Source organism: Dasypus novemcinctus, chromosome 22 (genome assembly GCF_030445035.2).
Source record: "Dasypus novemcinctus isolate mDasNov1 chromosome 22, mDasNov1.1.hap2, whole genome shotgun sequence".
In the NCBI taxonomy this organism is placed as follows: Eukaryota; Metazoa; Chordata; class Mammalia; order Cingulata; family Dasypodidae; genus Dasypus; species Dasypus novemcinctus.
Window position 1 is genome coordinate 67,741,252 of NC_080694.1, and position 70,996 is coordinate 67,812,247.

Below are 70,996 nucleotides of genomic sequence, written 5' to 3' on the forward strand. Positions count from 1 at the left end.
AATCAAAGATACTTAACTGAAACTATCTAATAATCTAATCAAAAGTTCTCTTTAGCAGAGTCTAACAAAAAGTACCACATAAAATGGGTTTACATGCACAGGCATAGGTTAGCTTAAGAACATAATTTTCCAATGTCCACAAAAGTTTCAAACCAGGGCAGCTGCCCACCTTAGTAGAATGTGAAAGAATCGCTGCTGAATTAGGCAATAAAACACCCGATACTATTTGTCCAATCAAATAAACACATTTTCTGAGCTGAGAGGGGCTGAGTGACCTAATGAGCGAAGAGTGAGTCCCAGGTCCTGTAGCCTCAGTGTCCCTCCTCTGATGCTGTTTCTCACTTTGTAGCAATTCTCCTTTTTCAAAGAAGGTACTGAGGATTGAACCCAGGACCTCATACATGGGAAACAGGTGCTCAACCACTTGAACTACATCTGCTCCCCTTTCTGCAGTAATGGTTTCTTTTTTTTTTTTTTTTTTTTGAGGTACACGGGATTGAACCCAGGATCTCATACATGGAAAGCCAAGGCTCAACAACTGAGCTACATCTGCTCCCCCAAAGGAATATTATGAACCACCCTATGCCCACAAATTTCAATACCAGGAACCTCTTATATGAACCCAGGACCTCTTCTATGCAAGCAAGCACTCATCCACTGAGCTACACCTGCTCCCTCCTGATGCAATTTTGATATTGGAGCATTGTAAAATATTTTCTCCTGACACAATGTTTAAGTGCTGTCAATGGAAAATAGACACTTTGAAACATAGAACAGTTATTTGGGGGGGAAAAAAAGGAAGAAAGTAGTTCTAAAAGCCAAAAACAAAACCTGATCTATTGCTCCAAGAAAGAATTTCAAGAAAGATCTTGGAGTTTGAAGGGGGAAAATGGGATATGTTTAACTGAGTTTCATAACTTTACTGTATACGTGCTTTTATTTTATTAATACTTTTTATATTTTAAATACTTTAGATTACATAAATGTTACATTAAAAATATAGGGGATTCCCATATGCCCCACTCCCTACCGCTCCCACATTTTCCAATATTAACAACATCTGTCATTAGTGTGGTACACTTGCTAAAATTGATGAACACAAATTGGAGAATTGCCATTAAGCATGGATTATAATTAACATTATAGTTTACACTCTGTCATGTACAACTTTATAGGTTTTGACAAAGTGTATAATGGCCTGTATCTGTCATTGCCATGTCATTTAGGACAATTTCAGTGTCCCCTGTATACCCCCATGTAACACCTATTCTTCCCTCTCCCTCCTCTCAGAAATTCTGGTGGTCTCAGACTTTATATCAATGATTCAAGTTCTTTCATTGCTATAATAAGCCTACCTTAGTCCATAGTTGCATTCCTCTCTTATATTTGTTCTTTCTGCAATCTGGGAATTTGGGGATGGTGATGCCCACTCTGTTTCTGATTGAGAGATCCCATGGGGTCTTGGATCCCATGGGGCAGATGGATGGAAATGTCTTGCATGCAGTTGTAGGTAGTCTTCCCTTCAGTCATGGGCATTGTCTATCATCCTCCTTTTGTTTGTTGTCTTAGGTGAGTCCAATGAACTGAAGAGTAAGTGTTGCAAGTCCGCTGAGAATCAGGTCACAACTGGTATATGAACAGACCAAAGATATAAGTCTCTACAACATATATTTAATGAGTATTGTGCCAATTATAGGTTGAGGTAAAAGGGGCAGAAGAGCCATGTACAGACAAATTATAAATGACTCTAACTCTGCTACATTGGGGAGCATATATTCCAAAGTAAGTCCCACTGACAGGGTGCCAAATTCCTGAGACTTGCTGCCCTTCTGTAGTGTCTAGATGTCTCTAGAGCCCTCAGGAGCCCCACTGTTGGAGGCACTGTGGCAGTCAATGAGATCCTACTGAGACATGCATGAGCATAACCTCAGGACTCACTCTGAAATCTCTTAGCCATAAAAAATCATTTGTATTTAATATTTTCCCCTTTTGGTCAAGGTCTTTTTCCAGATGCAACACTAGTCAGTCCCTTGGTGCCAGGGAGGTTCATCCCCAGGAGTCATGTCCCATGCTGCAGGGATGATAGTGCATTTATATGCTGAGTTTGGCTTAGAGAGAGGCCACATTTGTGCAATAAGGAGGCTTTCAGGAGGTAAGTCCCAGGCAAAATATAATACTAGGCTAAGTTTCAATTTCACAAGAAAAGGATCATAACTGCAAACATCAATATCAAGAGCCTGGTGTAATGGTCTGTTCTCCTTCACTAGTCATTGCCAACGTATTCAGGGGATTCTTGCCACTCTTTTAGAGAAGGTAGCAGGACTCCCCAGGATGGAAATTCAATATTCTTTGATTATTGTGTGGCTATGCACCTATTGAGAAAGCACCTCACGACCACTTGGACATATTCATGTGCTATAGAGGCATGCCCTCCTCTCACATGCCCCCCCAATGCCCTATACCAGTGATCCGTCCCTGCCACAGTTGTGACCCTCAGAAACAACATCTGTGTTTATGGAAATTTGGTCTACTACAAGTGACACCACTGATTCCCATCAGTGAGAATATGATGAACTGCTAAGTAGATGAAGGTAGGAAAACTGGTTCATGGTATAGAGAAAACTAGAGTTCGTTCTCTTCTGCACACTAGATGAATTAAAGACTTTGAGAATGGTAAAATTATAAAACTATGGAAAATACACACACATATGAATATATTTATGATCTTAAGGTGATTAAAAAAATTCTTTTAAAAAAGACCCTGAAAACATAAACCATCAGGTAAAAATTTGATAAAATTTAATCACTAAAATTCAAGAATTTTCTCATGAAGAGAACCTTAGTCAAAGTTAATGAATGATATTTTCAAGTCTAAAAGGATTAATATCTAGAATATACAGTAAATTCCTGCAAACCACACAAAAGAAAGACTGGAAATTGAAAATGGGCAAAGGGCATAAATAGGAAAGTCCAGAAGAGATGTTCGACTTTACAGGTAATCAGAAAAAGCCAAAATAAAATAATAGTGAGATAAAACTTTACAGTTATCAGATCTTTAAAAAGTAGCAAGTTTGATAGTAGAATCTCCATGCCTTTTTGGTGGAAGTGTAAACTGACACCGCCATTCTGGGGATCAATTTGGTGGTACTTCAGGAAATTCAGGGTGTGAGCTCCCCATAAGCTCCTGCTGTGGCTCAGAGAGGTTCTTGCACAGGATCGTGCAGGAGTGTGAGCAGCATTGCTTGTAGTCCTAGGCAGCCGCCCATTCTGAGAGCAGGTGTGAATGTGGTGGGTGTGTGCTTTGGGACCCTCCTCAGCAGTGAGGAGCCATGGTGGATTCTATACACAACATGAGGTCTAACACCAGGGTACTCTGTTATGGTAAAATAGAAGAAGGACAAATACTGCCCTGTTTCTATAGTCGAGGGTCACTGCGTCCAAGGAGGCATGGAAAACATTAGAGAGTAGCTGCCTGTGGATGCGGGAAGACTGGAATAAGAAGTGCTGATGGAGCACAGAAAAATAAATTAAGACCAACAACGCCTGTGTACCAAAAGCTGAGGCATGTGGGTGAGCCAACTCTCTACACTGATGTCCAAAGAAAGGAAGGCACTGAGGACATGAGGGCAGGGAAGGACCGAGCAAGGCCAGCAGCCCATGTGTGGATGGGAGGCTGGGTCTCCATGGAACAGAGCAGGTGGACAGACAGACCGCACCATTGGCAACAGGAAACTAACCCACCAGGTTATTTTAGTTTAGTTTAATTTAGCCATTCTAACAGGTGTGTGCAGGGGCATCTCATGGTAGTTTTCATCTGCACTTCCCTAATGACAATGATGCTAAACATGTTTTTATGTGCTTACTTGCCACCCATGTATCTTCTTTCCGGAGCCTTCTGTTCAGATGGTAGCCCATTTTAAAAATCGGGCAGTTTTCTTACTGTTGAGTTTTAAGAGTTCTTTATGTATTCTGGGCAGAAATCCTCTATCAGAAATGTGACTTAAAATATTTTATCTCTGTGGCTTGAGCCAATGATAAAACATAAGCTCTCAAGGGAAAATTAGAATGTTCAAAAGCTGGTATCCATCACCCTAAGCTTGGCAGCTTTCCAATACACAGACATTTTCTGGTGAGATCTGTGTTCATTGTAACAAGTATCATCTTTCAGAAATATGTAAAGAAATGTGTCTATACTGGAAGATCTACATAACTCAGTGGGCTAATATACTACTTTAAAATCTTCATTAGTGTAAATTCCCTTTAATGTGCAAAGACAGACATGATGATTTCAATGTCCAAGATTAAATATTCAACAATAAGATTTCAGACTGCATCTAACCTTTGGAAAGTGTACTCATGTGCTTTTAGTGTATTATCAAAGATGAATGTCAATGCTCACCTGAAAAGACTATTAAAATATTCCTCTCTTTTCCAACATTTATACCTGAGGCTGAATTATTATTCAAACCCAAATGACAGATTGAATGTGATATAAAAGTTCAGGGGATTGCTTGAAGCCTCTTACACAGAAGAATGCATCTTCCAATCTGCCTGTGTTGTCATTTGTCATCAAGAGCTTAAATCACTAGTTCTGATAATTAATATATGCCCTTTGGAATTTCAAGTATCACCTTTTGTTAAAGATTATCATTCTTATTATTAAATCAGAAAATTGAAGCCAAAAAAAAAAAAAAAAAAAAGATCAGGGGCGCTCTATTGAGACTACTGAGAAAGGTTTGCCAAATTTTAAATTGATCCACTCTTTTTATTACATTGTTTCATCTGGGATTTGTTATTAATGTGTAATAAGTTTTGTTAGAAGTAATAATTTATAGGAATCAGTATTTTTAAATTCCGTTTTAATTTCTTGTCGGGCAGTAGCAATAGAGGTCACCAGAATCTCCTCGGGGTCCACACTAATCTGTAAGGTATGAAGAGTCAGGACCAGGCCTCACTGACGGGGTGACAGAGAGCTCGGTAGAGGGGAGGGGTCGGGCCAGTCCAGGACCCGGTCTCGGCTCTCGGTCTCGCCCCGAGGCTGGAGTGTGGGGCGGGGAGGCCGAGCTGAGTCGTCCCCGGTCCCCGCAGTTTCATTCTGCTTCTCCCAACAAGAGTCAGGACCTTCTGCCCCGACAGTCGTGAGGCGGGCCCAGGGCTGCCTCCCATTGCGGGCCCGGTTCTGGAGAAGCCAATCGCCGGCCCCGCGGCCCATCCAGAGCCCGCCCCGCCCCGCCCGGACTCAGGGTCCGCCACACCCGGGGATCCGGCCATGGCGCCGGGGACCCTCCTCCTGCTGCTCTCGGGGGCCCTGGCGCTGACCCCGACCCGGGCGGGTGAGTGCGGGGTCGGGGGCTGCCCCGGAGGGTGCGAGGGGACCTCCGGGAGGGGCAGGACCCCGGAAGCCGCGACCTCCCCACGCTGATATCCCACGCTGTTCCTCCACGGCGACCTGCGCCCCTTTCCTGTGCACCCTACGCCGACCCCCGCCCCTTTCTTGTCCGCCCAGGCTCCCACTCCCTCAGGTATTTCTACACCTCCACGTCCCGGCCCAAGCGGGGGGACACCCACTACCTCGCCGTGGGCTACGTGGACGACACGCAGTTCGTGCGGTTCGACAGCGACGCGGCGAGACCGAGGATGGAGCCGCGGGCGCCGTGGGTGGAGCAGGAGGGGCCCGAGTACTGGGAACGGGAGACCAGAATCCAAAAGGACTCAGCACAGAGTTTCCGGGCATACCTGCGGACCCTTCTCCGCTACTACAACCAGAGCGAGGCGGGTGAGAGACGGGGAGCTCGGGGTCCGCGCACGACCGGGATCCCCAGGATGGGCCGGGGTCGCCCCAAGGCTCGGTCCCCACTGCACCCCGAGGCTGCGCGACCCGGGACCCTCCAGTCGGGACCGGGGGAGGTACTTTTCCTTGGTTTGGTTTTCAGTTTAGAAGAGAAGGGCCCCGACCAATCAGCGCCGTGGGCGGGGAGAGCAGGTCGGGCGGACAGATGGGCGGGCAGGTGGACGGAAAGGTGGGCAGGAGTAACTGCGGGGGCGGGACAGGGAGTGGGCGTGGCTAATCGCGGGGCGGGGTTAGGGTCTCACACCCTCCAGCGGATGTACGGATGCAACCTGGACCCCAACGGGCGCCTCCTCCAAGGGTACAATCAATACTCCTACGACGGCGCCGACTACCTCGCCCTCAACCAGGACCTGCGCTCCTGGACAGCGGCGGACACGGCGGCGCAGATCACCCGGCGCAAGTGGGAGGAGCAGGGTGTTGCAGAGCGCTATAGAGCCTACTTGGAGGGCAGGTGTGTGAAGTACCTGCAGAGATACCTGGAGAGCGGGAAGGAGATTCTGATGCGCACAGGTACAGGGGCGTGGGGCGCCTCCAACCCAAAATGTCCGGTCCATTCGTGATATCACTTGAGCACTGCTAGAACGGCCAGGAGAGAAATGGAAAGTTCCTGAAGTTTCTGACCTTCCCGCAGACCCCCCAAGAACCCATGTGACCCGCCACCCCATCCCTGACCGTGGGGTCACCCTGAGGTGCTGGGCCCTGGGCTTCTACCCGGCGGAGATCACGCTGACCTGGCAGCGGGACGGGGAGGACCAGACCCAGGACATGGAGTTTGTGGAGACCAGGCCTGCAGGGGACGGAACCTTCCAGAAGTGGGCGGCTGTGGTGGTGCCTTCTGGTGAGGAAGAGAGATACACGTGCCACGTGCAGCACCAGGGGCTCCCCGAGCCCCTCACCCTGAGATGGGGTAAGTGGGACAAGGTCGGGGCCTCTTCTAGGGAAGCAGGAGCCCTTCTGAGCTCCTCCAGCAGGGTCAGGGCTGAGCCTGGGGTCAGGGCCCCTGACCTTTCCCCCTTCTCAGAGCCGCCTTCCCAGACCCCCACCCTCATCGTGGGAATCGTGGTTGCCCTGGTCATCCTTGGAGTGTCCGTGGTGGCTGGAGTTCTGATCTGGAGGAGGAGGAGCTCAGGTAGGCGAGGGGCGGGTCTGAGGTTTCTTGTCCAAGGGGGTTTTCCAGCCCGGGTAGCCGTGTGCCCTGCCCCTTCCTGGTACCGTGAAGCCCCTCCTCACACACGTGCCCATCCAGTCTGGGCCAGCAGTCAGAGGGAAGGGGCTGCTGAGGACAGACCTCCAGGAGGGCAGAGGGTCCAGCCCACACATCCCCCACCTCGTGTTTCCTGATCCTGCCCTGGGTCTGTAGTCACCATTCTGGAAACTTCCCTGGATCCAGGACTAGTTCTCAGGACCTCATGTTCTGCTCTCACTAGTTGTTTTTCCACAGGTGGAACAGGAGGGAGCTACACTCAGGCTGCTTGTAAGTAGGGGACAGAAGGGGAGGTGATATGGAGGGTCAAGGCTGACCTGAGGCTTTGGGTGTAGACAGAGCCTACGGGGCAGCTCACCCCATCACTCCTTGACTCACATCTCCCTGTGGCTCTGACCAAACCCTGTGTTTGTTCCTCTCCAGCCAGTGACAGTACCCAGGGCCCTCACACTATATATTAATATTGACTCAGGCGGCGGACTTGGCCCAGTGGTTAGGGCGTCCGTCTACCACATGGGAGGTCCGCGGTTCAAACCCCGAGCCTCCTTGACCCGTGTGGAGCTGGCCTATGCGCAATGCTGATGCACGCAAGGAGTGCCCTGCCACGCAGGGGTGTCCCCCGCATAGGGGAGCCCCACGTGCAAGGAGTGCGCCTCATAAGGAGAGCTGCCCTGCGCCAAAGAAAGTGCAGCCTGCCCAGGAATGGCACCGCCCACACGGAGAGCTGACACAAGATGATGCAACCAAAAGAAACACAGATTCCTATGCCTCTGACAACAGAAGCGGACAAAGAAGATGCAGCAAATAGACACAGAGAACAGACAACCGGGGCGGGGGGGGGGGGGGCGGGAAGGGGAGGAAGGGGAGAGAAATAAATAAATCTTTAAAAAATATATTGACTCTAGATCTATTAAAGACCTAAATATAAGGAAAAAATTCTATAAAACTCCTAGAGGAACACAGGGAAGCATCTTCAGGGCTTTGTGTTAGGCAATGGTTTCTTAGACTTTACACTCAAAGCACAAGAAACAAAAGAACAAATAGACACATACAAACTGTATGTGTCTGGTACACCTAAAGGCCTTACACCCCAGCCTTTAACCCCAAAGTGAACAGCTCCTTTTCTTGTTCTCCTGACCACTCCCACTGCAGCAAAACCTGTACACTTTCCATCCTGCATACACTCTTCCAGATGAAAGCCTGCTCCTCTGTCTTCTTGTAGACAGAAAATTAGGAGACCCTGAAGTTCAAGATAAGTGCACCTGTGCACACCTTGGAGACCTACACTTGAAGCTCACAAGTAACCGAGGAGACAACATTCCAATTACCACTGACCCCATTTCCCTCTAATCTCTCTCCCTTTCTTTCCTGCAGTCTTACCTACACTTAAATCTGGAGGTGCCAATTCATAAGTTGTTACTCAAGGCCAACACGTTTTGTGTCGTTCTCTCCTCACACTTGACCAGCTTTGTCACCCCCTCTTCCCTTTCACTGGAGCAATACCTTGACATCGCTCAGGACCTGTGGTTACAAGGAGAGCTTTCTGAATTTTACCCTGAAAAATCCTCTTCTCCTTTGCCACCCTCTTCCTTTACTGAATAAAGTCTCTCTACGATGGACGTCCTATATTTTACCCTCCACCCATCTTTGTACTAACCTCTCAAAAGACCTCTCACCATCCCCTTACAGATACCACCCAAACCTCAGCAACTGCAATTAACCATTCCAACTGCTGGATCTGCCCCGAGCATGCCCGCACTGAAACTACATCCTTACTCGCCTTTCCTCTAAGCCCAGGAACTCTCCTGCATGTCCACCCACAGCACACTGGCTTTGGAGGCCGATGGGTTACAGACCCCCCAAGTTGAACAGAATATGAAGATATACTTATTCTCCATCAGGCCTTAAACATCTCTCATTTGGGGGAAATTCAAATTCTATTGGTATGGTCACAGTCCTATGGGCAGACCTTTTATATGCTTTAAATACCTACCCATATGACCTTATGCAACTAATTGAGGACGTGTACCCACTACATCTTGTAATCATACTCTACTCTTTAACACAACCACACTGCACTGGCAGGCAGATTTGAAAGTGCCAAACAAACACCTTACTTCATCCCTATTTTGGGTTGACTCAGGTATCAATCAAACACTATCTACATGAGTAAGCAATAAAAATTAGAGTAAAAGTATACTGTGCTTCAATAGCTCGTACAGACAAACTGAGTTATTTGGAAGAGGACCACAATTGGGACAATTATACAATTTAACCAGGTTAGAACCTAGAAAAAAAAAGAATTTCTTCACTTCTCTTTTCTGAAATCTCTGTCAGACTAAACTAACATACAATACCTTGAACCCCATTTCTCTCCTTTATGTTTAATGTAGTAAATGGCTGTACCCAAATACTCAACATTCCCAAGCACTTGCATTTTATTTCTTCTCCTCAGGCCCCTTAACAGCACTAACCTTACCAGCACAGTTTTCTATTTTCTGGTGGAAACACTGCATACCTAACACTCTCCACAGTATGGAGGGGAACGTACAATATAGTTTCTATTATTCCTAAGGCAACAATCCCAAAACTCCAAGATAGGGCCTCCTCTGGACACATACCTCATCTTGGTTCTATTCTTGAAAGCTTACTTCAGCTTCATCAACTGAGGGAACTGAAAAAGAGACACTTCTTAGGGGATCCAGAATTTGGATATCACACCCATGGTGATCCAATCCTAGAAAGGCCTGGAATCAGTCATGCCAGCTTTTGCAATTGGCTCTTGTTTGTAGGAATTCCAGTGTTAGAACTAGCAGTCCTAAGTATCTCCCTGACATTGCACCTGTTCTGGAACACAGCCATCAGGCCACAAACAATCAACAGCTGGAAATTAACAGCCTGGCATCAGTTGTTCATACAAAATAGAAGAGCATTGGACATCCTCACCCCTGTGGCAGGAGGCACCTGTGCAGTCATAAGTGAAATTTGTTGTTTCTGTATTATAGAATGGGGAAGGTAGAAGAAAATCTCAGAATTTTAAAGGAAGACATAGAAATCATTCAGAGGGACTGAGACCATAGTTATGAAATCAGTCATGGTTATCCTCACTTCTCTCTTCTCCTCACTCCTAAAATCAATCCTTTCACCCACTAGAACACCATCACTGACAGCACTGCTGTTGCTGCTGCTTTTGGTCCTGGTCTCTTACAGCTTCTCATCCAATTCATACACCGAATCATACAGTCAACAGCTCAGGAACACATGAATGACATCTTTTCGGTGCTTGTCTCTTACAGCGTCTCATCCAATTCAGATGCTGAATCGTACAGTCAACAGCTCAGGAGCATGTGATCGGCATCTTTTTGCTGTGAAAACAGCAATACCAACCTCTGTGGGACCAGAAGCCAAAACCCACCGGGCAGGATGGAAGGGAACCCCTCTCCACCCCCTGGGAGCCGGAAGTAGCCAGACAGAGTCGAGGTCCCGAATCCTTCACCCTCCCGTTCTGCCCAGGACTCCCATTACTCAGGTCCTTCATCAAATATAGGTATAATTAAAGAGCCAGGAGTGTTAGTTTCCCCTTAACAAAGTTTGCAAGGATTACCAGGTCATAAGACCCTGACTGACTCCCCATGACATCAATCCAAGAAAGGCAGCCTCCAGCCATAACCAATTGAGCCACAGCCTACTGGTTAGGAGCAGACCATCCCCTCCCAGAAATAAACAAAGTGGAGCAGGTAAGGACCTTCACCCCCCCTGGGCCCAGGACCACCTACTCATTCCCCATTCCAAGAATACTCTACCTCCTCACCCACTTCCCTGGCCATTTGGCCCCAGGTTGTACTTGGTTCCCCCATCTATTGATGTAGTGTATAAAGTCATACCCAACTACCCTGAAGGGGTGGGCTAACATCTCTTCTTCAACCCCCCTCATTGGGAGAGCTTCCAAAAAATATTCCTGCCTCTGTCCCATCAGCCTCTGTCCCAGTGAGTACTGTTTCTATAACAGCTTTGGAAAGGAGGAGACACAATTATGACTGGATGTTGAAAAGGAACTGGAGAGACAGATCCACATGAGACAAGAGATGGACTTGGCTGTGAAGACGCTGGAGAAGGATGTCTGAGAAGCAGGTGCCTTAGTGTCCCCACAGCAGCAGTTGGATGCTCTCTGGGCTCTTGAGAATGAACTTGCTTTTAAGCTGCAGAGCTCAGACTTAGAAATGTGAATTAACAGTCACTTCGAAGAGGCAAGCATCAGATGGCTGCTACTATTACATGACTTGTACAAAGAGTCACCAGAATGGGAGAGGCCAGGAGCCTGCAGAGATGGACAACCAACTCTCCTGAGACAAACTCTGACAAAACTGGAGAAAGAATGAGACATCTCTACAATAATAGTTGGAGAGTTCTGCACACCACTCACATCATTAGCTAGAACAACTAGACAGGAGACCAACAAGATAACAGAGAATTTCAACAATATGATAGAGACCCAAAAGACATATACAGAATGTTGTATCCCAAATCAGTGGGTTATAAATTCTTCTCAACTGTTCATGGATCTTTCTCCAGGATAGACCACATGTTAGGCTACAAGGCAGGTCTCAATAAATATAAAATGATTTAAAATTACAAAGTACCTTCTCAGATCATAATGGAATGAAATTGAAATCAGTAATAGATGGGAAAGGAGAAAATTTGCAAATGTGGAGGCTAAACAACACACTCCTAAACAATTAGTAAGACAAAGAAGAAATTGTAAGTGAAATTAGGAAATATATTGGGAAACGGACTTGGCACAGTGGTTAGGGCATCGGTCTACCACATGGGAGGTTCGTGGTACAAACCCCGGGCCTCCTTGACCCGTGTGGAGCTGGTCCATGCGCAGTGCTGATGCGCGCAAGGAGTGCCACTCCACGCAGGGGTGTCCCCCGCATAGGGGTATCCCCGGTGTAGGGGATCCCCACACGCAAGGAGTGCACCCCGTAAGGAGAGCCGCCCAGCGCGAAAGAAAGTGCAGCCTGCCCAGGAATGGCGCCGCCCACACTTCCCGTGCCGCTGACGACAACAGAAGCAGACAAATAAACAAGAAGCAGCAAACAGACACAGAAAACAGACAACCTGGGGGGGGGGGAATTAAATAAATACAAAAATCTTTAAAAAAAAAAAAAGGAAATATTTTGAGACAAATGAAAGGGAAAACACAACTTCCCAACTTATGGGATACAGTGAAGGCAGAGTAGAGAGAGAAATTTACAACCCTAAATAAGTACAGGGAAAAGGAAGGAAGAGCTAAAATCAAAGATCTAACTAAAGTAATAGAGAAACTAGAAAAAAAGAGCAAACTAATCCCAAAGTAAGGAGAAGGAAAGAAATAATAAAGATTATAGCGGAAACAAATGAAATTGAGAGCAAAAAAAATAGAGAAAATCAACAAAACTAAAAGCTTGTTCTTTGAGAAGATCAGTAAAATTGTCAAATCCCTAGCTACACTAAAAAAAGAGAGAGAGAGATAAGAGGCAAATAAATAAAATCTGAAATGAAAAGGGGGATGTTACTACTAACACCAGAGAAATAAAAAGAACCATATGAGGATATTATTAGAAATTGTATGTCAACAAAGTAGATGACCTAGATGAAATGGACAAATTCCTAGAAACGCACAACCAAGCTAACCTGACACTACAAGAAATACAAGAACATAACAAACCAATCACATTTAAAGAGAATGAACCAGTCATCAAAACCTCCCAACAAAGAAAAGTCCAGGACCAGATGGCTTCACAGGTGAATTCTACCAAGTATTTTCAGAAAAATTAATACCAGTCCTATTTAAACTCTTCAAAAAAATTGAAGAGGGGGACAAATTACTTGACACATTTTATGAAGCCTGTTGCAGGAACCAGCATGGACATGGAGGTGAAAAGAAAAACACAAAAGACACAACACAACGGGGCTCAGGGGACCATCATCTCCAAACAAATGAGGCAATTTTTTAATTTACTAAACTGTCCTTTTATATCTTTTTGCTTGCCTACTTAATATATTCTGCTTATCCAGCTCTGGCAATGATTTTTACTCCAGCCTCCTTTCCCACCTGCTCTTAGACACGGAACAGGAGTTAGGAGAATGCTGAGTTCCTTTCAATCTCAAGTACACCTGCTTCCATTCTCTGGATCGTCACTCTTTGTGCCCTTTTCCCAGATGATGACGGCACCTTAACCAAGGCCACAGCATTCTCACAGACGCCAACATCAACCTAATACCAAAAGCACATAAAGATTCCACAAGAAAAGGAAATGACAAACCAATCTCTGTAATAAACAAAAATGCAAAAATTCTATGCCAAGGTGGTTCAACATAAAATCAATTAACGAAATATGTTACCTTAACAAATCAAAGGGAAAAAAACACATGATCATCTCAATTGAGGCAGAAAAGGCACTTGAAAAAATTGAGCATCCTTGATAAAAATGCTTCAAAAGATAGGTATTGTGGGGTCCAGTGGGTCCCTGGCCCTGGCACCCTTCTACAGATCTGTGCTTGAGCACCACGGGAAGGGCTGTCCTCTTAGGTGTTTTGAAATGCCAAGCAATTCAGCTTGCTTGATCTTTGCATTTATCTCTCTCAGAAGTCTGCTGAAACCCAAATCTCTCCTGAAGACACTCTTTCTGACCATTACAGTGGGCCCCTGTACACTCCGCTCTCCTTCCTCTAGGCTTAGAAGAGTCTGAAGTGGGGCTGTAGCTGTGGAAAGCGTGGTCACCATGCAGCTATGGCACAGAGAGCACTGGCTCCTTTACCCAGTTAAAGCGCAGTCGTTATAGGTGGATCCCTCACAAGCCAAGTATGCGGCTCCCAGATTGGCTTTAGGGATGGCCTGTGAGCAGAGGTAGAAGGTGATAGTTAGAAATTTGGAGAAGGAGGAAAAGGGGCCGTCCATTATGGAAAGCCTCCAGTTGTCCCGGCTTCTGTAGATAAAGAAAGAGGCTGGCTTCTCTGATTTTTGATTTTCAGGCACCTGGCTAATTCCTTATTTGGTTTCATGAAATGTGGTAGAAATAAAAGGAGATTTTTAAAAACAGTATGATAAAATATTCTTACAAGTATCCTTCTGTAGATTTTGGCTAACCACTGTGATGCCAGCATCTAAAACTGTGCAGAGTCTGATCAGGAGCTATGGACTGTTTAGTAGTTTAGGAGGAGGACCTCCCTGGAGAATGAGGAGACTGAGGAGAGTAGGTTGGAAAAGGCCCATTGGGATTGGGAGAATAAGAGCTTGTTATTTGTATTTGGGGAAAACTAAGAAATGAACTTTCCCCTGACTGACCTTAGACTCTGAGATTAGGAGCCTTGACTTTTCAGGTCATAAGTTTCCTTAGAAAACCCAGAGAAGTGCTATTTCTCTTTAAGACCTTTCAGCTGAGATGAGGCCATTTTTCCACCTTTGTCATAAGGTGTGTAGGTAAGTAAATTTTAGTTTATGCTCCAGAGTTTGCAGAGGGCATTCACCAGCAAGATTTCATTTCATCATTACAGTAATCACTCTTTCGCCCAAAACTGTTGCCTCGATTTAGATATGGGAAAGGAGATTCAGTGATACTCAGCATGTCCTCTACCAGTTACTCAACATGGGAGTCAACACGCACCCCAGATGGCCCACCTCCACCTCATGTTCCTTCCTCATCAATCCAACTCGACTCCCTCTCTAGCTGTCCCCTCCTATGACAGACCTTGTCAGGTGCCTTTAAAAATGCAAGGAAACCTCCTGGACCTCAGGCACCAGCAGTGGGAATAGGGGGACATGTGGAACTCCTGGAAACCATGTCTTAGATGCTTGGCCACAGCCTCAGCCCAAGAGAAAGAAATTCAAGGGTCCACTTTCCTGCCTGCCAATCCTCCCACCTCCCTTTTCCTTGCACCTGTTGACAACTTAGAAGCAGGAGCTGGTGAAGAGAGAGCAGAGACAGCTCATCTGCCTTATTTATTGGTGCCACTGTCATCAGAGACTTTGTAAAGAGCCCCTGAGGACCAAGGACAAAAAATTTTGAAGCAACGGAAACACTGCCTCTCCTACAGTTAACAATGATGGTACAGCTGTTCTAAAAAAAGAAAGAAAGAAACAAAAAGCATGGGTATTCACAACCCAGCTCTGACATCTTAGTTAATGAGTCAAGGCTCAAGATGATGACATTGATTATGGTACTACTTCTGCTACTGTTTTAGCAGCAGAATTATTAAGGGAAGCAGAATCTGTAATAGAAAAAAGGTAAATTTAGAGACTCATTGCAGGTGGAAAGGAGGTACAAAGGCAGAAAGAGAGGCCGACTGTTGCTCTCAGGCTCACCAGAGCCAGCCAGTGTAGTCGCTGAGTGGTTCTTTGGTTGAAGATGTTATTTTCATTCATTGACAGTCTCTCACAGAAAAAGCAAACTCAAGCACATCAGATCCTCAGCTGCTGGCAGAGAAATCCAGAAGCTGCTAGAGCTTCTGCAATCTGCATTAGGAAGGGCATAGAATGAAGGCAGTATCCACAGATAAACTTGAACACTCAATCTTCTAACCTAGAACCAGAGGCCTTACAATTAGGCCATACATAAAAGTATTCTTTTACCTTTTCACATTCCATACACCTGGAAATTAGCTGGGGGTGGGGGAAACTGCTACTTTCTTCAGTAGTCCAATTTTCTGAAGAAACTGTTATGGAGCAAAAGTAGGGAATTCTCTGCCCAATGTGTTCACATAACCAATTCCTGAGACACCACGTTTCAAAGAGAGGAAGAGTTTATTGCCAAGTACAAAGCAAGGAGATTGGAGGGCCTAGGGGCCTAAAATCTGTCCCTCCTAACTAGTATTTATGAAAGTTTTATAATATTCAAAGACAGGCACTTTTATGCTAATGAATGAGGGAGTTGGAGATGACTAATTACTGAGAATGTGCAGATTGACCACATGCCTAATCACAGGAACCACTGCCATGTCAGGGGGCCAATTTGGCTTGATCATGGTCCATCTAGTAAGAGTTTAGGAGTTGGGGTGGGTAGTCCTGAGTTGGCTCAAGATCCTTCACTAGTAAACATTAGATGGCTGTCCAGTGATCATAAGTCTTTAAAGTTGTAAAATAAGCCAAGGGAGGTTACAAATGGGGCCAGTCACAAGGTTTCTACAGTCACAAGATAAATGTTACATAGTTTCACCACCATTATCGAAGGTCAAGGCATCTGGGCTCCAGTTCAGCAAGCTTCAGTAATTTCAGATGTTGACTTTTGGCTATTCCACAATACACTGCAAAGTACAAAGTCATCCATATATAATGACTCAGTGATCCTAAACATTTGTTAATGTTTAACTTTCAGTTACAAACCCATCATTACTGAAATGTAATTGACCAACGTTCAAAATAGGGGAAGAAAAAACACCCTCTGAGTTTTTCATTCTAAAGCAAGGAACCTGAGACCCCATGAAATTCTTGGTGCTTCCAGGAGACTGTCTGTAAGGATGAGGTCAGTGGGTAGAGAAATCTAGTCCAGAGTCTACAGGGCTGTGAAGAAAGGAGAGATGAAAGAGGGGAGAACAGAGCACCAGAGAGAGGCACATCCAGGAGATCAGAGTTCAGAGGGAAGATGACGCTCACTCCAGGGAGGGGCTCTAGGTCTGCAAGAGGCAAAGAAAATCCAGCTTAACACCAAAAAAAATATGTATTTTAAAAAATACAATTCTTCATTCACAATATAGGTTTCAAAAGTGAGATCCTGGACTAAATTCCTGGTGGAATCCCCAGATCCTGAGAAAGGGTCTGGCAGAGCATCTCAAGTCACTCAGGGATAGTGGAAGGCACAGGAGGGAGGTGGTGGAAGGGGTGAGAACAGAGGAGGGAGCATCCAAGAGGACCCAGAGTCTGGTGAGAGCTGGGGAGGCCTGGCTGTGGGGAAGGCAGAGTTAAACACTGAGATGTTTCTGGGGAAGCCTCTTCAAGACCTGGTGAATGGAGAATGAGTCAGCTCTGAGAGGCAGGCAGCAGGCAGTGCGCTGGAACCCAGGGTGCATTCCTGCAGTGCTGGGATCACCTGAGCCTCCCTTTCTCAAAAGAAGGGACATATCTGCAGGATCGCCTTCCTTTCCTCCTTTCCCTGGACCCCAGTTCAGGGTTGTGGTCAGTCCATGGCTCAGGTGGATCCTGGGGGCCAGGTGTACCTGCCCACAGCCAGCAGGCAGGTTCCTTCTTGGGTGGGGTTCTGCCGGCAGCGAGGCCAACTCTTCACTGTACTGTGGGGTCCGTAGGGCGGCCATGGGGCTGGCTCCATGTGGAGAGTCCTCTGAGGCTAGAGCTCAAGACCCCTGAGAGTGAACTCTCACAGAGCCAGGTGGAGCAATGTCACCTGTGGTCCCTCAGGCTAACATTGTACTTAATGGTAAAAGATGAAAGCTTTCCCACCAAAATCAGGAACAAGACAGATGCCCACTCTCCCCCTGGTAATTGATATTGTGATAGAAGCTCTATTAGACAAGAAAAAGAAATAAATATCTCCCCAATAGGAAAGGAAGAAGTAGAAATTTCATTATTCGCAGATGATATATTCCTATACTTTAAAAATCCCCTAAAATCCACCAAAAAACAAATAGAACTTATAGACATTTTCAGCAATGTGACAGGAACAAGATTAATATGCGAAAATCAAAAGTGTTTCTATCCACTATCTTTGGGGAAATCTTAGGAGGAAGTCAGAAAAAAAAATTCCATTTACAATAGTGACTAAAAGAATCAATAGAAATAAATTTAGTCAAAGACATAAGTGACCTGTATTCAGAAACCCATAAAACAATGCTAAAAGAAACTGATGATAATAAATAAATGGAAGGATATTTCCGTGTTCATAAGTTGGAAGACTAAGTATCATTAAGATGTCAATTCTACCCAAACTGTTGAGACTCAGGGCCTGGCTATCACATGGTCAGTCCAGAGATTCAGATCCCCTGGGTACATTAAACCCCAGCACCAACTACAGTTCTGGTAAAAGTAACAAGAGAGACTTGTGGACAAAGATTACATCTAAGTCCAGCTCCATCACACAGAAACACAAACTCCAAAGTAGGGCCAACTGAGATGACACTGAACTCCATCTGCCATGACCATAGAACCTGTGGGTCTCTGTAGCCCTCAGAAGAACCAATACCTGGGGTTGTATCTACTTCATCTGTCTCTGGGCTATGATGTGGACCATTGACCATGAGGTGCAGCGGTGCTGAATGTATTCACCAAATGCAATGAATTTCTCATGATGATGGAGGAAGTTGTTGTTATGGGGGGAGGAGTGGGGTGAGGGGGTGGAGGGTTATATAGGGACCTCATATTTTTTTAATGTAACATTAAAAAAATAAATAAAGACCAAAAAAAAATTCTACCCAAACTGATCTATAGATTTAATACAATCCTGATAAAAATTCAAATACCCTTCTTGGAAGAATTTGAAAAGCCAATTATCATATTTATCTGGAAGAGTCAGTGTCCCAACATAAATAAAAATATATTTAAAAAGAAAAGCAATGATGGAGGACTCACTTCCAGACTTTAAAGCATATTGTCTAGATACAGGGGTAAACAAAGCATGGTACTGGCATAAAAATAGAGAGATCATCCAACAGAACCAAATCTGGTTCAGAACAGACCCTCCCATGTATGGTTGAGTGATCTTTGATAAGGCTGTCAAACCCACTCAGCTGGGTCAGAATAACCTATTCAAAAATTGGTGCTGGGAGAACCAAACATCCATATCTCAAAGAAAGAAAGAAATAAAAAGGACACTTATCTCACAGCTTATTCAAAAAATATATTTAAAGTGAACCAAGGACCTAAATGTAAAAACTAGAAAACCCATAAAACTCTTGGAAGAAGATGTAGGGAAACATCTTGTGCTTGGTGGTGTTTTCTTGGAACTTATATATCCAAAAAGCACAAGCAACAAAATTAAAAATAGATAAATGGAACAGCCTCAAATGTAAATACTTTTGTCCTTCAAAAGACTTTGTCAAGAAAGTTAAAAGGCAGCTAATTCAATGGGAAAAAGGCTTTGGATACCATATGTCTGATAAGGGATTGTTCTCCACGTTATATAAAGAGATTATACACCTTAAAGACAACATAGCAAGCCACCCTATTATAAAATGTGCAAAAGATTTGAACAGACATTTTTCAAAAGTGGAAATACAAAAGGCCAAAAGATGTATTAAAAGAAGTTCACGTAAGTAGCTATTAGGGAAATGAAGATCTAAGCCATCATGAGATGTCATCTCTCACCATACTGAATGACCACTCTAAAAGAGCAGAAAACTTCAAGCTGGAGAGGTTGTGGAGAAATAGGAACTCTCCTTCACTATAGGTGGGACTGTAAAATGATGCAATCTCTGGGTGGAAGATGAGCTGGCACTTCCTCAGAAACTAAATATAGACCTGCCATATGATCCAGAAATCCTGTAACTAGGAATATATTAAAAGGAACTGAAAGCAAGGGCATGAACAGCTATTTGCATAGTGATGTTTATAGAAGCACAATTGCTAAAAGATGGAAACTAGGTGTCCATCAACCAATGAATGGATAAACAAGTGGCCTATTCATATGATGGAATATTACTCAGGTCTACGAAGAAATCAATCAGAGAAGACGTGACATGGAGGAACCTTGACGATATTTGGCTCCCAGCCAAAGTGTTTTTTAAATAACTATTTTGAATTCAAAAAAATGAAATAACAGGAAAAGGCAGATAACCAGTTATGGAAATATTACTCCAAAAAGTTCTGTCCAGGCACTTTTATCTCATCACATTCCAATGGCTAACTGAGTTGTTCTTCTAGTGTTCAGAAAGATACACGGATGAAACAGATTGGTTAAATGCTTTAAAACAGGGTTCTTAAGCTTTTTTTCCCCAAAGACCCTTTGCCAATCAGGTGAAAACCACAGACCCCTGACTAAGTCCACACTATACTGTGTATTATTTAATAAAAAGATCACACCTGTACCAAGAGGTCCCCAAAAACGTGGTTTTTAATTTAAATTCAAGCTCATGGAACTCTTAAGAACCCCTGACTTAAAACGTTTTGAGGAAGAAGAAATGTGCAAGATCCACTGAGCATATTTTAATACTTACTACAGAGCTCCAAAAATAAACAGCACTTAAGTAGAACCACCCATACACATGATCATGAAAACGTCTTCCACTTCATCCAGTGGGGAAAGGACAGTCTTTTCAACAAATGATTGAAAGTTTCAAAAAGGGTTTTGACAAAAAGGAGCTGGCAGGGGCGAGGCCGAGGGGACCTGGACAGCTAAGGCCCCCAAGGAGAAACGACCCAGGACGCCGGGCTCCTGAGCTCAGCCTGGGGGAAGGTCCACCTTGGTGTCAGGGGATGGTGGGCAGGTGCCTGGTCTGGGGGTTTGGGGAAGTGCCGAGGGTCAGTCCTGGGGTACATTGGGTGCATGGGCAGAGCCTGGGCGGGTCTTATCGCCCACCTCCCTGCCATCCACTAGGGTCTCCAGCCCCCAGGACGCATCCTGCCCTTTGCCCTCCAAGACCCCCATCTCCGGGGCCTCCAGCTGCGAGGCCGCCTCCCCGCACCCAGCCCGGGTCGCACCAGCTCAGCTGATCAGGAGCTGAAGAAGCGCCTGCAGGTGGCCAAGGGCTCTGACCACAGGCTGCCCAGGGTTGGGGTGAAAGCGGTGAGAGGGGAGACCCTGGGGCTTCTGGAACCAGGGGCCACTGGCCTCCAGGAGCCACACAGCGGCTCTCTAGGATTCTGATGTTAGGAGGGGTCGGGCTTGAGTGGGGCAGAGTTGGCTGACCTGGGAGTTCAGCACTGATGGGAAAAAGGGGTGAACCTACCTTCTGAGCATCCCTGGAATTCACTGGAGTCAGATTCCCAAGGGGGAATTGGACTTGGTCCAATGGATAGGGCATCTGCCTAACACATGGGAGGTCCATGATTCAAACCTTGCGCCTCCTTGACCTGTGTGGAGCAGGCCCATGAGCAGTGCTGATGAGCGCAAGGAGTGCCCTGCCATGCAGGGGTGTCCCCTGCATAGGTGAGCCCCATATGCAAGGAGTGCACCCCCACAAGGAAAGTATCTCCATGTGAAGAAAAAAGATTCTTGGCTGAAAGTTTTTCTCTCATAGTATCTTAAATATATCAGACCACTGACTTCTTGCCTCCATGGGTTCTAGTGAGAAATCAGCACTTAATCTTCTTGGGTATCCCTTATATGTTATGCATTGCTTTTCTCTTGTTGCTCTCAGAATTCTCTGTCTTTGGATATCTATGTCCTTCAATAGGATTGGGAAATTTTCTATCATTATTTCTTCAAATATTCCTTCTGCTCCTTTTCCCTTCTCTTCTCCTTCTGTGACACCCTTGACACATGTTTACATGCTTTTTGCTGTCATTTAGTTCCCTGAGACCATTTTCAATTTTTTCCACTGTTTTCTTCATCTGTTCCTTTGTATATTCACTTTCAGAGGCCATTTCTTCAAGCTTACCAAACCTTTCTTCGGCCTCCTCAAATCTACTATTATATGATTCCAGGTTTTTAAAATTTCATTTATTGCATTTTTCCTTCCCATAAGATCTGGTATTTTTCTATGTATGCTTTCAAATTCTTCTTTGTGCTCATCCAGTGTCTTCTTAATACCTTAATCTCTTTAACCATATCACTGAATTTATTAAGAAGATTTGCTTGAATATCTATGATTAGTTATGTCAACTCCTATATGCCACCTGAAGGCTTATCTTGTTCCTTCAACTTGATGATAGGTTCCTGTTGCTTGGTGTAGATTGTAATTTTTTGTTGGTGTCTTGGCATCTGACTTACTTGAGTATTTATTCTGGGTACTGGTTTTCTCTTTAGTTTAGGGCTTCCTGCCCTTTCTCCCTTGCTGGTTGTGCAGTAGGAGCCAAGGCTGTAACTGTTGCTATATGCTGTGGAGGCTCAAGCTGCTCTCATTGTGCCAAGGTCCAAAGAAGCTTCTCCCAACTTTCTCCTTTGCCAGAGGTAGGGACAGAGTTACAGCTGTGGAAAATGATCCAAGTTGTGCAGGTCTAGACTGTAGTTTCCCAGAGAGACTGATGAAGCTTCATGCCCATTTCTCTCCTGCCTGGGGTGGAGATGGAGCTACAGGTGTGCATAGCAATCTATGCAGTGCAGGCCCAAGATGACTGTAGTTGCCCTGTTAGACCTCTGATTATCAATCTGTGACAGCCAAAAGTACCTGCCATTACCTGGATAGGGTGGTGCAGGGCGTGCCTGCCTCCTCCCTGCCAGAGGTGGGGCTAAAGCCTAGGCTAGGTCTGCAGGCCAATAGGGTGAAAGAAACCAGTTCCTACCATCACTGTCATTTTGGTCAGTCAGACATCCCCTCATGCTGGGGGCAGAGTCAAAATGGCAGTGACTGACCTTTTTCCAACTAGGGCAAATTCACATGCCAGCTCTTCCCAGAGTTGTATCTTAGCAAGCTGAGTCTACCAACCAATAGCCGAAATTGGCACCCAACTGTCTCCTCCTCCCTTGTTTTTGAGAAATGGAGCCTCCAATTCCAGCCACAGAATAACTCCTGCAATGGCTTGTGCCACCAGAGCAGGAGAATCACCAGGCTCCATGGCTTGGCCGGTAATTTCTCAGAGAGGATGGCACAGGTCCCTGCAGCTTCCTTCCTGCTGAAAGTTGCACTGGGGCCTAGGCTAGAGCTGCAGTCTTATCTGGATGGAAAGAAGCTGGTCCTTACCAGCACTGTGATTTTCAGTCCACCCCACTTCCCCTCATGCCAGGTGCAGAGTTAAAATGGCTCCTATCAGCCTCTTTCTGACTTGGTCAGGCTCAAACATTACTTATTCTCAGGATTATACTTTAGCCCACTGAATTTACTCATCAGGAGCTGAAGTTAGTGCACAACTGTCCCTTTCTCCCCCATTTTTGGGAAGTGAATCTTTCAATTCCAGCCACAGAACAGCTCCCGAGGCTGCTTCTGCTTCCAGCAGAGGATGGGCACCAGCCACCATGGCATGGAGCACTCTGCTTATGAGTCTTCACTGCAGATGGGCAGTCTCCTCCTTCCATTCCTTCAAGGATGTGGAAGGTTGCTCTTCTGGCCTCCTGGAGTCCCCCAACAGGTGCTTTAGCTAGCTCCAGATAGCCCTGCGCTTTTACTAACTGCCTCTAGCAGGAGCTGAATCTAGGACCTCCTTATTCTGCCACCATCTTACTGGTTGTCTCTCTAAATAAACTTTTAATATTAGGATAGTTTTACACTTACACAAAAATGGTGAAGGTGTTCAGAGAGTTCACAGATGACCCCCAATTTCCCACATTGTTTTCATCTTACATTCCTGGCACTTTGCTCCGCTAATGAAGCAATATTGATTCACTATTAGTAACCAAACCCCGATTTCATTCAGATTTCATTAGCTTTACCCCATGTCCTCTCCCTGTGCCAGGATCCCATCCAAGATACCATATTACATTTAATACCATCAGGTCTCCTTCAACTCCTCTGGCTGTGATAGTTTCTCATACTTTCCTTTTTTTTCAGTGACCTTGAGATTTTGAGCAGTCTTGGTCAGGATGTGTAGGCTGCTTCTCCATTTGAGTTGGGTTGATGTTTTTACTCATGGTTAGACCAGAGCTATGGGTTTTTAGGGAAAAGGTCATGGAGATGCCATATCTCAACAGAATAGGAAGAGGACATGGCATGGCCCAGGTTCATCGCTGGTGATGTAAGGTTGGTTTCCTGGCCAAGGCAGTGTTTCCAAGGATTCCACAGCCTGAAGTTACTGTTCGCATCCCCCTTCCATTGTCCTCTTTGGAAGGACATCTTCTGTACAGTTCACACTTAAAGGGTGGGGAGTTATGGTCAACTCAGTGAGGGGGGAGCATCTGCATAAACCACTGGGAATTCCTTGTCTTTGGGAGATTTGGCTGTTCTTGCCACATTTAATTATTTATTCAGTCATTTACAGGTTCATGGATATTAATTTTGTACTTTTGACTATAATCCAATTCTGTGCTATTTATATTGTTGTCCATATTGTTCCAGTTTTGGTCATAGAGAGTCATTCCTCTTGACTCCTGAGTCCTTCTGACAGTGTCCTCATGGTTTTATGTTTTGGGCAATACTCACTTTCTGGCACTCCCGTATGTTTCAGACCCATCTTAAGTATTTCCTAGGCCGGGCCTAGATTCAGCCTTTTCTGCAAGGAGCCTTGGTTCAGTTTTTGAGATAATAGTATTAGAAACTGAGGTCTAGGAACTGGGTTTGCTCAGTGCTATTGGGGCATCAATGCTTCTAGGTCCTCAGTAGGGAGAACTAGGAAATGTGTGTATAACAATGCATGTGTAAAACATTTATAATACATATATATATACATATATTAATATTTATACTAAGCTGTATTATAATGAACATGAGTTGATTTCATGTCTCCAACTCTAGTCCAGTATCATATATTTCATTCTGACTTTCTTCTTGCTTATTTGTGACCTCCTACTTCTAAAGTGAGAAATTTGGCTCTCACCACTCACCACATATTTACTTATTGTTCAGTCCTCATACACATGGGCAGTTATTTCAGAATTGTTAACCCCTACCCCATGAGAAAGAATTTTGACAACTACAGTTAGTGCTTTTTTTGCATAGTTCCTTTTGTCTGCACTCTTACAATTTCCAGCCAGCTCCAAAGACCCTCAGTCCAGCAGCTCCCTCCCTTCCTCCTTCAGTGAGATCATGTCATGTGTCTGTAATACAGCTAGATCCTTCTGCCACAGTCTGCACCCATCCTGGGACTCCCTGCCTGCTGGGAAGGTTTTTTAAAGAAGGCACACTTAAGTGTTACTCTTTGTGCTGTAAGGTTATGGGCTTAAACACATGGACAGTGTCATGTATTCACCCTACAGTACCACACAGAGTAGGGTCAGGGCCATAAAATCCCTTGTGCTTCACCTAAACATCCTACACCCTCCCCAAGGTCATGGCAGCCAGGGATCTGCTTTCAGTATCTATAGTCTTTAGTTTCCAGAATTTCTTGTAGATGGAACCAGACAATGTAGAGCTTTCCCAGAGTTGCTTCCTTCACTAGCAAAATGCATTTCTGATTCATCCATGTTCTTGTGTGAAGTAACAGCTCATTCCTTCTGATGGCTGAGTAGTATTGTGTAATATAGATCAATGGATTAGCAGTGTTTTTTACGAGGTACCATGGATTGAATGCATTCCATGGTGGCTGCACCCTTTGGCCTTCCTACCAACAGGAGTGTGGGTTCCTGGGACTCCACATCCTTGCCAGTGCAGGTGTCACCACTCGTCACAGACTGAAAAATGACTCCCACCCCCACCAATGCCCTCTACATCCGAATTCCTGGAACCTGTAATATTACCTTATACAGCAAAAAGGGGCCTTTGCGTATACAATTAATTTAGAGATGGGGGATTAGCCAGGATTATCCCCATGGGACCTAGGTGTGATCACATGGATTTCATAACAGGGAAGTAGGTATGGATTTTACTATACCCAGAGGAGAAGGTGATGAGAAGATGGAGCAGAGATCTGATGTTGTTGGCCTTAAGGTGAGAGTGATGTAGACAGAAGCCACGGAGAGCTGGCAGCCACCAGAAACTGGGAGAGGCAAGATGCAGGTTCTCTCTGCTTGAGCCTCCAGAGGGAGCCAGGCCTGGGGGACACCTTAATTCTAATCAGGGACATTCAGTTTGGATTTCTGACTTCCAGAATTGTGAGAACATAAATTTCTGTTCTTTAAACCACCAAAAGTGAAAATTCATTCCTCTGGCAATAGGAAATGAACCCACCAGTTTACTTTTTAATTTTAATTTAGCCATTCTAACAAGTACGTGCAGGGGCACCTGATGGTGGCTTCATCTGCACTTCCCTAATGACAGTGACGCTGAGCATGATTTTAGGTGCTTATCTGCCATCTGTGTTCTTATTTGAGGTGTCTGTTCAGGCTTTAGCCCATTTTTAAAATTGTGTAGTTTTCTTATTGTTGAGTTTTAAGAGTTCTTTGTGTATTCCGGGCAGAAATCCTTTATCAGAAAAGTGATTTGCAATATTTTATCACTGTTGCTTGAGGCAATGTTAGAACATGAGCTCTCAAGAGAAAATTAGAATTCTAAAAACTTGTATCCATCACCTTCAGCTTGACAGTTTTACAGTACTTACACATTTTTGGTGCAATTTGTGTTAATTTTAACCAATATGACCTTTTAACAATATGTAAAGAAATGTGTCCATACTGGAAGATCTACATAACTCAGTGGGCCAAAGTGTTACTTTAAAATCTTCATGCATTAGTACAAGATCCATTCAATGTGCTAAGACCAAACTGAGGATTTCAATGTCACAGGATGAAATGTTCAACAATAAGATTTCAGACTTCAACTCACCGTTAGAAACTACCACTGTGTGCCTTTTAGAATAGTATGGAAGATGAGTGTCAATCCTCATCTGAAAAGGCTATTCAAAATACTCCTCTCTTTTCCAACAATATTTTTATGTGAGGCTGAATTTTTGGTTCAAACCCAAATAACAGATTGAATATGATATGAAAGTCCAAAGGGTGCTCTATTGAAGCACCTAAGCAATATTTGCAAAAATGTAAATTGATCCACACTCCTTATTACATTGTTTTCTTTTGGAGTGAATTATCCATGTGTAATGAGTTTTGGTATAAGTACTCATCTACAGGAAATAGTAGTCTAAATTCTACTTTGATTTCTAGAATGGTCAGTACCAGTAGAGGCCAACAAAATCTCGTCCGGGTCCTCACTAATGTGTAAGCTGTGAAGCCAGGACCAGGCCTCACTGACGGGCTGACAGAGTGCTGGGTGCAGGGGAGGGGTCGGGCCAGTCAAGGACCCGCTCTCAGCTCTGTGTCTCGCCTGTGGGGCGGGTTGGGGAGTCCCCGGTCCCCGCAGTTTCACTTCTCCCAGCAGGAGTCAGGTCCTTCTGCCCCGACCCTCGTGACGCGGCCCCAGGCTTCCTCCCATTGCGGGCCCGGTTCTGGAGAAGCCAATCGCCGGCCCCGGGGCCCATATATAGAGCCCGCCACGATCCACCCGGGCTCAGGTTCCGCCAGACACAGGACCCGTCCATGGCGCCGGGGACCCTCCTCCTGCTGCTCTCGGGGGCCCTGGCCCTGACCCCGACCCGGGCGGGTGAGTGCGGGGTCGGGAGGCGCTGCCCCGAGGTGGGGGAGGGGATCTGGGGGTCGCAGGACCTCGCAAGCCGCATCCCCCCACGTTGACCCCCCACGCTGACCACCGCCTTTTCTGCCCCCCCCCCGAGGCCCCCACTCCCTCAGGTATTTCAGCACTGCTGTGTCCCGGCCCGAGCGCGGAGACACCCACTACCTCGCCGTGGGCTGCGTGGACGACACGCAGGGCGCGCGGTTCGACAGCGACGCGGCGAGTCCGAGGTTGGAGCCGCGGGAGGCGTGGATGGAGCAGGAGGGGCCCGAGTACTGGGGAGAGCAGACGCGGAGGGCCAGGGAGCTCGCGCGGAATATGCAGGCGGTCCTGAGGATCCTCCCCAGCTACTACAACGAGAGAGAGGCCGGTGAGCGACGCGGGACCGGGGCCCCGACCCGGGAGCGCGGGAGGGACTTGTTCTCGTTTTTGTTTTCAATTTAGACCAGAAGGGGCCGGACCAGTCATTGCCTGGGCTGGGGCGAGCAGGTGGGCGGATCGGTGGTAGGACAGGTGGGCGAGGCTGACTACAGGAGAGGGGCCAGTTTCTCACACCCTGCAGATGATGTACGGCTGTGACGTGGGCCCCGACGGGCGCCTCCTGCGCGGGTACATTCAGTTCGCCTACGACGGCGCCGACTACATCGCCCTCAACGAGGACCTGCGCTCCTGGACGGCGGCGGACACGGTGCCTGAGATTCTCCAGCACAAGTGGGAGGAGGCCAGTGTTGCGCTGTATGAGAAAGCCTACCTGGAGGAGTACTGTGTGAAGTGGCTGCAGAGATACCTGGAGAGGGGGAAGGAAACGCTGCTGCGCACAGGTACAGGGGCCCGGGGCCCTCCCCAATCTCCAGGGGCTGGGCTGCGCCCCCACCTGCGTCCACGGGGAGGGGGAAATCCAGTAGATGCAGGAACACTCTCCTGCCTGGGGCCCGGGGGGCGGGGTCGACCCAGGTGTCCAGACCCCGAACCCTGAGTTACCCCCAGAGGCCCCGCCCTCTGTCAGGACAGTGAAGGGTCCAGCCTCCCCCGGGATGGAGGAGACCATCCCTGAAGCACCTGGGCAGCAGGTCAGCCTTGGGGACCACCAGGACATTCTCAGGCCTTGTTCCTGCAGCTTTTCTGAGCCTCTCAGCCTCCACTAGGTCAGGTCTAGAGGTCCCTGTTCACATCACACACCTGGGGCCTCCTGCACTGGACAGTCTCACCTGACCCCAGAATTTCCAAGAATAAGACTTATCACAGAACCCCGAGTCCAGGCTGGTGTGTGGGGCTTCCACTGCCCACCAAGACTGCCCTGTCCATTCCTGGTGCTCACGTGAGCACTGCTAGAATGACCAGGAGAGAAATGGAATGTTCCTGAAGTTTCTGACCTTCCTGCAGATCCCCCAAAGACACACGTGACCCGCCACCCCTTCTCTGACCATCATGTCACCCTGAAATGCTGGGCCCTGGGCTTCTACCCGGCGGAGATCACGCTGACCTGGCAGCGGGATGGGGAGGACCAGACCCAGGACACAGAGTTTGTGGAGACCAGGCCTGCGGGGGACGGAAACTTCCAGAAGTGGGCGGCTGTGGTGGTGCCTTCTGGGGAAGAAGAGAGATACACATGCCAGGTGCAGCATGAGGGGCTGCCTGAGCCCCTCACCCTGAGATGGGGTAAGTGGGACAAGGTCGGAGCCTCTTCTAGGGAAGCAGGAGCCCTTCTGAGCTCCTCCAGAGGGTCAGGGCTGAGCCTGGGGTCAGATCCCCTGACCTTCCCCCCTTTTCAGAGCCGCCTTCCCAGCCTCCCAGCTTCATTGTGGGAATCGTGGCTGTCCTGGTCATCCTTGGAGTGTTCGTGGTGGCTGGAGTTCTGATCTGGAGGAGGAAGACCTGAGGTAGAGAAGGGGTGGGTCTGAGGTTTCTTTTCCCAGGGTGGTTTCCAGCCCGGGTAGCAGTGTGCCCTGCCCCTTCCTGGTACTGTGAAACCCCTCCTCATACACGTGCCCATCCAGTCTGGGCCTGTTACTACACTTACTTTATAAACCTGTGAGAGAAGTAGGACAATGTCCCCCAGTGATGACGTGGAGGCCTGCAGCAGTCAGAGGGAAGGGGCCACTGAGGACAGACCTCCAGGAGGGCAGAAGGTCCAGCCCATACATCCCCCACTTTGTGTTTCCTGATCCTGCCCCGGGTCTGCAGTCATGGTTCTGGAAACTTCCCTGGATCCAGGACTAGTTCTCAGGACATCATGTCCTGGACTCATTATTTCTTCTTCCACAGATGGAAAAGGAAGGAGCTATGCTTGGGCTCCTTGTATGTGCTGGATGAAGCGGGGAGGTAGTGTGAAGGGTGCAAGGCTGACCTGAGGCTTTGGGGAGTGTAGACGGAGCCCCTGGGGCAGCTCACCCCTCATCACTACTTTTTTTTTTTATTTATTTAACCATCCAATATTTATTTATTTTTAAACAACTGTTTAGGAATCTTCTATCAACTACAAACTGTTTCCCCAATACCGTTGTTACCAGATTCAATCTAGGTTCTTGGCTATGCTGCAGAAATGAATTTCAAGAGCACACCAGATGAGTTAGGCCAGTAATTTATTCAAGTAGGGAGGGAAGAGAAGTGAGAGAAAAATAACAGAAAATGACAGAACAGGGGTCCCAGGTAGTGAGGAAGGTGATGAAAAGGGAAGAAGAGGGCTGATTTACAAGCTACAATTCCCCAGTATAGATTATAAATTCCCAGGTTTACTTGCGTAGCCACATGGCAGAGGAAAATGGTGAAAGCAGTGCAAAGCGGGAAGGGATCAGGCCCAGAGGCAGGACAGGAGGACGAAAAGCCCTCATCACTCCTTGACTCACATCTCCCTGTGGCTCTGACCAGACCCTGTGCTTGTTCCTCTCCAGCCAGCGACAGTGCCCAGGGCTCTGATGTGTCTCTCAAGGCTTCTAGAGGTGAGACCAAGGAGGGCCTGAAAGGGAAAAGGGGATGGGCCAAGAGGACATGCCTGGGTCTTGGGAATTCCTCGGACATGGACATGAGGTCTGTGGAGGGCTGGTCATGACGTCAGCATTTTCAGAGATGACCTGAATGTGCTCTTGATTGTTTTCTTCTGTAGCGTGACAAAGCTGCCTCGTGGGGGACAGAGTGATTCAAGAGCTGTTCACACCCCTCATATGAATTCAAGACCCCCTTCTTTTGGGATTTGAAGACTTTCCTTCCTGGAGCTGACATCTGTGTGTCTGCATTCCTGTTGTATACTGGAGGATGGGGAGGTAACCTGCCCCCTGCCCCCCACTTCCCCCTCACTGACCCGTGTTCCCTGCCCCAACTGACCGTCCTGCTCAGGAGAGCTGGGTGTGGAGTGTCTGCAGCCCTGTTGTACTTCATCGTGCACTCAGCTGCCCCTCGCTTCCTGCCTGCTCCCCCTCACTTCCCTTTGGCCCCCCAGCACCCACCCCCAACCCCAGTGCTAGGCAGCTACTCTCAGGGATCTTGGCCCAAGCAGCATGGTCTCCCTGCCTGTTGACGATGAGGAGTCTCAAGAGAGAAAGATGTGGTGCCTTCCTCATGTCTGCTCTGGGTCCTTGTGGTCAGCCTTGCAGAGGATGACACAGACGTGTTTTTTGTTGGGAGTGAGAGAGGACGTGCTTCTGTCAATACCAGGATGGTTTTTCAGAAAGATTCTGTAAAATACCTGTTGAAGGAGAATAAAAGGCTACAGAGATGCACAAAATGAAATCTACAACCCAGACAAAGGGGGTAAGTGTAGATGCTGCAGAAATTAAGGCTCTCAGAACAGTTGAGGACTGTTTCTACTTTTGCTGTGAAAAAGCTTTTGGCAAATCAGCAGATGTGCCCGTTCCATACAGAAGATGTTAGGAGACCAGTTGGTCATGGTTGTTCTGGGTTCCTGAAGGAGCGGCCTTTAAACAGCTTGAGAAATATGATCTTGCAACCCTGAAATGGATCCTGGAGAACAAAGCAGGGGTTTCATTTATTAAGAGACTTTTCCTAAAGCCTAAGAAACATCTAGGTGGTCCTGTGGTGGTAACTGCTGGTGAAAGGTCAATACGGTCTCCATGTGGAAGTTGTGGCCCCATCAAAGTGAAGACCGAAGCCACAGAAGATTCTGGCATTTCCCTACACATGGCAGCTGTGACCATAAAGAAGAATCTGAAGCCCCTGACTGTTCTCACTCCAACCTCCAAGGAAGCCATCACTCTTCCAAAGGCAATGATGGAACAGAAATGGAAGCAGCAGCCGAAGGTTCTACCCAACATGTTGCTTCAGAAACGGGTGAGGATCCTGAGGTTGATGTGACTATTGAAGATGAAAAGACAGTGAGCCACCACAGTCCCCAGTTACTGAGACTGCAATTCTGGAAAACGGAAAATGAGGGAGTTCAACTTTGAGAAATGGAATGCTCAAATTACTGGTCGACATAAGCAAGCTGAAGAGTTGTTTGAAAGAAAACATGCTCAAGTCATAAAAGCCAAAAGTCCTGGGATGATCCCATATCTCCTTTTCCAGTCACATGTTGGAGATCTTTTTGTAGAAGGAATTCCTTTTAGATGGCCTTCTATTTATGGACTTCCTCACAATAAGATATTATTAATACTTGCAAAGGGAGGCATTCATTTTGTGATTAAGAAGCATGTATTTCTGAATTCAATACATGAAGCTTTATAACTTGATAAACCAGCATCAGTAGTAAAGGAAGAAGTGTATGTCAGGGTCATGAAATTAGAAAAGATGGTACATCAAATTTTCTGCAAAAAAAAATTTAAAAAAATTTTTGAAGACTTGGGGAATACTGAAGCCAAGGCTGTACCTTACCAGAAATTTGAGGCACATTCCAATTATTTCCATGTGGAACGTGTACCAGAAAACACTCCTTTTAGAAGTCCCTCATGGTATGGAATTCCAAGACTGGAAAAAAGCATTCAAGTGGGCAATCAAGTTAAATTTGTCATTAAAAGACCAGAGGGAGCCCAGGCGCGCCTCCTGGCAACACGGCGCTCCCGCCAGCTCGGAACCGCGGAGCTAGTGAGCGCGCCCGCCGAGCCCAGAGCCCAGTTGTCTGCGCGCCCAGGGCCTCTTCCTGCGACCATGGCGGCCGCCGCGCGACTACTGCGCGCGGTTATCTCGGGGGCCCCGGGGTCGGCCAAGGGCACCGTGTCTCGCATCACCACACACTTAGAGCACCTCTCCAGCGGGGACCTGCTCTGAGACAACATGCTGAGGGGCACAGGTATCAATTTGCTGAATCTCCTGTGTTTTATTTAACCAGTCCTCTGTTGGTGGGCATTTAGCTTATGGCATGACTGCTGTCAACATGTGCCTGCTTCACAAATTGGGGGTGGGGTGAAAGGAAGTATATGGAAACTGTATTTTCTGTATGGTTTTTCTGTAAATCTACAATGTCAATGTCTGTAATTTAAAAATTAATTAATTTTTAGAAGGGGAGGGTAGAAGTAGAAGGAGGAATGCAGAGTTCTCCTCTGGTGCCCGTCCCATCTGGAATCCTGGAATCTCTGGGCTGTTTTTTAACAAGGAAAACAAAAACCAGTGGTGGGGTGTCATGAGATTGTTATTATAGATGTTTTGTATCTCAGGACTAAGAATAAATTCTCAATAAATAGTTGTAATTAGAAGGAAATAAAAGATCAGAGGGATATGGATGTGGCCCAAGGGATTAGGCATCTCCCTCCCATGGGTGGTCCTGGTTTGGTTCCTTGTGCCTCCTAAAATGAAAATAAGCACTCAGCAAACATAAAAAATGAGAGGGGTGGCTAGAAATAAATAAATAAATCTTTTTTTGGATAATTTTTAAATTTTTATTTAATTGTCTCTTTTTTAAAGATACATAGATCAAAAAAAATGTTACAATACAAAATATGAGGTTCCCATATACCCCAAACCCCACCTGCCCACATTCCTCCCACATCCACAACCTCTTTCATCATTGTGGCACATTCATTGCATTTGGTGAATACATTCTGGAGCACTGCTACATAACATGGGTTAGAGTTTACATTGTAGTTTATACTTTCCCCAGTCCATTCAGTGGGTTATCCCAGGATATACAATGGCTTGCATCTGTCCCTTCAATATCATTCAGGACAACTCAAGTTTCTGAAAATACCCCCACATCACACTGCTTCTTTCCTTTCCCTGCCCTCAGCAACTCCTGTGGCCACTGCCTCCACATCAATGATACAAATTCTTCCATTCCTAGAGTTACAATAGCTTCTATCTTAGAATACCTGTGGCTGATGGATGCGATTCTCCTGCTTGCAGCTGTAGACACTCTCCGTTCCCTGGTATGGTGGTTGACCATCTTCATCTCCCTGTTAGCTGACCAGGGTAAGTCCAATGAACCAGAGAGTAGGTGTTACAACTCTGCTGAGGCTCTGGGCCCAGCTGGCACATGGCCAGTCTAGAGATGCAAGTCTCCTGAGTATATACCAACTCCAGCGCCAACTACAGTTTCAGCAAAAGTGACAAAAGAGACATGTAGAAAGGTCACAACTGAGTCCAACTCCATCACACTCGGGAGCACAAATTCCAAAGTAGAGCCCACTGGCAAGGCACCAGACCTATCTGCCATGACTGTTAGAACCTATGAGTCTCTGTAGTCCACAGGAGCACCAGCACCTAGGGTTGTATCTACTTTGGCCATCTCTGGGATCCTGCTGAGAGTTGTGTAAGCATGACCCCTCTGATGACATCCTCACTCATTTTGAAGTCCATTAGCCATATAAACTCATGTGTCTTTACCATTTTCCCCTTTTATTCAAGATCTTTTTTCTAGTTACATCACCATCTGGTGGTTGGTAGAAATCCCTCAGTGCCAAGGAGGCTCATCCCTGGGAGTCATGTCCCACATTAGGGGAAACACAATCCATTCACATGCTGAGTTTGGTTTAGAGAGTGGCCACATTTGAGCAGCATGGAGACTCTCAGGAGGTGACTTTTGGGGGCACCCTGCAGCTCTAGACCTAGTTGAAATTTCAAGCACACTGTCTCATAAAAATAGTCATCAGTATCAAGGACCCATCATTGGACCATCCTTCTTCACTGGTCTTTGCCCTTGCACTTTGGTGATTGTTGCTATTCCATTGGGGAATGTGACAGCACTCCCCCAGCTAGGAACTCAGTACTCCCTCAGTTGTCATCTGTAATACCACCTACTATGACAATACCCAATGAATATCCAAACATTTTTATATACCTTTTGTGATGGTTAGACTGTTGTGTCAACTCAGCTAGGTAATTGTGCCCAATTGTTTGGTCAAGCAAGCACTGGGCTAACTGTAAAGAAGGGCATTTATGGACTTAGTCACCATTGACTTCATTGCAGTGGTAAATCATAGATAGCTGAGTACAGTTACATCAATCAGGGAGATCGCCATCAACAATGTGTGACGCTTAACCCAATCGTTGAATGCCTTAAAAAGGGAAGTGATTCCAAGATTGAGAGAGAATTTCCCAGCTCATCTTTGGACAGCCAACATCTCTGAGAACTGATCAAGAACCTTCATTGGACTTCCATTGCTGCCCCTGGCTGTAGCCTGCCTGCAGAACCTGGACTTATGCATCCCCACAGCTGTATGAGAGACTCTTATAAAATTGCATGCTGTTGACAGATATCTCCTGTTGATTCTGTTTCCCTAGAGAACCCTGACTAATACAGCTTGGTGCCAGGAGTGGTTCTTGAGGAACAGAGTCTGGAACATGGCGTATCTGAGGTGTCTAGGAGTTCTGCAATTGACTCTTTACTCTCATTTGACTTAAGTGCATGGATGACTCCCTTTCCAACAAGAAAGAGGCTGTTAACAGTCCATGGCACATGTTGGCAGTTGAGGTACACAAAATAGCATCACTGGATTCCCCTACTTCCACACCTATAAGAAGCAAGGATCTGGGTGAGAGTGTTTCCAACACCTTAACAGAGTTTTGTGGAGTCAAACAGTGTAATGATGTTGGCTGACTCCTCCTAGATACTCTGGATATTGTTACAAAAGAAAGAGATGAGTCAAAGCCTTCAAATTTGAAACTTAAATGCCACATGAATGATGGGAAAATTTTCTACATGTGCTCCAAAAGAAAATCTTGTCTCCTATAGCCACAGGCTTGGAATATCTGAGAACCAAACTCAGGCTCTCACTGTATGAGTAGGGGAATTACAAAGGAAACTAAAATCTCAACTCCACAGGGTTTCTGCAGTTAAAGTGAAGGCATTGATTGGAAAAGAGTGGAATACAGAGATTGGGATGGAGACATATGGGATGATGATAATAATGATGGAGGCCTTGGAACCCTGAATTCTGCTGAGACTTTACCAAATAAGCCTGCTCTGGCCTGCCCTGTCAAGACCACACCTTGTCGACATTGTGTCATCCAGCCTCCAGCCTGCCCCAGGAAGTCTGGACCTCCTCCCAGCCCTGAAGCACATGCCAACCAAACTCCAGCATGCACTGCCTAGCCTCCAGTCTGCCCTGAGCAAACTGCCTTCCTACCCCTGCCTAAGAGATGAGTCCTGTCTCACCAAAAGAAAATGAAAGGGGATGCTCTGAGATCAGGACCTTGCAAGGTATTTCTAATCCTTCTCCTTACCCACCTCCACCACCTCTCTTGTCTTCCAGACCTATTACTAGATTAAAATCACAACAAACTCCCAAAGATGAAATACAAAGTGTGACCCATGAGAAAGTACAGTATATATGGAAAGAACTGCATGAGTTTTCCAACTTATATAGACAGAAATCAGGGAAATTTGTGTGGGTATGGATACTAGAGGTGTGGGATAATGGGGAAAGGAATATAAAGTTGGATCAGGCTGAATTTACTGATATGGGCCCACTAAAGCAGAAATTCTGGATTCAACACTGTAGGTCAAATAGTTAGAAAGGGCTCTAACAGTTTTTTTGGGTGGGTAATTGAAAATGGGCCAACAAATGGCCTAGCATGTCTGAGGTTGAGATGCCGATTTGCCCTGATACATAGTAGAAGAGGGAATTGAAAGGCTTAGGGAGATTGGAATGCTAGAATGGATTTACCATTTGAGAGCTGTCCACCCACCCCAGAACTGTCCAGGGGACACATCATTAACCAGGACCATGAGGAGTAAATTTGTAAGACTAACTCAACCTTCCCTGAAGAGCTCTGTGAATGCTCTTCTCTGTAGTCTAGATATTACTGTAGGGAGGTCTGTGATGGAATTAAAATCCTTAAACATTATGGGAATGATCAGATGTCAGTCTGAAAAAATCAAGTATTGGCAGTTAATCACCAAAGTCAAGGTGGATGCGACTACTGCAATGAAAGGCCGATTCAAAAAAGCACTCAAAATAATCTGAGTCACATAGAGTTATGGCATTGGCTAATGCATCATGGGGCACCTAGAAGTGAAATAGATGGGCAGTCTATGAAATTTCTTCTGGATCTGTATAAACAGAAGAGTTCCAGGTCGAGTGAATGAAACCCTAACTCAAATTACAGACACAGAGTATCACGGCCCCTTAATCAATTCCCAGACTTGAAACAGTTTACAGACCCAGAGCCCCTTGAATGAGGAGGAGGCCAGGTCTCCCTGGGGAAGAATCTTGTTAAACTGACCAAAATGTATACTGTTCATCATCCTCCCGCCTGTCCCCAAGGAGATCAATGGCCTTTTACCAGAGTAACTGTGCATTGGGGAAAAGAAAATGATCAGACATTTCACAGATTATTAGATACGGGCTCAGAAGTGACAGGAGACCCAAACATCACTGCGGTCCACCAGTCAGAGAAGGGGCTACTTCTGGTAGGACCACCAGAACCCTCTGCTTCCCTCTGGCGCAGACATGGTCCTTCCGCCCACTTCACTGGAGGACAGAAGAAGAGCCTCTGGCTTCTTTACAGCAAGGCCCCCTCTTACCAGCAGGTCACTCAGGGTGATTGCTCAGGTCACAGCCATTCGCAGTACGGTTTTGTAAGGAAGCTCACGAGGATGAGGGCTTGGCTGCCTTCAAAACCCCAGATCCTGGGCTTCAGGAGTGAAGCCTCCACAGCCAAGATGAGTAGAATCTTCTGTGTGGGAACCTGGGCTGCTGGTGAAGGCAGGTTTCTTTAGGGGCTGGGCAGGAGGATGAGAGAATGAGGATCTACCTTGAAAGGAGAGAGAGCTAGAGCCATAGGGCAGGGAAGGGAGCCGTCACTCTGATGTGATTCGTAAGGTGCTTTGTCAAGGTGTTTTAGCAGCAGCCTGCTCCTGTGTCCAGATAATAACAGGAATAATAAACATTTAGGAGTTAGCCAGACCTGAGTAAAGCCTCATTTCACAGGATGATGGGTTCTGGTGCTTGCTCCACTGTCACCAGGGAAGTCCTGGTCACAGTGACAGGGTCCCCCCTCAGCAGCCCCCCAATTGTCCCCATAGAGCCACTAGCCCAAGGCTTTCACTCCACACGTGACATGCACAAAGTCTGGTCACTCACTTTATCACACTCTCTGTGGCCCTAGAGAAGTGGCCTGGAAGAATCAGATCAGGAGGGGCCTGGGTCCAGCAGGGGAGGAGGCCCAAGTCCTGCTCAGTGATGCAGCCACAGTGGACGTTGAGAGGAGCAGCCTCGGCTGTAAATTTAGTGCCAGCCTAAGAGTCCTGATTTTCCCATGTCGATTATTTGAAGAGTTTTTTATTTTAGATTTTCCCCCTAAAACTGGTGGCGCCCGGCTGTGCTGTGCCCTAGGCCAGCCAAGCCTGCCCCTGCTTCTCCACTGGAGGAGCAGACAAGGTGGAGCATGCGGGAGGATAAAATCAAATCAAAACCCCGGGCTGCTCTGACTGCGCCGCTGCCCCTTCCCCTGGACCCCAGGGCCGGTACTGAGGCTCCCTGTGCCCCAGCCTTTCAGGTACCAGGAACCTTCCTTCCCGAGTTAAGGAGGAAAAGGCTTGGCCGAGAAAGCCATGGAGATCGGCGCGCGAGTCTGGGAATCCAGGAAGGTCTCCCGTCTAGGGCCAGGTGGCGCCCACCAGACAGGACGTGCTCAGTGCTGCCCACGCCCCCTCAGGGCCTCCCGGGCTGCCCCCCTCGCTTTCAGCCCCTGCCCCTGCCCCACCGCTGCTTTCCGGCCACATCCCCACTTGCAGGGGAACCCCGGAGAGAGGCCCTCGCTGTTCAGGGGGCTGTGGGGAAACCCCGCTTTCACCCAGCACCCCTCCCCGATGGCCTGTCCTTGGCCAGGGCCAGACTCGGACTGCTCTGCGGGTCCAGGGAGCCCTCAGGGCAGGGGTCCTTAACCAGGGTCCTTGAGCTTGAATTGAAATTCAAAAACACATTCTTCTTGTGGGGACGTGCTGGTCGGGTGTTATGTATTTATTAAATAGTACACAGTGTAGTGTGGACGAGGGAAAGGGTCTGTGGAACAAAATGATTAAGGCCCCTGCTCTAGGGGGGAGAGCGAGCAGCCTCAGGAGAGCTGGCAGGATGCAAAACATGGAGAGCAGGTGAGTGCCCTAGGACAGGTGAGGGCCTGGAGCAGGTGAGAATAAGTGTGGGGGCAGAGGCCTGCCCTTGGCCCGGTCCCCTTTACTCAGTTTCCCCATCTGTCTCTCGAGGACAGAGGGTGACCACTCTTCTACCTGACCGCCAGATGGTGCTTCAACATCTTGCATCACAAATTGTGGCCCAGGCCCAGAGCAGCTTCCTAGCATCACCCAGTAGCTTGTTAGAAATAAGCTTTGCGGCCCACCCAGACCTCAAGAATCGGCACCTGCCTTTAACAAGCTCCCCAGGTTGTCTGCACGTCAATTGGGAAGGACCGACATAAGGGTCTCTATCAGAATGAGGAGGAGGAGGGTCTAAATTACAAAGCAATTGAAAAGTAAAAGCTATATTTTGAAAGTGGGACAATATTTATTCAATTCAATAAAGATTCTGGCACAGTGCTGGGAATAAAACAATGGCTCGATGGATGTTTGTGAATGATAACAGCTATGCCAGTAACTAATATTTAATTGAGCACTTACTACATGACAGGACTGTTCTCAATGAATTCATTTAGTCCTCACAGCTACTATGGGGTAGGTGCTATTATTCTTCTCATTTGATATCTGAAGATGTTGTGGGGGCAAAAGTTTCAATAATGTGGTCTGTTTCACTCTAACAAGAGTCAGAACAGAGAACCCAAGCAGCTGGGCTCTGGGGCTCTTGTGCAGATGTGGTCCTGATGGGCTGGAATGGAGCTCCCAATGCCCCAGCTCTTTGCCTGAATCTCTTTGCAGGTAGAACACCAAGTTGTGTGAGGGAAGTGGAAATAGAGAGAGCTGTGATGTGTTCTTTATGGGCATCGGCAGTGTAGCAGGTGCTGGGTGCAGTGTGAAGACATGGGAGAAGCCTTCTGGGGTCTGGGGAGAGAGGTGCACCTCCCTCCAAGGTCAGTATCAGGCACACAGGGCCTGCCCTTGGGGAGTGGAGGGGATGCCCCAGGAGAGGGGATCACTGAGGGAAAGCTTACTGGGGTGGGAGGTGGGAATACTTGGAGTTGGTAGAGAGCAGAAGGGCAGCTGACAGGAATGTGGTGGGCTGTGGCCCTTCCCCTGCACTGAGAACGTTCCCATCATCTCTGGGAGTTGAGTATTTTCCTGTGGAGGGTGTGGATCTCTTTAACAAGGTCAGAGAAATGGGCTCTGGACTCATGGAAGTCTTCATTTCATCTCTGCAGACAAATTGGTAGCCAGTTAAGTCCAAATTCCTAGTAAGCGAGACTAAACTCACAGAAAAGGAAGCTCTTGGGTCTGTGGTGACAATTAGATGGTGTCTCCTCTCTCCCCAGCTGCCAGGGCAGGAGGCTTTCAGTTAGACCTAAGAGGAAGGGGCAGTGGGGGCAGTGGAGATGGGGGAGACGTGGGCATTACCTCTGCTCGCCTCCAGAGGGCGGTATGACACAGGGTGGAAAGCAGCCTTCAACCAACTTTCTAACTTGTGTGCTGTTTTATCCAAGGGGGAGGGGACAAGTGGAGATGAAAGGAAATACACATTACAGTGAAAAATCCCCTGGTTGGCCCACTGCTAGCACTGGCTGGTGACCTTGTCGAGCACTTCATCCTCTGGGGTTGTTTCCCCAGGAGCCCCAAGGCCCTTCCAGACTCCTGGACAAGCAGGTGAGAGGCACCTCCTGACTCAGTGGTACCTGGTTCAGCCCCTCCACTCATGGAGGGCACACAGCACACGGCAAGTGTTCTCTTCCCCTCCCAGGGCAGACGGCTAATGCCTGAGCACTGAGCAAGGAAAACGCCTGTATTCCAGAGCCTGCCAAACCCTGGAAGCTGCCCTTCCACACAGCATTTGAGAGTTCTGGAGGAAAAAGGGGGAGTTGGGTTGGAAAGAGGAGTGGAAGTCACCTCTGGTCCTCTCGGGTTCCATATTTTGTTGCATTCTATAGAAGATAGTTCCCCTTAGAATTTTGCATTTTAAATTGTTTAGACACTGGCTTGAGTACTAAAAATTTCATAGATTAAATACATGTTCCAGGATGAGTCTAAAAACATTATTTATAATCATTTCTGGGTAAGGAGGTGTCCCCCGATACCAAAACTCAGTTTTTGAATGATGTGAATCTTTGAGCACAGCCCTGTGGTGGGCTTCGGTGTTTGTGTGAGTGAATGACATGATGTGAATATCAGAGCACCCATGCTCCCCTTTAGAGACATCCTCGAGGGGGACAGTGAGAGCCCCCTCCCCAGGAAATGTAGTGTTTAAAGGAGGCAGGCTGGGGAACGGGCCTCCCTGTTCTGGGTGACTCTGACGTCCTACAAAAGAGAACAAGAGCAGAACTTGGCTCCACACGCCCTTCCCTGGTCCTGCTCGTCCTTCCTCCTTGAAGTACCAGCTCAAAGGCCCCTCCTGAGAGAGCGCCCCCTGCTGGAGGACCTGCTCCTGCAGCTCTTTCACCTTGACTTTCCTCACTAATGGAGCTGCCTGTTCCCCTGTGCTGGTTCCTGTCTCCACCTCGTCCTGGGAAGTGTTCTGCCTCCAGCAGTTAAGTGTGTGGAGATCAGGGACTGGAGCTTGAGTTATCAGTCAGGCCTCGGGATGTAAACCAGCTCCGCTAACTGGGTAGGATGATGCTGGTGATACCACAGCAGTCACCACCTCCTACAGTTTTCCTGGGTGCCAGGACTGCGCTGAGCATTTGCCTTGATTAGTTTTTCTAATCTTAGTCACAGCCCTGTAAGGAAGTACTATTCATACTCTGTTGTCTACAGAGACTAAGAAACTTGCCAGGACCCCACAGCTAGAAGGGCCATCTCAATCCCAAGACTCACCCCAGCGCCCTAACAATAACCAGTGACCAGGGCGGTCACTGCATCATCATCCTCATCTCCTCTCTGGGCTGAAGGAGTCAGGTATCCCCCAGCCCCCCATTAGAAACAATCCCCAACCCCTCCTCCTTCTCTCCAGCATCTCCCCAAAGGGCATTCTGCCTCCCTCTTCTATCCCATGTGGTGGAGAGTCACTCGCATTTATGAACCCGCATGCTGGCGGCTGACACTTCTCCAGCTCCTTGACCAGGGCCCCAAGCCTGCAACTTCCTCAGGGACCTTCTGGACTTAGTCCTCGTGCTCCTGCAGGACCTGCTCCAGCTCCCTTGACCTGGCCATCAGGGGGCACTGCCGTCTTCCAGCTCCAGCTGCAGCCTCTCAACAGCTGCTTCCACCTGTTGTTTCTTGGTTTCCATCTGAGCCTGTGAGGGGTAGAAGGACAGGCATGGTTAGGGAGGGGCTCACAGAGCTGGGCTCCAGGAGGATCACTGAAATATTTACTATTGATTAACGTGACAGGTGATGGAAGAGTTTTAGTAAAGGATGAAAGTGATGGCAGCACAACCTTATGGGGTAATGAATACTGACTTGAAAGTGGTTAAAATGGAAATTTTTATGCTGTATATATGTTGCCACAACAAAAACTTTAAAAACACACATAAAACTGTACACTATGAAAATTGAACGCTATTGTAAACTATGGACTACAGTTAGTGATATAATTATAGAGATGCTGGTTTATCAGTGATACTGAAGCTACCTCACTATTGAAGAACATTAATAGGGAAAGATGCATGCAGGGGTAGGGCGGTGTATGAGAAACCTGCCTGGTTTTCTGTAAACCTATAACTACTGTAATGAAAAGAAAGAAAAGGACAAGAAAGGGTAGGGAGTAACTAGCTCCAAGGCTTTCCCCAAATAGCACCATGGCAGAAATGGCTGGTCCAGGATGAGCTGACCACAAGGAGGGCGTCTTATCCAGAGATTCCATAATGATGCCACATGACGCTCCCAGAGCCATATGGAGCTAAAAAATCCTTCCATGTCTGGTAATAACATCCTAACCCTATAAAACCTTGGCAGGGGAAAATGGGCTGATAATGGTTATTTTTAGAGAGGAAGTGAGGACAAGGGAAGGTGGAATTAGCATCAGCAAGTTGAGTAGAAGAGCATGTGGCTGGTCTCGGCCACGTCTCCACCTATGGGGTGAGCTTTGATGGGAGCTGAGGGGAGCTGGGGAGATCTTCCTGTCCCAAGACTCTCTCCCTGGTCAAGTGTCAGAAATCCCCTCACTTTGATTTTTCCCTTGGATGACTTCGTAGCCATGCCATGCCCTGAGCCTGCAGTCCTCAATTGGCCTCATGGCCAGGACTAGAGTCCAGGCGCCAGCTGAGCCTTCAGCCTGAGCCCCCGTCCCCCAAGGTGGTGCCCTCAAGTAGGCTGGAGCACCATGGCCTGAGAACCCAAGGACCTGGGCGCTGGTCATTTTGCAGGAATGTGGGCTTGGCCATGCTCTCTGAGTGCCACACCCTGGACCTCGGTTTTCTGCTCTGTAAAAATGGCTGATCCAGAAATTTGGATCTTCGACTAGAGAATTCAGAACCACTTCTGCTCTGTTGCTCTGTGACTCCACAGCCTGGATTCTGAATGCCCCTGTGCAGATGGGGAGTGAGTGAGGGGTGTCTGCCTTTCCTTCCTTCCCTGGACAGACACCAGAGAGCAGCCCTCCCAGGCCATGGAGAGGACACTGAAGGAGGGGCAGGGGAGCGGCCTTCACCAGAGCACCTGGAGCTCCTGGGCTTTGCGGCACTCCATGTCCTCATCTCATCTCCCTCCACACTCAGAGATGCCAGCACCTCCTGAGATGTTCCTGTGGAGAGGCAAGAGGGGCAGAGAGAGGTGGAGGAATTAGCACCTTAACTCACATACAGGCATCTGCCATGGGTGGAGCACACTGTTCGGGGCTGGGATGTGAAGGTGTAAAGGCTGATCATTGTCCCTAAAGAGAGCACCATCTAGGAAGGGGGCATCCCCAGTGGTCAAGAGGCAGACATTGAGGTGTGCACAGAGAGGAAGAAACAGGAGGGAAGGGTTTTAGACAGCACAAAGCATTTATTTATTTTTAGGAGGTACTGGGGATTGAATCCAATACCTCATACAAGGAAGCAGGCACTCAGCCACTGAGCTACACCATTCCCTGCCCAAAACATTTCAACTAGACCTTGAGAGAGAATCTCAGCTGCACAGGAGAAGGAGAGGAGAGCAGTCCAGGAGGAAGGGCTTACCTGTGGGCAGCCTCAGAAGTAAGAAAGATTAAGACAGTTCAGGAGAGTAGGTGTGGCTCAGCCTGGCTGGACACAGGAGCCTTGGGGAGGGGAGCTGGAGAGGGAACTGAAGGGAAGGCAGCATCCTGCCTGCAAAGCCTGTGTGAGCTGCTGCCTGGGATTCACAGATGCCTTTGGGGAGGGGGGATCCATGAAGGGGCTCTGAGAAGAGCAGGATGAGCTCTGTCTCTCAGGAGGGGGAGATGGAAGGGGTGAGAATGGAGAAGGGAACGTCCCAAGAGCACCCCGATTCTGCTGAGAGCTGGGGAGGCCTGGCTGTGGGGAAGGCAGAATTAAACACCGAAGAATGGACACAACCAATCCAAGGTCCACAGGATGGAGGAATAGAATATGGATTAGAGTTAACTTACTGATATTCTATTCATGAACTATTGTGATTAGTAATCGAAGAAAATGTGGCATTGGTGTGGAGAAAGTGGCCATGGCAGCTGCTGGGTGTGGGGAATGGAAAGAAGAGATGAGATGTGGAGGCATTTTCGGAACTTGGAGTTGTCCTGGGTGGTGCAGCAGGGACAATTACTGGATATTGTAGGTCCTCCCATGGCCCACTGGATGGAACGTGGTAGAGTGTGGGCTATGATGTGGGCCATTGACCATGAGGTACAGCGGTGCTCAGAGATGTATTCACCAAATGCAATGAATGTCTCATGATGATGGAGGAGAATGTCACTATGGGGAAAGTAGTGGGGTGAGGGGGGTGGGGGATATATGGGGATTTCATGTTTTTTGAATGTAATATTAAAAAATGAATAAAGACAAAAAAAAAACCACCGAGATGTTTCTGGGGAAGCCTCTTCAAGACCTGGTGACCGGAGGATGAGCCAGCTCTGAGAGGCAGGCAGCGGGCAGTGCCCTTGACCCCAGGGGACACCCCTGCAGTGCTGGGCTCCTCTGCTCCTCCCTTTCTCAAAAAGAAGGGATGCACCTGTAGGATGCCCTTCTCTTCCCCCCTTCCCTGGACCCCAGTTCAGGATTGTGGTTAGTCCATGGCTCAGGCGGATCCTGGGGTCCAGGTGCACCTGCCCACAGCCAGCAGGGGGGTTCCTTCTCAGGTGGGGTTCTGCGGGCAGCGAGGCCAATTCTTCATAGGGTAGCCGCAAGGCTGGCTTCATGTGGAGAGTCCTGTGAGGCTGGAGCTCAAGACCCCTAAGAGTGAGCTCCCACACGGCCAGGTGGAGCCACATCCCCTGGGGTCCCCCCTCAGGCTAACATTGTACTCAATGATGAAAGATAAAAGCTTTCCCACCAAGACTGAGAACAAGACAAGGATGCCCACTCTCCCTCAGGTATTCAATATTGTGATAGAAGCCCTAGCTAGAGCAATTAGGCAAGAGAAAGAAAGAAAAGGCACCTAAATAGGAATGGAAGAAGTTAAAATTTTGTTATTCATTGATGATGCGATCCTTTACTTAGAAAAACCCAAAAACCCACAACAAAACTATTAGAACTTATAGACAATTTCAGCAATGTGATGGGATACAAGATTAATATGAAAAATCAATAGCATTTCTACACACTTCTAGCGAGCAATCTGAAGAGGAAGTCAGAAAAAACATTCCATTTAATAGTGACTGTAAAATCAAATATTTAGGAATAAATTTAACTGAGGACAAAAATGACCTGTATTCAGAAAAACATAAAACACTGCTAAAAGAAACCAATGATAATCTAGATAAATGGAAGGATGTTCCGTGTTCATGGGTTGGAAGACTAAATATCATTAATTGTCAGTTCTACCCAAACTGATCTACAGATTTAACACAATCCTGATAAAAATTCCAATATCCTGCTTGGTAGAAATGGAAAAGCTAATTATCAAATTTTTCTGGGCAAGGGCTCCTGAATAGCCAAAAAATAATTTTAAAAAGAAGAATGAAGTTAGAGGAGTCTCACTTCCAGACTTTAAAGCATATTGGCTAGTCACAGGGGTAAATACAGCACGGTACTGGCATAAACATAGGGAGCTTGACCAATGGAACCAAATCTAGAGTTCAGAACAGACCCTCCATTTATGGTCAAGTGATCTTTGACAAGGCTGTCAACCCACTCAGCTGGGTCAGAGTAGCCTGTTCAACAAATGGTGCTTAGAAAACTGGATATTCATATCTTAAAGAAAGAAAGAAACACCTTATCGCACAGATTACATAAAAATTAATTTAAAGTGGATCAAGAACCTAAATATAAAAGGTAGAACCATAAAACTTTTAGTAGAAAATGTAGGGAAACATCTTCAAGATCTTGTGCTTAGTGGTGGTTTCTTGTACATTACACACAAGCACAAGCAACAAAAGAAAAAAAATAGATAAATGGGACTGCCTGAAAATTAAATATTTTGCTCGTCAAAAGACTTTGTCAGTAATGTAAAAAGGTAGCCAACTCGATGGGGAAAAAATCTCCAGAAACCCTATATCTGATAAGGGATCAATCTCTATGTTATATAAAGAAATCTCACAACTTAATGACAAGATACCCAATTTGAAAAATAGGCAAAAGAATTGAACAGACATTTTTCTTTTTCTTTTTTTTATTATTTATTTATTTTTAAAAATTACATTCAAAAAATATGAGGTCCCATTTAACCCCACCGCCCCCACCCCCCACTCCCCCCACAGCAACACTTGCTCCCATCATCGTGACACATCCATTGCACCTGGTAAGAACATCTCTGAGCATCACTGCACCCCATAGTCAATGATCCACATCATAGCCCACACTCTCCCACGTTCCATCCAGTGGGCCCTGGGGGGGATCTACAATGTCCCGTAGTTGTCTGTGAAAGTGGAAATACGAAAGGCCAAAAGATATATTAAATGTAGTTAACATAACTAGATATTAGGGAAATGCAGATCAAAACTACAGTGCAATATCATTTCTCCCCATACAGAATGGCCACTATTAAAAGAACAGGAAAGGTCAAGTGCTGGAGAGAATGTGGAGAAAGAGGAACTCTCCTTCACTACTGGTGGGACTGTAAAATGATGCAATCTCTGAGGAAGATGAGCTGGCAGTCCCTCAGAAACTATATATAGAACTGCCATATGATCCAGCAGTCCTGTTGCCAGGAATATATTAAGGGAACTGAAAGCAAGGGCATGAACAGCTACTTGCACCCCGATATTCATAGCAGCTTTACTCACAATTGCTAAAAGATGGAAACATCCTAAATGTCCATCAACCAATAAATGGATAAGCAAGTGGAATATTCATACGATGTAATATTACTCAGCTCTGCAAAGAAATCAATCAGAGAAGACGTGACAACATGGAAGAAACTTGACAATATTTGGCTCCCAGCCAAAATGATTTTAATAACTATTTTGAATTCAAAAAATAAAATAACAGGAAAAGGCAGATAACCAGTTATGGAAACATTACTCGTAAAAAGTTCTGCCCAGGCACTTTTATCTCATCAGATTCCAACTGCTAACTCAGTTCTTCTTCTAGTGTTCAGAAGATACATGGATGAAACAGATTAGTTAAATGCCTTAAAACAGGGGTTCTTAAACTTTTTTGTCCACAGAGCACTTGGATAGTCAGGTGAGAACCACAGACCCCTTACTAAGTCCACATTATACTGTGTACTATTATATAGATAGATTACACTTGAAAGATCCACTGAGCAGATTTTAAAACTTACTACAGAGCTCCAGTGTTAAAGAGCACTTAAATAGAACCACACACACATATGCTCTAAAATCAACTTCCAGGTAACCCAGTGGGGAAAGGACAGTCTTTTCAACAAATGATTGAAAATTTCAAATACTGTTTTGACACAAAGGAGCTGGCGGGGGCAAGGCTGAGGGGACCTGGACAGCTAAGGCCCCTGAAGGAGAAACGCCCCGGGACGCCAGGCTCCTGCGCTCAGCCTGGGGAAGGTCCACCTTGGTGTGGGGATGGTGGGCAGGTGCCTGGTCCGGGGCTCTGGGGAGGCAGGAGGGTCAGCCCTCGGGTTCGTGGAGTGCATGGGCAGAGCCTGGGCAGGTCTTTTTTTTTTTTTTTAATTCATTTTTTTAAAAAATATTACATTAAAAAAAATGAGGTCCCATTCAACCCCACCGCACCCACCCCCCACTCCCCCCACAGCAACACTCTCTCCCATCATCATGACACATCCATTGCACCTGGTAAGTACATCTCTGGGCATCGCTGCACCCCATAGTCAATGGTCCACATCATAGCCCAGACTCTCTCACGTTCCATCCAGTGGGCCCTGGGGGATCTACAATGTCCCGTAGAAGTCCGTGAAGCACCACCCAGGACAACTCCACGTTCCGAAAATGCCTCCACATCTCATCTCTTCCTCCCATTCCCCGCACCCAGAAGCCACCATGGCCACCCTTCCCACACCAATGCCACATTTTCTCTGTGGACATTGGATTGGTTGTGTCCATTGCACATCTATGTCAAGTGGGGGCTTAGATTCCACATGAATACTGGATGCAATCCTCCTGCTTTCAGTTGTAGGCACTCTAGGCTCCATGGTGTGGTGGTTGACCTTCTTCAACTCCATGTTAGCTGAGTGGGGTAAGTCCAATAAATTAGAGTGTAGGAGCTGAAGTCTGTTGAGGCTCAGGGCCTGGCTATCATATTGTCAGTCCAGAGATTCAAATCCCCTAAATATATCTTAAACCCCAGCACCAACTACAATTCCAGTAAAGTAGCATGAAAGTCTTGTAAAAAGAGATCCCAGCTGAGTCCAGTTCCATCATGCAGAAACACCAGCTCCAAAGAAGGGCCATCTGATATGGCAGTGAACCCCATCTGCCATGACCATAGAACCCGTGGGTCTCTTTATCCCTCAAAAGAATCAATACCTGGGGTTGTATCTACTTTATCTGTCTCTGAGACTCTGCTCAGGTGTGCATAAGGGCAATCCTTCTGACAACCTCCAGACTCTTTTTTAGAGACTCGTAGCCATATAAACTCATTTCTCCTTTCCATTTCCCCCTTACATTAGGTCAAAGAGCATTTTGAAGTCATGTTATTATATGTAGACAGGGATATTCTGCTGATCCGCATTGAACCTTTAATTCAAGGTCATTTTCTAGTTGCATCTTCAGCTGGTATTTGGTAATGATCCCTCGGTGCCAGGGAGGCTCATCCCCGGATGTCATGTCCCATGCTGGGGGGAATGCACTGCATCTACATGCTGAGTTTGGCTTCGAGACTGGCCACATTTGAGTAACATGAAGGCTGTCAGGAGGAAACTCCCAGGCACAATGCTGCTCTAGGCCTTGTTCTTATTGCAGGTGTATAGGCTCACAAGCATAGCCATTAGTATCAGAAGCTGGGCGGGTCTTATCGCCACCTCCCTGTCATCCACTAGGGTCTCCAGCCCCCAGGCCGTGTCCTGCCCTCTGCCCTCTCGGACCCGCATCTCCTGGGCCTCCAGCTGCGAGGCCACCTCCCCGCACCCAGCCCGGGTCGCACCAGCTCAGCTGATCAGGAGCTGAAGAAGCGCCTGCAGGTGACCAAGGGCTCTGACCACAGGCTGTCCAGGGCTGGGGGGAAGGCGGTGAGAGGGGAGACCCTGGGGCTCCTGGCACCAGGGGCCGCAGCCTCCAGGAGCCACACAGCTGCGCTCACCCCTCCTACGGGTCCTTGATTTCCTCCACCAGTCTCAGGAAGGCTCTGGTGAGTGGACCCCTCAATCACTTTCCATCCCTCACCCTGACTTCTCCTTCTATTCCTGGGTGTGTTTGGATTACACCATTCCTGCAAAACAGAAAAATGCTCAACACTTAATACTTACAATCAAGTACAGGGTAACACCGGAGTAATTACTATCCAGGTGAAAATAGAGACCTCCACCACCGCCCTGGCCAGAAGTCCCCTCTGCCTCTCACTGAGAAGACCCTGTCCCTCCCCTCACTGTGTCCACGAGGCTGCCCCTCCCCTCTGGTTCCTTCCCATCCACTGTTTTCACCTCTACCCCCAGTCGTCCCTATTTCCTCCCTCTCTTCTCTTCTCAGGAGCCCCCCCGCCTTGTTTCTAGGCCAATGCCAGGGGGGCTTATCCTCCCTCTTGCCCCAGATCCTAGAGTTGGGGAATCATGGATGGATTCCTGGAGGAGGCACCCTCATCCCTGGACGCAGCAGCAGGAACAAGCATCAGGGCCGTGGGCGTCCAAGGACCTCTCCTAGGAGACCAGGGGACTGCTGCTGGGGGACCCCTAGCTTGTGGTCCACCTTGGTCCCAGGAACCAGATAGGGTGGTCTGGAGATGGTGCTCTGCCCTGAGGCCAGAGTCCATGGTCACCCCAAGAGAGGAACCTTCTACATCAGCGAGGTCGCACCAGACTCTGCCCTGGATCGCGGGCGCCCCCTGACGTGCAGATACTTGCCCGGATGCTGGGGGCTCAGGGAGACCCCGGGGCGGGCTCCCCTGAAGTCAAAGGGGAGCGCGAGTCTCTGTCCTCCGCCCGGTGGCCACACGGGGGCGCCGCTGGCGCTCTCTAGGATTCTGACGTGAGGAGGGGTCGGGCTTGAGTGGGGCAGAGCTGGAGGACCTGGGGGTTCAGGACTGATGGGAAAGGGGGTGAAGTTGCCTTCTGAGCATCCCTGGAATCCACTGGTTTCAGACTCCCAGGGGTGCAGGGAGTGGGAGAGGAGGGGCGCTCAGCAGCCCTTGTGCCTCCTTGAGGTTTCCATCTCTTCCCAGAGCCCCCACCCAGCCCGCTTGAAGCAGCACCTGGGAGCACTGGAGAGGAGAAAGTACTTTTCGTATACTCTGTATTCCTTTTCAGAATGCTGTATGTGTTTGTTTTTCTTTTTCTTTTTTTCTTTTTTTGTTAGTTTTAAAGATACATAGATCACACAAAATGTTACATTAAATAATATAAGAGGAGGGAAGCAGCTGTGGCTGAATCAGTTGGGCTCCCGTCTACCATATGGGAGGCCCTGAGTTTGTGCCTCGGGGCCTCCTTGTGAAGGCAGGCTCACCCCCACACCGCAGAGAGCAGCCGGCCCCTGCATGGCAGAGAGCAGACTCAGCAAGGTATCGCAACAAAAAGGAAGACAAGCAGAAACACAGAAGAGTGTGCAGGGAATGGACACGGAGAGCAGACAGCAGGCAAGTCGCAAGGGGGAGATAAAATATTTTAAAAATATATATGAGGCGCCTGTATACCCCACTTCCCACACCCCCCACTTCTCCCACATCAGCAACCTCTTTCATCACTGTGGTACATTCATTGCATTTAATGAGTACATTTTGGAGCACTGCTACCCTGCATGGATTATAGTTTGTATGTTAGTTTACACTCTCTCCCAATCCATTCAGTGGGTTGTGACAGGATATATAATGTCCTGCATCTGTCCCTGCAAAATCATTCAAGACAACTCCCAGTCCTGAAAATGCCCCAATATCACATCTCTTTTTCCCTCTCCCTGCCTTCAGCAACTCCTGTGGTCACTGTCTCCACATCAATGGTATAATTTCTTTCATTCCTGGAGTCACAATAATTCTATAGCAGATGACTGTTTTTTAAAAATTTAACTTTTAATAGGATAGTTTTACACTTATACAGAAGTGGTGACGGTGTTGAGAGAGCTCACAGACAATCCCCAGTTTCCCACATTGTTAACACTTTACATTCCTGGCACTTTGCTCCTGCTAATGAAGCAATATTGATGCACTATTAGTAACTAACCTGAAGTTCATGTGGATTTCATTAGCTTCACTCATGTCCTTTCCCTGTCCCTGGATCCTATCCAAGGTACCACATTACACTTAGTCCCATCGGGTCTCCTTCAGCTCCTGTCACTGTGACAGTTTCTCAGACTTTCCTTGCGTTTTGTGTCCTTGACAGTTTTGAGGAGTCTTGGTCAGGATCTGTAGAATGCCTCTCGATTCACTTTGGTTGATGTTTTCCTCATGGCTAGACTGATATGGACTTTGTGTGAGGGCTGTGGGTTTCTTCGTGAATAACCTGGGCTGTGTGTGTCAAGCAATAAGAACTGCAGCCCTGCCTCTCGTAACCATGCCGACCGCTCCAGTCCCGGAAAGCCAACTAAGTGATACAGGCTCTATAGACTTTGAGTATTCAGGAAGGATGCAAACTAAATATGTTAATTCAAGCTTACCTGGAATGGGGGAAATATGTGTTAATTCAAGCTTATCTAATACTTAAATAAAACACCATTCGACTCCTCACTCCTATATCCTCTGTATAAAAGACACCCAAAAATCCTGCCTGGGGCTTGGGTTTTAAACAAGAGTTCCCAAGCCCGGCCGGTTGTTAATAAATTTTCCTTCCCAAAATTATTACTGAGTCCTGGCCTTCTATATGTGATCACTGAATCTCTCTGCTTCCACAGGACCAGGGATGTGGGTTTTAGGGGAAAGGCCATGGAGATGCCATATCTCAACAGAATAAGAGGGGGACATGGTGTGACCCTGATTCATCTCTGGTGATGTGAGCTGGGTGTCCTGAACAAGGCAGTGTTTCCCAGGATTCTCCAGCCTGAAGTTGCTGTTCACATCCTCCTTCCATTGTCCTCTTTGGAAGGACGTCTTTGTGCAGTCCACACTTAAGAGGTGGGGAGTTATGCTCAACTCAGTGAGGTGGAGCATCTCCTAAATCACTGGTAATTCTTGTGTTTGGGAGCTTTGTCTATTCTTGCTCCATGTAATTATTTATCCCGTCATTTATCGGCTCATGGATATTAATTTTGTACCATTGGCTATAATCCAATTCTGTGTTATTTATTTTGTTGTTCACCTTGTTCCAGTTTTGGTCAAGAGAGTCCTTCCAATTGGCTCCTGAGTCCTTCTGACATGTGCCCACGGTTTTATGTTTTGGGCAATACTTGTTTTCTCACACTCCCATATGTTTCAGACTCATATGATATATTGCCTACCCCTGCCCTAGATTCAGCCTTTTCTGCAAGGAGCCTTGGTTCAGTTTTGAAATAATGGTATTAGAAACTGAGGTCTAGGCACTGGGTTTCCTCAGTGCTATTGGGGCATCATTGCTTCTGGCCATCAGTAGAGAGAACTATGAAATGTGTATGTATACCAGTGCATGTGTAACACATCTATAATATATATATGCTGTGAGCCTTCTTCCATTTATGCCCCACGTTGGGCATGAGTTTTTGAGAACCATCCCAGCAATAGGTTTGCTCAAAGGAAAGTGACACAGAACTTACAGAAATAATGGACAAAGAGAATCACAAGAAAGGAACAAAGGATGGAACCAGGGGGCTCACAGCTTCTGGAACTGAGAGCCTTGACCCTAGTTTCTGTATCATATTTACTAGAAATTCCAAAGCAGCTGATCCTCATCAGCATGGCAATGTTTACAATAATTGGGGACAAGTGCAACAAATACGGAACAAGGAAGCCAGTTTCCCACAACATTTCCCCCTTTTTGTTTTTGTAAAGAGTTTAAGGGTTTGATTTGCTCGCTCAACAATAGCTTGCTCTTGGGGGTTATAAGGAAGTCCTGTAGTTTGTGAAATACTCCAAGTATCTAGAAACCTTTTAAGGGAGACACTGATATAAGCAGGAGCATTGTCTGTTTTTAGAGACTGAGGAAGACCCATTACAGCAAAGCAAGCTAACAAATGCTGTCTTACATGTCAAGCAGTTTCTCCAGTCTGAGCTGTAGCCCAACTGAATCCTGAGCAAGTATCCATAGAGACATGAATATAACGTAATTTTCCAAAGGAGGAGATATGAGATACATCCATTTGCCACAGAGAATTGACAGTTAAACCATGGGGATTTATTCCAGGTTCTGATTGTTTTGGATTATTGAGAATTTGACAGTATGGACAAGTGTGAACAGGATGTCCTTAGCTTGCATCCATGTTAAAGGGAGATGAGCTCTGAGGCCAGCTGCATTCAGATGGGTTAAATTATGAAAATGAATAGCTTCTTGTAAAACAGAAGTAACTAATTTATCAGCTTCATCATGGCCCCATACCAATGGTCCAGGTAAATTTGAATGTGATTGAATGTGAATAATAAAAAATGGACCTTTTCCATTCCTAATTATCTGTTGAAGTTTGTGAAAAAGTTTATAAAGAAATTGATTTACATTGGGTTTGATAAAAGCCGTTTCAATTAATTGGGTTACTTGAATGACATAAGCAGAATCCAAAAGAATGTTTATGGACTCTGGTATGTCCTGCAAAACAATAAGCACTGCTACTAATTCAGACTGCTGAGCCAAGAATCCAGGAGTAGGAATTTTCTTAGTTTTATATCCAGTATACTCAGCTGCACCATTTCCAGATTGTAAAGATTGTAGGGGCATCAGATATTGGTTGAAGATTGTAGGGGCATCAGATATTGGTTTAAGCCTAGTTATGATAGGTAAAATCCATTGAGTGCACTTAATGAATTGTAATATATGATTCTTAGGGTAGTGATTATCTATTTATCCAATATAATCAGCAAGGGCTATTTGCCATTTTAAGTGATTTTGTAAGCAAGCCTCAATTCTTTGCATAAAATTGGGGGAATGATATAAGAAGGGTCCTGCCCATGAAAAGCACAAGTCCATTCACGGCGTTTAAGTATAAGCTGGGCCATAAAATCCACATAAGAAGATAAAGTTTTAACAACTCTATTAGGCAGACATATCCATTCTATGATATGATCTTGCTGCATAAGCACTCCCTTGGGAGAGTGTAAAGAAGGCAAAATAAGCAATTGTAGTGGCTGTTCTGGTTAATGCATCCAACTTGGGCACTTTGAATTTTTTCCTCTATAAGTTTTATTTCTTGATCTTCTTCTTTCATCAGAACTCGAGGGCTGTTTAATTGAGGATCTCCTCATAATAAAGAAAAAAGATTAGACAGTTCATATGTGTAAACACCCACTTTGGGCCTCAGCCAGTTAATGTCTCCTAATAATTTTTGCAAATCATTCAAAGTTTTAATAGAGTCTCTTTGAATCTGAACTTTCTGAGGCTTAATTGTAATTTTATCAACAACAGTCCCAAGATAAGAAATGGGAGTAACCTTTTTAATTTTCTCAGGGGCAAATTTTAACAAACTGCAGTTAAGCTCTTTTCTAAGGCCTGATTTGCTAAAACTAAAGTCTGGGAAGAGGAAGCAGCACATAATATATCATCCATATAATGTATAATATAACAGGAAGGAAAAGCCATTCTGACTGGATTTAAAGTTTTAGCCACAAAGTTTTGACATGTAATAGGGCTATGAAGCATTCCTTGAGGAAGACATTTTCACTGAAACCATTTCATGGGTTCTTTGTTATTGATATAAGGCACTGAGGATGCAAATTTCTCAGTCTTGGGGAGTGAAATGTATTATAAAGAAACAATCCTTTAAATCAAAAACAAGTTGGGAAACAGACTTGGCCCAGTGGTTAGGGCGTCCGTCTACCACATGGGAGGTCTGTGGTTCAAACCCCGGGCCTCCTTGACCCGTGTGGAGCTGGCCCATGCACAGTGCTAATGCGCGCAAGGAGTGCTGTGTGCCACACAAGGGTGTCCCCCGGGTAGGGGAGCCCCATGCACAAGGAGTGCACCCCTTAAGGAGAGCCACCCAGCATGAAAGAAAGTGCAGCCTGCCCAAGAATGGCGCCCCATACAGGGAGAACTGATTCAACAAAAAGAGACACAGATTCCCGTGCTGCTGAGCCGCTGACAACAACAAAAGCAGACAAAGAAGACACAGCAAATAGACACAGAGAACAGACAACTGGGGGGGGGGGTTGGGGGAAGGGGAGAGAAATAAATAAGTCTTTTATTAAAAAAAAAAACCCTACATGGAAAAGAATCAGGGAAGAAAACCAGCAGCTGCTTTCTGGGTGGAGGCAGAAAAGGAGGCAGGGCCAGGCCAGCAGCATTTCACTTCAGTAACCTAACTGGAGGACTGCAAGGGACCATGATGGGAGAATCCACAGGAGGGAGAGGAGAGGGACCGTGGCTGGGAGGAGGCAAGAGCCCCTTCCCTTCTGGGCACAGGAAGGCAGCCAGGGCACAGGTCCGGGCAGTGACCACACAAGGACAGCACAGTTTTTCCAGCTTAGAGCTCACCCACCTGCCCCCAACCCAGTTACACATTCTGCTCCCTTGCAGGTGTGGGGCCACTCTCTGGCGGGGGATTGGGGGGTCTGCAGCCTGGGGCCCTGCGTGTGTCCTCCCTTGGAGGCAGGACTAGCCTCTGCCCCTTGCCCTGGGGCTTCTGGCTCTCAGGGGTAGCGACAGCCATCTCCTCCTTTGGCAGAACGTGGGAGGCTGCAGACACCCATCTCCCCAGCTCCTGCTCTTCCTCTGTGGGGGAGGAGGCAGAGCAATCACCCTACCCTCCTTCCCATTTCTCTTGAAGGACAGGCCGCTCAATTTGAAAGCCTTCTTGAAAGAGAATTTCTTCTTTTCCTTGGAGATCTCCTTGGGGGGAACCCCCCCCCTCCTTGGCCGCAGAACCCTGGCTGGGGAGTGCTAGTTTGATGGCATCACAGGTGGCCCCGGCTGCCTCATATGTACCCTTCACATGGGACGACCCCCTTCGCTCTTAGGGGATAAGTCTCCAGTGCTTCTCACATGGCCGTTCTCCTGTCCTCTGGCCTTGGTGGGGGAAGCACCTGCTGCTTCCCCAGCCTTCACCTCCCCCCTGGGGAGCCTTGGAGCTCTAGCTGCCCATGCTGGGGGTCTTACTGGGGGGGAGGGGGGCCCAGAGCTGCCCTGGGCTAGTGCCTCAGAGGAGAGTTTGGTGGGATCCGCCAGGTGGACAGAGGCAGGGGGCTCGCATCTGAAGGAGAGGGCTGCCAGGGGGAACCCAGCTGCACCCCGGCTCAGCGCCCACTTGCTGGCAGCACCCACCACCACTCCACTTTGTGCCGGAACCTGTTAGCCATTCTAACAGTATGTGCAGGGGCATCTCATGTGGTTTTCATCTGCACGACCCTAATGACAAATGACGGTGAGATTGTTTTTATGTGCTTATTTGGCACCTGTGTATTTTCTTTTGTAAGACATCTGTTCAGGCTTAAACTCATTTTAAATATGGGGTTGTTTTCTTACTGTTCAGTTTTAAGAGTTCTTTACATATTTTGGGGAGAAATCCTTTATCAGAAATGTAATTTGAAATATTTTATCTCTGTGGCTTGAGACAATGATAAAATATAAGCTCTCAAGTGAAAATTAGAAGTTTGGAAAACTTGTATCCATCACCCTAAGCTTGACAGCTTTCCAATACTTACACATTTTCTGGTGGGATCTGTGTTAATTTTAACAAGTATCACCTTTTGGAAATATGTAATGAAGTGTGTCCATACTGGAAAATCTACATAACTCAGTGGGACAGTGGGCTACTTTAAAAATCTTCATTCAGTAGTACAAGAACCTTTCAATGTGCAAAGACAGACCCGAGGATTTTATGTCACAAGATGAAATTTCCAACAATAAGATTTCAGACTGCAATTCACCTTTAGAAACTACCGCTTGTGTGCTTTTTAGTATAGTATGGAATATGAATGCCAATCCCCCCTGAAAAGGCTATTCAAAATACTCTCTTTTCCAACAACATTTATATGTGAGGCAGAATTTTTGGTTCAAACCCAAATAACATTGAATATCATTTGTACTTCCAGGGATACTCTATTGAGATGGCTAAGCAAGATTTGCAAAAATATTAAAGATCCATTCCTATAACATTGCTTTCTTTTGGAATTAGTTATCAACGTGTAATGAGTTTTGGTAAAAGTATTAATCTATAGGCATCTGTATTTTAAATTCCCTTTTGATTTCTAGTATGGTCAGTACCAGCAGAGGTCACCAGAATCTCCTCGGGGTCCTCACTCATTTGTAAGCTGTGAAGTCAGGACCAGGCCTCACTGACGGGGGGTGACAGAGAGCTCGGTGCAGGGGAGGGGTCGGGGCCAGTCCAGGACCCGGTCTCGCTCTCAGGGTCCCTGGGGCTGGCGTGGGGAGCGGGGAGGCCGAGGGGGGAGTCCCCGGTCCCCGCAGTTTCACTTCTTCTCCCAACCCGTGTCAGGTCCTTCTGCCCCAACTCTCGTGACGCGGGCCCAGGGCTGCCTCCCACTGCGGGCGCGGTTCTGGAGAAGCCAATCGCCGGCCCCGCGGCCCATCCAGAGCCCGCCCCGACCCGCCCGGACTCAGGTCCCGCCAGACCCGGGGGTCCGGCCATGGCACCGGGGACCCTCCTCCTGCTGCTCTCGGGGACCCTGGCCCTGACCCCGACCCGGGCGGGTGAGTGCGGAGTCGAGGGGCGGCGCGGCGCGGCAGAGGAGGTGAGACGACTTCCCGGGGGGGAAAGGACCCCGGAAGCTGCGTCCCCCGCCCCACGCTGACCCCCACTCCTTTTCTGTCCCCCCAGGCTCCCACTCCCTCAGGTATTTCAGCACCATCGTGTCCCGGCCCGAGCGCGGGGACACCCACTACCTCGCCGTGGGCTACTGGACGACACGCAGGGCGCGCGGTTCGACAGCGACGCGGAGAGTCCGAGGTTGGAGCCGCGGGCGCCGTGGGTGGAGCTGGAGGGGCCCGAGTACTGGGGGGAGCAGACGCGGAGGGCCAAGAGAAACGCGACGACTTCCAGGGTGTACCTGATGACCCTCCTTGGCTACTACAACCACAGCGAGGCCGGTGAGCGACGTGGGGTGCGAGGTCTGCTCACGAGCTGGGATCCCCAGGATGGGCAGGGGTCACCCTGAGGCCAGCGGGACCCGGGGACCCCCAACCCGGAGCGAAAGTGGGACTTTTCCTCGGTTTCCTTTTGAGTTTTGACCTAATGGCCCCGACCAGTAAGCGTTTGGGGCGGGGCGAGTAGGTGCACGGACAGATAGGCGGCAGGTGGGCGGGCAGGAGGACTGGGTTGACCGCGGGGCGGGGCCAGGGTCTCACACCTACCAGAGGATGTATGGCTGCGACGTGGGCCCCGATGGGCGCCTCCTGCGCGGGTACGTTCAGTTCGCCTGGACGGCGCCGACTACCTCGCCCTCAGCGAGGACCTGAGCTCCTGGACGGCGGCGGACACGGTGCCTAATATTCTCCAGCGCAAGTGGGAGGAGGCCAGTGTTGCGCTGTACGAGAAAGCCTACCTGGAGGACAAGTGTGTGAAGTAGCTGCAGAGATTCCTGGAGAGGGGGAAGGAGACGCTGCTGCGCACAGGTACAGGGGCCCGGGGCCCTCCCCATCTCCTCGGGCTGGGCTGCGCCCCCACCTGCGTCCACGGGGAGGGGGAAATCCAGTAGATGCAGGAACACTCTCCTGCCTGGGGGCCAGGGGCGGGGTCGGCCCAGGTGTCCAGACCCTGAACCCTGAGGGACTTGCAGAGGCCCCGCCCTCTGTCAGGACAGTGAAGGGTCCAGCCTCCCCCGGGATGGAGGAGACCATCCCTGAAGCACCTGGGCAGCAGGTCAGCCTTGGGGACCACTGGGACATTCTCAGGCTTTGTTCCTGCAGCTTTTCTGAGCCCCTCAGCCTCCACTAGGTCAGGGTTAGAGGTCCCTGTTCACACCACACACCTGGGGCCTCCTGCACTGGACGGTCTCACCTGACCCCAGAATTTCCAAGAATAAGACTTATCCTGGAACCCCGAGTCCAGGCTGGTGTCTGGGGCTTCCACTGCCCACCAAGACTGTCCTGTCCATTCCTGGTGGTCACATGAGTGCTGCTAGAATGGCCAGGAGAGAAATGGAAAGTTCCTGAAGTTTCTGACCTTCCCGCAGACCCCGCAAAGACACATGTGACCCACCACCCCATCCCTGACCGTGGGGTCACCCTGAGGTGCTGGGCCCTGGGCTTCTACCCCACGGAGATCACGCTGACCTGGCAGCGGGACGGGGAGGACCAGACCCAGGACATGGAGTTTGTGGAGACCAGGCCTGCGGGGGACGGAACCTTCCAGAAGTGGGCGGCTGTGGTGGTGCCTTCTGGGGAGGAAGAGAGATACACGTGCCACATGCAGCACCAGGGGCTGCCCGAACCCCTCACCCTGAGATGGGGTAAGTGGGACGAGGTGGGGGCCTCTTCTAGGGAAGCAGGAGCCCTTCTGAGCTCCTCCAGAGGGTCAGGGCTGAGCCTGGGGTCAGGGCCCCTGACCTTCTCCCTCTTCTCAGAGGGAATCGTGGGAATCATGGCTGCCCTAGTCATCCTTGGATCAGCAGTACCTGTGGTGGCTGCAGTTCTGATCTGGAAGAGGAGGAAGAGCTCAGGTAGAGAAGGGGCGGGTCTGAGGTTTCTTGTCTAGGGTATTTCCAGCCCAGGTAGCAGTGTGCCCTGCCCCTTTCTGGTACCGTGAAGCCCCTCCTCACACACGTGCCCATCCAGTGTGGGCCTGTTACCACACTTACTTTATAAAACCTTTGAGAGAAGTAGGACAATGACACGGAGGTCCCAGGATCTCAGATGTCACCTGGCCTTGTCCCATCTGCAGAACCTTGGGCAGCAAGGTCTCATGCAGCCAGTCAACCCAGCTAAGCCTGGTCTGCCCTCAGCACCCCTCATTTCTTGTTTGCTTGATGGTTCTGTGATGATGGAGGAATGTGACTTTTCTTGCTCCTCTCCACGAGGTCTGCTCTCCTGCTCTGTATCCCCATCTCTGACTCTAGTAGGTGTTGTGTTGACTGTCCCTGACCCACGAGGCCCAGACAGCTCCTGCCCATAAACGTCTCTGACACCAAGAGACTGATTTCCAGACCTTCCAGCTCCTGCCTTGTGCTAGGCTGTTACCTGGTTGTTCTTTCAACACTTTCCCCATCTTTTCTAAGGAATCAGGTTCTGGAATTAACACTGAGGACAATTGATGTTTCAACTTTATATCCTGGTGGTTTGGTCCTCTGCCACCTGCCCTCCCTCTCTGACTGACACAGCTCCACTGACCCCAATGCAGCCCAAGCCCATGGATGTGTAGAGCAGACCCTAGTGTAGACCCATAGGTGGGCAATGGGGTCTTAGCCTGGATTGGTCTTGTCTTAGAGGGAGTTTAAATTGTGCTGTAGTCACAGAGGAGATTGGAGGGGAGGGGAGGGAGAGCAGCACTTCTGAGGACAGTTCTGCTGGCCTCAGTGTCAAGTAAGTAGACATTCACCATCACTTCCAGGAGACCACAGCTGTGTTAGGAAAGTCACTAGGGGGTCCTCACTGACCACTCCTGCACCTGGTGTTGGTGGAGGACTGTATAGGATGCCCCTTTTTAGCATCTGGGAAACATTTGTGAATAAAAAACAGCTAAAATCTCTGGCCTCAGTGCAGAGAAGATGCTGTGTTAACTCAGGTGGTCAGAGAGGGCCTCACTGATGCTGTGACCTTTGAGGAAAGTTTGAAGGTCATAACGTATGTATCCATCAGGATGTCTGGGAAGGTCTTCCCAGGCAGGGAACCGGACAGCATGTCACAATGGGCAGGGGCAGCCTGTGGTCCTGGGAGGAGCACAAGGCCAGAGTGGCTGCAGCAGCATCATGGAGATGAGCAGAGGTCAGCCAGCTCTTGGGGCTTGTGAATACAAAAGGCTTAAATTTTCTGCATGCGATGGGACTTAAATACATTTTGAAAAGGAGACCCACGTTGTGATTGCTCTTAAATGATTACTTGGGCTGCTGTGCTGAGAATAGGATTGAGAGGTCAGGAGTCAGTGAGGAAGTAGGGGAAAAGGATGGAATCAGTGCAGTGTTCCAACTAGAGATGTGAGTTGATTTGCCTGGAAAGGCAGGGAAAACAGTGGTAAATGAAAGTGTGTTTATAAATATTATAGGAATTCCTGGTGGATTAAATCTGGGCTGTGAGAAAATAAGCAATCAGAGGACACAAGAAAGTTCATCCATACAAAGGAAAGATTTTGCAAATAGAAAAGTGAAGTTGTCAGTGGAAGGGGGAAGTCTCTGGAAGGAGGAGAGCTGAAGGTCATTGCAGGCATTCTGTTTAGGAAAAGATGAGTCTGAGTTGTCCATCAGAAATGTAAGGGAGGTTGTCAGGTGCCACTGGAAGTAGGAATCTGGAGATGAGGAAAAGTGTCTGGGCTGGAAGCACAGATTTGAGGATAAGGCCATAAAAGTGATGTTTTTAACCTAAGGAGAGGACAAGGTCACTGAGGGTGTGATTAGCTACAGAAAGGAGAGGAGCAAGGACTGACCCTGGACCTCCCAGAGCTCAGCCATCCATGGACCACACTCGAGTGACCACACAGCTCTGGCACCACATCTGGAAGGCACATAGTCCAGGGAGCCCCAACTTCTCTGTGCACAGGAACCTCCTGACATCACGCAAGGGTCCAGAAAGTCTGGGGGAACACGAGGTTCTGTGTTCATAACAAGGGGGTGCTGAGCTGCTGGATTTCAGGTCCATCTTTAGAGGAAGAACCCAGACCAGGGAGGCCCCATGTCTGTGCTCCAGCTCCCTGGGGTGGTGGAATGTGCCTTCTGGGCTCTCGCCCCATGTCCCAAGCCAGGGGTCTGGGGAGAAGTCCGAGTGTTTCATCACAAGCCCCTCATGCCCTCCTGGCTCAGCTGGATTGTGAAGCTTGCTCCCCCAGTGATGAGCATAGCACCCCACATGGTGCTTAAACCATGTAAAAAAGTCCTTTCTGGAACAGAAAAGGAGGAAATCTATCATCAGTTACGAGACTAATGCTGGAAAAAGCATGCGCTTTTTTTTTAAAAGATTTATTTATTTATTTATCCCCCCCACCCCTACCCCCACCACGGTTGTCTGTTCTCTGTGTCTATTTGCTGCTTCATCTTTGTCCGCTTCTGTTGTCAGCAGCATGGGAATCTGTGTCTCTTTTTGTTGCTTCATCTTGTTGTGTCAGCTCTCCTTGTGTGCAGCGCCATTCCTGGGCAGTCTGCACTTTCTTTGGCACTGGGCGGCTCTCCTTCCAGGGTGCACTCCTTACGGTACAACCCTGGATGACAGGGCACTCCTTGTGCACATCAGCACTGGGCATGGGCCAGCTCCACACAGGTCAAGGAGGCCCAGGGTTTGAACCGCGGACCTCCAATGTGGTAGACGGATGCCCTAACCACTGGGCCAAGTCCACTTCCCAAAGCATGCGCTTTTTATACAATGTGGTATATAGCCAGGTGGGTGCGGCGGCTTGCTCGGTCGGTAGAGGTGGGGTCTGGCTGCGGACGAGGGGTCGGTCCAGCTCTGGATGAGGGGTCGGTCCCGCTTGGGACGAGGGGTCGGTCCCACTTGGGACGAGGGGTCGGTCCAGCAGCAGACGAGGGATCGGTCTCACAAGGGGTTGCGCGGTTCGGCTGACGGGGTCGCCCGGCAAAGCCGGCGACAAAGGGGTCGCCCGGAGAAGCAGGCGATGAAGGGGTCGCCCGGAGAAGCAGGCGACGAACTGGGGACAAGGGAGGCCAGGCCCTTGTCGGGGGCTCTCAGGACTGGAGGGCGCACGGCAGAAGAACTACCGCGGAGACAAGGTAAACACGCAAGTCCACTTTATTGAGGGAGAGGCAACAGTTTTATAGGGGCTGGGGAAGGCTGATTGGTCGAAGCCACGCCCTGTTCTGATTGGTTGCCGGCGAAAGGTCAGTGGGCGGTACTGGACGGGGGAGGGGTGGTGGTTAGGGATTGGCTGTCGCTGTTGCTGGGGGAAGGGGCAGGGTTTAGGGATTGGTGGCTGCTGTTGCTGGGGTGGAGGGCAGACTTGAGTTTCCTGCCCACGCCTGGCTGTTGCTGCTGTCGGGGGAGGGGAAAAGGGCAGATTGGATTTTTCCGCCCACGCCTGGCTGTTGCTGCTGTCGGGGGAGGGGAAAAGGGCAGACTGGATTTCTCCGCCCACGCCTGGCTGTTGCTGCTGTCGGGGGAGGGGAAAAGGGCAGACTGGAATTTTCCGCCCTGCGCCTGCGCAGGGAGAAAGAAGAAGAAGGGTGCCGCCCCACAAGGCATCGTGTGGCGCCATCCGGGAGGAGGGGCGGCCGCGGAAGTATGGCTGCCGAGAAGGGGAGACCCGAGGGCACTCTGCGCCCATGCCGAGCTCCCTTCAGGGGTGGCGGTGAGTCCGACCAGCCACCCTATTATGGGGGCAGTGGAATTAGGCCTACCGTGGCCGCTCCCCTTGCTAGGCCGGCAAACCACACTTCAGCCCAAGGGGTGACCACATTTCCCCCTTCTTTTCAAATAAGGACCAGGATGGCAGCAGCAACAAGTAGCTGAGGCCCAAGAGGCAGTAAGCAATGAGGGAAGCGGGGCTGAAGAGGGAGGTGAGTATGCCGGGGATATAAATGTACAATTTAGGGGGTGGTATCTTGCCGTTGCAAGCAAGGGTGGCCAATGTCCAATTCTTGTTGATCTCGGCGGCTATAAGATCCATCTGTTGTTAAAAGTCCAGGATGACAGCGCGTTGCAGGTAGTTGATCTCTCCTTGGCAGCGAAGACATTGTAGGAGAGGATTACTTTTTCCTGCCAGAGGCTTACTGTCCAATTAAAAGGCTGATGGCTGGGGTTGGTGAGTGCAATGGGGAGTGTGAGGAAAAGAAGGGTGATGGTTTTGGACAAGAGGAGGCTTGGTGAAGTCATTATGGGAGGAAGATAAGGAGTAAAGCATAAAAGAGGATAATACACAGAAAGGCGATGGAGAGTAAAATTCGTTGGCCGAGGTTCCAATCTTCTGGGGCGGTAGTGGCTAGACAGATGGCGGAAAATATTATCAAGAAAGCAAAGGTTATGAGGAAGAAATAAAGTATTAAAGGCTGTGGGGGAAGTGAGAAGATCATTTAGAGGATAGGGTTGAGAATGGTATGTTTAAGACAGAAGCTTTGTGGTTTGTAGGAGACTGCTTTATAAACGAAGGAGAATGAGGGCAGTAAATATAGTAACGATAGATAGGAAGATGACAGTGAGGAGGAGTCTTTGTTTAAGGTTCCAATCATCTGGCGCAACAGTGGCTAGGCTGATAGCAAGGGGTGTTGCTAAATAGACAATGGCTGCAAAGACAAAATCATCCTCTGTTTCCTTAAGAATAACTTTTCTTTAAATACTTAGTAGCATGCAATATTAGAAACCGTTTCCTAAAAGCAAGTTGGCAGGGGAGCTTGGTTGCTGTTAATCTTTCCTGTTATAAAATTACCTTTTATTATTATTATCATCAATTTAGTTTTATATATATATATTTAAGAATGACCTTTTGGAATTAGCCATTTAATACCTTAATGTAAACTATTGAAGATAAATTTTATCTTTACAGAACACATTCCCTTACGTAAAGTTATCACAATACCTTTTACACTTGCCGCATGCAAATTAAATTTCAAGAGTTTATGAAAAATTAGCCATCTTACTTTAGGACGAAATACGTCTTTTTGCAAAACTTATTACATTTCCGTTAGCATTTTTACAAACTTTTAACCTTTTTAATATTCATATAAGTTTTACATTCTTTATATTATCCTGTGAAGAAAAATAAGTTATTCATTTTAATCTAGGCAAGAACAACTTTTTATGAAGACGTACAGTTAATTTTGTTAATTAAGACTTACAATGTTTTTTAATTGTAGATATCTTATTAACATTTAAACTTATGTATTAATATAATAAACTTAAGTATTAATATAAGCGCTTATTTAATTTTTGGCCATTTGAATAGAGCTCTTTTAAAGATTTCTAGTAATTTATATTTACCATCCGGACGTATCACAATATATGTTGACATTGAACGAACAGACAGACAAACACAGAACAATTACAACACATTAACAGAAATATATAATTTATTTACAGTTGACTCATAATTCTTACTTTCTGGTATAGCTGCTTTTAAATCCTTTTTTATATAGCATATCATAGATTATACCCTTCAAGATTTCTTCTGGACTTCATGTTGCCTGTAATAAGCCAGGAGGGAATCTTTTACCTTCCTGCTCCACAGCAAAAGTGACCCTATCTATAAGGCGAGTATAGGTGTTTGGGTCCCAAAGCTGACACGTGGTAAGCCACGGATTAAAGGGGAGAAGAAGGTCCCAATATACTTGAAACTGTTTGAAAGAGATCTTACACCGGTGAGTGTCTAGGAGACCGGCGAGGGCCCGAACTTGTGGGGCTTGCTTAGCAGATAGGATGTTACCCATTGCTAATGGCCTTTTGGAGCCGATAAGAAAAGGGGCCCTTACCTTGAGAACGCGGCGATGGGAGCCGAGGTGCGCAGTGAGACGAGGGGTCGGAGCTGGTGGGGCTCCGATTGTGGTCGCGGGCCAAGAGAAGGCCCCGACGAGGGGAGGGTGGGACGACGAGCAGTGGAGCAAGGCAAAGGGGAGCAAGCGCAGAGGGGAGGAGGCAGAGGTGAAGGCAGGGGTGGAGGTGCTCAGGCACGCGCTCCTGAGAGTTTTATTGGCGCCTCTTAATCATAGCGGGTCGGTATAAGCCCCCGACATGGAAGGAGAAAGCCATCCAGCGATTCTCCCAGACCGCCGTGGATCATATGAGGTAGCCAAGGCTCAGGTAGCAGCAATGTTGCACGAGAGAAGTCCCAAGGTGAGAAGAGAGGAGGGGGGGGCCGCCAGGTTATGGAGTGAGGCTGTGGTGGAATTGCCTTGCCCCACGTTGTGCTGTGGTGGGGTTGCCTTGCCCCATGTTGGGCGCCAACTGCGGCGGCTTGCTCGGTCGGTAGAGGTGGGGTCTGGCTGCGGACGAGGGGTCGGTCCAGCTCTGGACGAGGGGTCGGTCCCGCTTGGGACGAGGGGTCAGTCCCGCTTGGGACGAGGGGTCGGTCCAGCAGCAGACGAGGGATCGGTCTCACAAGGGGTTGCGCGGTTCGGCTGACGGAGTCGCCCGGCAAAGCCGGCGACAAAGGGGTCGCCCGGAGAAGCAGGCGATGAAGGGGTCGCCCGGAGAAGCAGGCGACGAACTGGGGACAAGGGAGGCCAGGCCCTTGTCGGGGGCTCTCAGGACTGGAGGGCGCACGGCAGAAGAACCACCGCGGAGACAAGGTAAACACGCAAGTCCACTTTATTGAGGGAGAGGCAACAGTTTTATAGGGGCTGGGGAAGGCTGATTGGTCGAAGCCACGCCCTGTTCTGATTGGTTGCCGGCGAAAGGTCAGTGGGCGGTACTGGATGGGGGAGGGGTGGTGGTTAGGGATTGGCTGTCGCTGTTGCTGGGGGAAGGGGCAGGGTTTAGGGATTGGTGGCTGCTGTTGCTGGGGTGGAGGGCAGACTTGAGTTTCCTGCCCACGCCTGGCTGTTGCTGCTGTCGGGGGAGGGGAAAAGGGCAGATTGGATTTTTCCGCCCACGCCTGGCTGTTGCTGCTGTCGGGGGAGGGGAAAAGGGCAGACTGGATTTCTCCGCCCACGCCTGGCTGTTGCTGCTGTCGGGGGAGGGGAAAAGGGCAGACTGGAATTTTCCGCCCTGCGCCTGCGCAGGGAGAAAGAAGAAGAAGGGTGCCGCCCCACAAGGCATCGTGTGGCGCCATCCGGGAGGAGGGGCGGCCGCGGAAGCATGGCTGCCGAGAAGGGGAGACCCGAGGGCACTCTGCGCCCATGCCGAGCTCCCTTCAGGGGTGGCGGTGAGTCCGACCAGCCACCCTATTATGGGGGCAGTGGAATTAGGCCTACCGTGGCCGCTCCCCTTGCCAGGCCAGCAAACCACACTTCAGCCCAAGGGGTGACCACATTTCCCCCTTCTTTTCAAATAGGGACCAGGATGGCAGCAGCAACAAGTAGCTGAGGCCCAAGAGGCAGTAAGCAATGAGGGAAGCGGGGCTGAAGAGGGAGGTGAGTATGCCGGGGATATAAATGTACAATTTAGGGGGTGGTATCTTGCCGTTGCAAGCAAGGGTGGCCAATGTCCAATTCTTGTTGATCTCGGCAGCTATAAGATCCATCTGTTGTTAAAAGTCCAGGATGACAGCGCGTTGCAGGTAGTTGATCTCTCCTTGGCAGCGAAGACATTGTAGGAGAGGATTACTTTTTCCTGCCAGAGGCTTACTGTCCAATTAAAAGGCTGATGGCTGGGGTTGGTGAGTGCAATGGGGAGTGTGAGGAAAAGAAGGGTGATGGTTTTGGACAAGAGGAGGCTTGGTGAAGTCATTATGGGAGGAAGATAAGGAGTAAAGCATAAAAGAGGATAATACACAGAAAGGCGATGGAGAGTAAAATTCGTTGGCCGAGGTTCCAATCTTCTGGGGCGGTAGTGGCTAGACAGATGGCGGAAAATATTATCAAGAAAGCAAAGGTTATGAGGAAGAAATAAAGTATTAAAGGCTGTGGGGGAAGTGAGAAGATCATTTAGAGGATAGGGTTGAGAATGGTATGTTTAAGACAGAAGCTTTGTGGTTTGTAGGAGACTGCTTTATAAACGAAGGAGAATGAGGGCAGTAAATATAGTAACGATAGATAGGAAGATGACAGTGAGGAGGAGTCTTTGTTTAAGGTTCCAATCATCTGGCGCAACAGTAGCTAGGCTGATAGCAAGGGGTGTTGCTAAATAGACAATGGCTGCAAAGACAAAATCATCCTCTGTTTCCTTAAGAATAACTTTTCTTTAAATACTTAGTAGCATGCAATATTAGAAACCGTTTCCTAAAAGCAAGTTGGCAGGGGAGCTTGGTTGCTGTTAATCTTTCCTGTTATAAAATTATCTTTTATTATTATTATCATCAATTTAGTTTTATATATATATATTTAAGAATGACCTTTTGGAATTAGCCATTTAATACCTTAATGTAAACTATTGAAGATAAATTTTATCTTTACAGAACACATCCCCTTACGTAAAGTTATCACAATACCTTTTACACTTGCCGCATGCAAATTAAATTTCAAGAGTTTATGAAAAATTAGCCATCTTACTTTAGGACGAAATACGTCTTTTTGCAAAACTTATTACATTTCCGTTAGCATTTTTACAAACTTTTAACCTTTTTAATATTCATATAAGTTTTACATTCTTTATATTATCCTGTGAAGAAAAATAAGTTATTCATTTTAATCTAGGCAAGAACAACTTTTTATGAAGACGTACAGTTAATTTTGTTAATTAAGACTTACAATGTTTTTTAATTGTAGATATCTTATTAACATTTAAACTTATGTATTAATATAATAAACTTAAGTATTAATATAAGCGCTTATTTAATTTTTGGCCATTTGAATAGAGCTCTTTTAAAGATTTCTAGTAATTTATATTTACCATCCGGACGTATCACAATATATGTTGACATTGAACGAACAGACAGACAAACACAGAACAATTACAACACATTAACAGAAATATATAATTTATTTACAGTTGACTCATAATTCTTACTTTCTGGTATAGCTGCTTTTAAATCCTTTTTTATATAGCATATCATAGATTATACCCTTCAAGATTTCTTCTGGACTTCATGTTGCCTGTAATAAGCCAGGAGGGAATCTTTTACCTTCCTGCTCCACAGCAAAAGTGACCCTATCTATAAGGCGAGTATAGGTGTTTGGGTCCCAAAGCTGACACGTGGTAAGCCACGGATTAAAGGGGAGAAGAAGGTCCCAATATACTTGAAACTGTTTGAAAGAGATCTTACACCGGTGAGTGTCTAGGAGACCGGCGAGGGCCCGAACTTGTGGGGCTTGCTTAGCAGATAGGATGTTACCCATTGCTAATGGCCTTTTGGAGCCGATAAGAAAAGGGGCCCTTACCTTGAGAACGCGGCGATGGGAGCCGAGGTGCGCAGTGAGACGAGGGGTCGGAGCTGGTGGGGCTCCGATTGTGGTCGCGGGCCAAGAGAAGGCCCCGACGAGGGGAGGGTGGGACGACGAGCAGTGGAGCAAGGCAAAGGGGAGCAAGCGCAGAGGGGAGGAGGCAGAGGTGAAGGCAGGGGTGGAGGTGCTCAGGCACGCGCTCCTGAGAGTTTTATTGGCGCCTCTTAATCATAGCGGGTCGGTATAAGCCCCCGACATGGAAGGAGAAAGCCATCCAGCGATTCTCCCAGACCGCCGTGGATCATATGAGGTAGCCAAGGCTCAGGTAGCAGCAATGTTGCACGAGAGAAGTCCCAAGGTGAGAAGAGAGGAGGGGGGGGCCGCCAGGTTATGGAGTGAGGCTGTGGTGGAATTGCCTTGCCCCACGTTGTGCTGTGGTGGGGTTGCCTTGCCCCATGTTGGGCGCCAACTGCGGCGGCTTGCTCGGTCGGTAGAGGTGGGGTCTGGCTGCGGACGAGGGGTCGGTCCAGCTCTGGACGAGGGGTCGGTCCCGCTTGGGACGAGGGGTCAGTCCCGCTTGGGACGAGGGGTCGGTCCAGCAGCAGACGAGGGATCGGTCTCACAAGGGGTTGCGCGGTTCGGCTGACGGAGTCGCCCGGCAAAGCCGGCGACAAAGGGGTCGCCCGGAGAAGCAGGCGATGAAGGGGTCGCCCGGAGAAGCAGGCGACGAACTGGGGACAAGGGAGGCCAGGCCCTTGTCGGGGGCTCTCAGGACTGGAGGGCGCACGGCAGAAGAACCACCGCGGAGACAAGGTAAACACGCAAGTCCACTTTATTGAGGGAGAGGCAACAGTTTTATAGGGGCTGGGGAAGGCTGATTGGTCGAAGCCACGCCCTGTTCTGATTGGTTGCCGGCGAAAGGTCAGTGGGCGGTACTGGACGGGGGAGGGGTGGTGGTTAGGGATTGGCTGTCGCTGTTGCTGGGGGAAGGGGCAGGGTTTAGGGATTGGTGGCTGCTGTTGCTGGGGTGGAGGGCAGACTTGAGTTTCCTGCCCACGCCTGGCTGTTGCTGCTGTCGGGGGAGGGGAAAAGGGCAGATTGGATTTTTCCGCCCACGCCTGGCTGTTGCTGCTGTCGGGGGAGGGGAAAAGGGCAGACTGGATTTCTCCGCCCACGCCTGGCTGTTGCTGCTGTCGGGGGAGGGGAAAAGGGCAGACTGGAATTTTCCGCCCTGCGCCTGCGCAGGGAGAAAGAAGAAGAAGGGTGCCGCCCCACAAGGCATCGTGTGGCGCCATCCGGGAGGAGGGGCGGCCGCGGAAGCATGGCTGCCGAGAAGGGGAGACCCGAGGGCACTCTGCGCCCATGCCGAGCTCCCTTCAGGGGTGGCGGTGAGTCCGACCAGCCACCCTATTATGGGGGCAGTGGAATTAGGCCTACCGTGGCCGCTCCCCTTGCCAGGCCAGCAAACCACACTTCAGCCCGAGGGGTGACCGCAGGTG

The 70,996-nt window shown here is 48.1% G+C and overlaps 2 protein-coding genes and 2 pseudogenes across 2 annotated transcripts; all 4 read left to right on the forward strand.

Moving 5' to 3' along the window:
- Positions 1–5,199: 5,199 nt before the first annotated feature.
- LOC101425554 (saoe class I histocompatibility antigen, A alpha chain-like) lies at positions 5,200–7,884 on the forward strand. The gene is made up of 7 exons (XM_058285444.2): positions 5,200–5,333; positions 5,507–5,776; positions 6,086–6,361; positions 6,483–6,758; positions 6,873–6,980; positions 7,293–7,325; positions 7,479–7,884. Exons 1-7 carry the CDS (start codon positions 5,270–5,272, stop codon positions 7,514–7,516), a joined length of 1,065 nt encoding a protein of 354 aa, XP_058141427.1. The 5' UTR covers positions 5,200–5,269; the 3' UTR covers positions 7,517–7,884.
- Positions 7,885–27,104: 19,220 nt separating this feature from the next.
- LOC101430113 (saoe class I histocompatibility antigen, A alpha chain-like) lies at positions 27,105–33,115 on the forward strand. Its single transcript, XM_012526483.4, has 7 exons — positions 27,105–27,263; positions 27,394–27,663; positions 27,839–28,114; positions 28,677–28,952; positions 29,066–29,173; positions 30,185–30,232; positions 30,397–33,115. Exons 1-5 carry the CDS (start codon positions 27,200–27,202, stop codon positions 29,170–29,172), a joined length of 993 nt encoding a protein of 330 aa, XP_012381937.1. The 5' UTR covers positions 27,105–27,199; the 3' UTR covers position 29,173; positions 30,185–30,232; positions 30,397–33,115.
- On the forward strand, positions 29,342–33,115 carry LOC101429658 (general transcription factor II-I pseudogene; annotated as a pseudogene).
- A 24,938-nt stretch (positions 33,116–58,053) lies between these two features.
- LOC101425105 (saoe class I histocompatibility antigen, A alpha chain-like) lies at positions 58,054–58,710 on the forward strand (annotated as a pseudogene).
- The last annotated feature ends 12,286 nt before the right edge of the window (positions 58,711–70,996 follow it).

Coding starts and splice junctions, on each gene's coding strand:
- LOC101425554 (XM_058285444.2), top strand. CDS start 5,270: ATGGCGCCGGGGACCCTCCTCCTGCTGCTCTCGGGGGCCCTGGCGCTG. Junction 5,777..6,085: donor CTACAACCAGAGCGAGGCGG/GTGAGAGACGGG, acceptor GGGCGGGGTTAG/GGTCTCACACCCTCCAGCGG. Junction 6,362..6,482: donor GGAGATTCTGATGCGCACAG/GTACAGGGGCGT, acceptor ACCTTCCCGCAG/ACCCCCCAAGAACCCATGTG.
- LOC101430113 (XM_012526483.4), top strand. CDS start 27,200: ATGGCGCCGGGGACCCTCCTCCTGCTGCTCTCGGGGGCCCTGGCCCTG. Junction 27,264..27,393: donor CCTGACCCCGACCCGGGCGG/GTGAGTGCGGGG, acceptor CCCCCCCCCGAG/GCCCCCACTCCCTCAGGTAT. Junction 28,115..28,676: donor GGAAACGCTGCTGCGCACAG/GTACAGGGGCCC, acceptor ACCTTCCTGCAG/ATCCCCCAAAGACACACGTG.